Consider the following 60,948-nt stretch of genomic DNA (forward strand, 5'->3'; position numbering starts at 1 on the left):
TACCCAACTTTCGGGAACCAGTGCACTCTATTATGCAATTAAAGATATGTTGAGTTTTTCATCAGCACATTCAAGTCAGGATAAGGTATAGTTTTGCTATGAAATGACTGCCACTTTATTTGAACTTAAGACAAAATAGCTATACATGCTTAAAATTGCAGAGTGGTTTTATTCCAGAAAACACATTTGAAGCAAGTGTGTGTCTGCGTTTTTGTAGAATTCTTTCTTTCTTCACTCAGAAAATACAAAAAATGCAAATGCTTAAGTAGACTAGACACATATGCAATATCTTTACGATTTGATTTGCTGACACAAAGGCTTTAATATGCATGGAATATTTGCCACTGGACGTTAAGCAGAAAACAATCAAATCAAATCAATCAATTATTTTTGATACAAAGAAAAACTGGCAGTGCTTATATCCTATCAGATTTATAAAAACAATTTCAGCCACCAGTAATCACGGAAAAGTAAGCGCTGCATGAATAAAAGGAGGTGTGAGGTATACGTCAATGCGACAGCAACCAAACTACAGAAATTACAAAAAGACATCTTGAGGGAGACATGTAATCTTCAGCCAGCAATATACACGGAAAATTAAGTGTGAAATAGAATGAAAATCGCGGGTTATACGTCAATGGAACAGTAGGCCACGGACAAATATCTCTAGTATCCCCCTTTTATCTTCCAACATTACGAGGAGAGATATAGGACAAGTTGTAGCTAAGATTTAATCCCGTCGCCTCAACGTGCGTACGGGTTGCACTCAGTCCCGTCGAGGGCTAAGTTCCCAACAGATCTAGACTGTATTAAGTAGACTGCGGTTAGATAACAAATTCTTCAATGCAAACTTATATGTAAAAAATATTTCATGAAAACGGTATAATTATAATACGGGAATATTTCAAAGTTTTGCAAAATTTGTGTTTGTTATCCGGAAAAAGCCATGCTAGAGATTCATTCTATGATTGATTCGTTGTTTAAAATTTTTTGGGACTATTTAATTTTAATCTGTGCAGATCACGACTTCAAAATAATCGAAAAATGGCAAAAACCCTACAAACGTATATAATACGTATATAACGATCCAGATTTTTATCAATACCTTCTCTGAGGAAATTTGTCAAATTGTGTACTATATAAGGGTTTCAAACCCTATATATCGTATGCTAACCTCTGAAAGAAGTAGCTTGTTTTGTTACGTATTATGTATCGAAAACAATTTTTTGTGTTTTTGTTTTACGTTTTCCTTTTGTATTGTTTTGGGGTTTTTTTTTCAGAAAAGGGGGGTGCCGTGAAACAGATTTCTTATATGATAAACATCAGCTATAAAATGCGAAATATTTTCAATGTAAAGTGAATGGGTAACAAATTTTTGACACATAAAACACAAAATATAAATAAAAGGAGATGGAAGGTATACATCAACCAAAACACAAGACTGGACGGCACGAAATGCGCTGTTTTTTTCTTTATATTAGATCAGCAACCCAACTACAGAAATATCCAAAAGACATCTAAAGTGAGACGTGTTATGTTCAAAAATAAACATGTGTCCTTAGAATATGTCATATAAGTGCTATGTGTAGTACTAGTTAATGTTAACGTCATTCATATGTCTGTATGTCATTTTAGCAATTTTGGACAACAAATATGTTTGGCAACTCTGCAAAATAGCAACATTTCGTCGTTAACCAGATAACTTATTACGTGCGTTCATATGAACCATATGTAATTATGTTCACACACAATGAATGTAACCATGTGTCACAGTGACATTAACAACTATAAGAAATTATAAAAAATAACAGTATTCTTACCGAAAAAAGAGAGGCGAAAGATACCAAAGTGACATTCAAACTCACGAGTCGACAATAAACAGACATCGACATTGCGAAATTTAAAAACGATCAAAAGAAAAACAACAGAAAACAAAACACAACATTGAAAACCAAAGATTGAGCAAAACGAACCTCACCAAAAAACGGAGGTGATCACAGGCGCTCCATAAGGGTAAGCAGTCAAAAAATCATTTCATTTTGCTTATTACTCATTTTTCTTATTTCAGAGATATTTGTTGTTTTTCTTACATAATTGTTTCTCAGTAGGTTTGACGTTATATAATCCATTGCATATTGTATTTTGATATATGCAATGTGTTAAAACTTTGAGATGCCTTAATTTTGCCCTAAATTAAGTGACTTTACTAATATTCATAGGCGTGATCCTTTTTTTTTTTATTAAGAAAACAGTTCCCTAAAATTGTATTAATGGCAAATAAATCAAAACTGTATCCCAAAAGTAAATGATGGTTTGGATAGGGGGTCCTTCATTTCTTTAATTTTTAATGCCATTTTTCTATTAAAAAAAAAAAATTTTAGACCGTTATTCTCTGTTCTTTATAGTTTTTATAGCATCACATCATCTCTATTCTACATTTTCTTGTCGTATTTCTCTTTATTAATTTTTGTGTACATTTTCCTATAAATGTTTTATGAACATTTCAATGGCTTGACAACGTATAAATGAACTAAATATTTAAAATAATTCGGAGAAGAAATACATTTACACAACTTAATATTCAGGTAATAAAAAGCTTTGCGTTGTCTTGTTCTAGGATACCCTAACGGTCGTCTAAAGCTTTGTCGTAGAGAGTTAAAGGTGGCGAGACGAATAGGCGATTTATTTCATATTTTATTCCAACTTTGATTCCACGCTAGCTATGAAATAACGACGCATTTACATATAAAAAGCTGATAAGTTGGACGATACATAGCTCTGGTTTGCCTAGTCGATATCAAACGCTCAAAAAAAGGCTTTGACGTAGCGAATTTTATGAGATTATAAATTCTAAAAGGGCGAGACTGATTTTAATAATAAATTAGATTTTGGTAACCGTGCTGTGAACAAACTATTTATTTGAATATCTAGAGAATCGGGTTGAAATTATTATGATAGCTCTCTGCCTATTCATCAACATCGGCAAATATAGAAAACCCATGTAGTTGGACGAGATAAAAGACATTCATCACTCCTTCCCTGAGAGAAAACGGTGCATATACAGAGCTTAGCAATCTGGTGGTTCTTAGTACCGGATTTTTTAGAAATTCTTTCGACAACTGGACAATATTGGTCCGTTCTTAATTCATAAAAATATGAAGAGATGTGGTATGCTTGCCAATGAGACAACTATCCACCATAGTTAAAATTAAGTGGTAGTAAGTAATTATAGACTACCGTACGACCTTCAACAATGAGAAAAAAAACCATACCGTATACTAGTCTACTATGAAAGGCCCCGAAATGAAAAATGTGAGATAACGAAACGAGAAAACTAACGGCCTAATCTATAACAAAACAATTCACAAGCATACAACCCATAACTGTAAAATAGAAGGGCATACATCACAAGCACAGGACACATGCAACACCAGCAATAAACCATGCAATTAATATAAAAATAATGAGATGTAATAGGATTGGCAATGAGACAACTATCCACCAGAACTATCCACACATCTGTTTGAAACTTAACACAGAAGAAAGAGCAATTGATATTAAAAATCGTTTCCACATTTACATTGGTTCTCCTTTTTTTATTTTATCACTTTGAATAAATTGCTCTTTTTACTCAATTCACGGCAATACCTACATGGTAGTCGTCATTAACCCACATTAGAATCAATTCAGCATGATATGTCTCCGTCAGAATGGTACAATAAGACCTGTAAAAGCAAACTAATTGTAATCGTCCTGAAAAAAAGTTCTATATCAAATTATTTGCGACTGGACGTTAATCAAGAAACAATCAATCAATCAATCTAACACGTATATCTACGTGCAAGAGTTATACATTAATACTTTGATTGATTGATTGGTGTTTGATTAAAGCCCAGTGACAAATATTTCATGCATGTTCAGGACGCGAACAAATAAACACAGTAGGTAGCTCCTGTAATAGAGGCCGTTCGAGATGAAGGTCGGGGACATTTGGACTTTTACTGGAAAATAAAGGTGTGAGCCAAGGCTCCGTGTTGAAGGACGTACTTTGACCCATAATCGTTTACTTTAAATACATTGTGACTTAGCAATCATACCAAAAAAAAACCGAAGAGTTAATTAAAATGAAGGAAAAAAAAACCAATTCCTGGTCATTTTTTCTTTGATTTTATATTGGTATTTTTGAACAAATTTAGAACGTTCCAAAATTTATAAGTCTTTTTTAAGTGAGGATGTATCATCTTCTTTATTATTATAAATGCAAAACCTTTATGATCAAAGTATTTCAAAAAAGGAAGGGGAAACAGAAAGGCTTTTTGAAACTCGGTTAAGAATGGCAGGAATGTCAAAATGCTTTATCATAAATGAAATTATCAATTTATTTATATTTACTTTGTGTAATCAATGATGTTTGTGAAATAGTTAGCTCTTCATTTTTTAGTGGAAATGACTGTCACCAGTTTTCAAAGACCATTTTTAAGTTATTGCAAGTCAGAGGTTTTCATGCTTGATAAGTTTGGAGAGCTTTTTTTTAGATTTAGCAAACTTAGCCGGATAAATAGTAGAACTTTACATGTATGAGAAGAAGCGTTAATTAAGTGGTCATAATTAGTATCGAAGAATAATCATTTGTAAACTATTTTGTTAGTGCCGATCGACTATGAAAAAAGAAACCGCCTACTTTATATGCCATACCCTGATGTTTGTCATAAAGTTGAGGATAAATTTTACAAAGATCTGGCATTAATACAACAGTGAAGTCGTCTATGGACAACAACTCGTATACTGCAGATACAATTAGACTACCGCTAATTAGATAAGTTCCTGGAACAGGTAACGTGTTAGCTAAAAATTGTACTTAGACGAGAACATTTATAAAACTTCGTTGTGTAATATACGGCATATGGCATTAAACCTGAACCCGGAAGTAACACTCATTCAACACAAAAATGCACCAAGATAATTAATCGCAATTTAACCATTACAGTATGTGGGATTTTTTTTAACGTTTTCCCCATGACTACGTGAAATGCCCGCGATAGAATTTATATTATTCATAACGATTCCGGATACTGGTTTTCCCGTATTATTTTTAATGGACACTGATTTACATTTTACATGTTTTAACATACTTGATGTTTTACATTGACATTTATAAAACATATGATAAGATCTAAATTCAAGATATAGTAAGTTACATATAATAAACATGGTCTGTCTTTCAAAATTTATTTTTATTTTGTGATAAATTGCGGTTTGTACCACAATGACTATATTTTACCTAGATTGTTACTTTTAAAACGTTCGTGTCAGTTGTGTGTAGAGAAGTAGTTTAAGATAGAATTGATAGTTTTTTTCCGTCTGACGTGATGGCAGAGGCGGATTTAGGGGGGGGGGAGGGGGGGGGGGCTTTTGTGGGAAAAATTTGGTTGATTATTTAGGGAATCACTGACACATGACTGGAGCGAGCGCCCTTACGAAAATTCAGTCTGGATCCGCCACTGGATGGTGAATCTGTTGTATTACTAATCGACATTGCTGGAAATTTCTTACCCAGCCACGAATTTAAACTGATTAAGCAGCAATATGTATAACATTTTGTCATTACAAAACCAATCGTAATTGAAGGTAAACTAGACATTTCATTTTCTTAATTATGAGATGCATTTATCTATTTAGTCAAATCAAAATGTTTCCGTTCTATTTCTTCTCTGGCTACTGTAAAACGTTACTCGACGTTTCTATGAAAAAGACAGCATATGATTCTTAAGTTGTTACTTGTGTCCGACAAACTTGATATTCGAAAAGGATTGAAGCATTGAATATAAAAATAGGCTAATGTATAATTATATAATGCATAAAATCATATATGCACTCCCTGCGTCGACCAAGCTATATATATAGCTACATATTTAAGAAAAATAAATAATGCTTCAGTATTATCCAAAAAACAACTGAGTTGTTTACGCGTCAACAGGCTAATGTTATGCATGTTCCTTACACCCATCAATTGCTCAAAAAGAACAGTTACTAAGAAGTTGAAAAATCTATTTTCCTGTATATAATGTACATACAATTCAATTGAAAGTACAATATCTAGACTTCCTGTAAGACAACACATATATATAATACATCCTTCGACCTTGTACATCCACACTTACAAATTTGAATTTCATTACTTAACATAGTAGTTACAATTGTGAGAAGAAAACAGGTAAGACATTTTTAATGCATGTGTCCATTTGTAAAGCTAACATAGATTTTGTACATTTATTTATAAGTTTAATTGGTACATGTTGATAAGAATGACGATGTGGCAATTAAAATCAAATAAAGAGAAATTACGACGTATGTTGTATTTACATGTCTCTAGAAAATTAATTCTTAATTACAATATAATAAGGGGTATGAATGAGAAATGTAATCAGCATACGGTAAATTCAGAAATTATTGTATCGGCACACTTCAGAATTGAAGGAAGAAGTGACATTTTTTAGGTTTCTTTTTGCCAAATAAAAGAAAGAAACAATAAATCTAGTAAACGGAAATTGTTGACAACATTATATTTGACATGTTGCAGTTACATTTACATTAAGCCTAAATCCTTGTTATTTTGTTCACCATAATAAGACTATCTTAATCGTCAATATCTTGATTGTATAAAGACGGCAACTTTTACATTTTCCAAAAGAATGAATTAAACAGGTCTCCCTTTCACGAAAGTTTAATCGGAACTTAAATACAACTGTACTCTTTAGCTTTATTTATCATTATAAAAAGCTCAACATGATAGCCTTAGTATATTCTTTTGTTTTTGTTTAGAAATAAGTATCTAATTTGAATTGCCACGAAAGCACGAAACAAATCCAGTCGGTAAAAATATAAAGAAAGGACAAGTAAGGGAGCTACCATTTGATTTTTATGAGGGGGGGGGGGACTAGGATGAACTCTAATCGGTCATGCCTTTTTTTATTAGTTTACCCTGACTTTCCTGACTTTTTTTTTACATAAATTGTCATCCTGCCTTTTTTTGCCAAGTTGCTCATCCTGCCTTTTTTTTTTTCTCAAAACTCCTGTCCTGCCTTTTTTTTTCTAAAATTTCATCCTATCCCCCCCCCCCCCCCCCCCCCCCCCACCCATTAAAAATAAAATGGTAGCTCTCTAAATATGTCAGCTTCAGAAATAGGCTTAAGGAACCTGATGTTCAGTGGTTGTCGTTTCACGGCTGTCATTCGGTATATCGAGAAAAATTATCTTGAAAGAATACCTAACGGATCGTGAAAGATCTGGTATCGGATCGTGAATGTACTTAATTGTAATTCTACTTCAAAATCTGTGAAAAATCTGCTGTATTTTCAAAACGCGGAACAAATCCGGGAAAAAAAATATGTCTGTCAAAATGATTCAACTTTCTCAAAAATACTGTGCAATAAGATTAAGAAAATATGCAATACTTTAGGAGGAAACACAAAATGCGCAACACAAATCCATGGGATTCATTGAAAAAAAAAACACGCTTTGTACCTATAATTGTCACATTCCAATATGTAATGATATATTTGAAACTGAATCTTTGGTGTGTCAGATAGTACAGTAAAATAAAAGGTTGTTTTTCCTTAAAACCGTTTATTTTGTTTTTGAAAACATTGAATTTTGTTGATTTTTCATCAAAATTGATCGTGAAAGATCGGGGCAACGCATTATCTTGATCGTGAAAGACAAGGCGTGACCAGACGAGCGCAGGACCTTTTTTACCTGTAACACTAAAGATCATTTCAGCTCCAAACACTATGGGGCGTATGACATTTGCGCCGATTTTAAAAAGTTCCGATCTTTCATTTGCGCCGATTTGATTCTTTCATTTGCGCCGATTGTGCACAGGTAAATTAAAGGTAAATGTTATTTCTTATTTATCAACATGATCATTATAAACCTCTTCCGTTAGCCAGTTGTACATATGTTCTGAATTGTCAATTATAACGTGTATAAAACTGTTGTCCCCTTCGAATAGATTGTTGTCGTTTTCATCTGGCTCAGAACTGGTGGAGGAAAATCCAGTCTGTTGAACTAAGTACAGAGTATAAAGACAAATCAAGTGACACTGGTAAATGGCTATAAAAATTTTACGGGCTACCATTCCTTCCCCTAGATGAAATCGAGAACTGCTTCACGTTTGACATTATGTCTAACGCTCGTTCTGATGACAAATGTCATGCATTCTTAGACTACGTAAAGTACTTATATATGCTCAACTTCACGTTATCCACCGTATTTCTCGGCAGCTGCACCCGTTGAAAATTGTTAGAGGACGAATAACGAATAACAGTCCAAAATCGTTTCATTCGCATTACAATTAACAGTTCTTTTTGCACGACGCTAACATATATTTTTATGGGAGTCATCAAGAAAATCAAGGCCGCTTCTTATGTCAAGATAAGAACTATAGAATTACAAGGAAGGGATACATCAGATGTGTAGTATATAAATACTCGTCATGGACAGATTTATAATTCATTGTATTCTGTTTTTATGGATTTTAATACTTTATAACTGGCCAACGGAAGAGGTTTATATTAATAAATAAGAAATAATGTTCACCTGTAATATTTACCTTTACACAATCGGCGCAAATGAAAGAAAAAATCGGCGCAAGTGAAAGAAAAAATCGGCGCAAATAAAAAAAATACAGATCGGCGCAAATGCAAAACGCCGACACTATGGACATTTGCGCTTTAAACTTTGAAGCACCTGTACAAAATTGACAAGACATTTCGGCTTTTTACCTAACAGTTTACCTGTAATCTTAGAAAAATTACCAAAGTCATGGAAAGATGTACTTACTGTCTTTGAAAGTTCTTCCGAACAAACGATAAAATCAGAGAAAAATATTCGGGTAAACCAGACATATCATAAAAAAATATAGTATAATACTTTTCTAGTTTAACGTTAGAGAAAAGGAAACTTTTATGACTGGAACATTTAAATTTTGACAGAATTCTTCAATTAACTTTTTAATAAGAGGATTTAAAATTATAAACTATATTCCTCTTGTGTCAATTCTGTTGCATGAATAGTCCGAAAAACTGTACCATCATAGTTTATCTAAGCTTGTTTCAATTTGTGAAGACCGAAATTTTATTTCTAAACCACGCAAATTTGGTTCACCTTTTTTTTTTCAACACTTTTTCTTAAAAGTTATATAAATAACAAAAAACATGTCTAGATAAGAAGATGTACAAGATAAAAGGATCTTCAGGAGCATAAATTGTCGTAAAGTAAAAGTATATATTATGTATCTCTAATGCTGAAATTCATCCGCTCTGGAAATATATGCATAATTATGTACGCCTTTTTTTTGTGAGGGTTGTTACTTTCAGTTATATGGAGTGTCGTTCGTGCGTACTTAGTATGGCAATATTGGCTAATTTATTCTTTATTTCGTGGCTGCGCTGACATACACTTAAGGGCATACGATAGAGTAGAGATCCCTCGTTGATTTTTTCTTAAAATTTTGGTAGAAAGTCAATTTTGATGTGTACTTTTGAAATATGCAAAGAAAAATATACCTTCATAACTTACTTTTTGAGATAATTTGGTTCGAAATTTGCATACTTGAAGGAAAAACCCTGAAATTTCATAAATAAGGACTTTTAAGGAAAGTACCAATACTTTTGAACGAACAGTCATAATTTAACCGGGTTTTTTGTGAAATGAATAATTATATCCTAAATTCTTTTAATAAAAGTGAAATAAAGAAGTTGAAATATTTTTGCGTCTACACAGAAGTGCAGAAAAAATTCTATCGTTGATTTTTTCTTAAAATTTTGGCGGAGCGTTCTTGAACAAGAATTTGATTGATTGCAAAAGAAAAAACTGGGGGTCCATGTGCTTGTTTTTTCAATAAAAGTAATAAACCTTAATTTTTATTGGCAAACGGGACGTTTGCCAATAAGGCGCCAAACTACGTTGGAATAAGTTTTATTCGCAACAACGTCGTGAAATCTTTCCCGCCGTTCACTACTACGTTGTCAATTTCAGTGGTAGAGCCAAGGTGTTTTTTTTTTAAACCAATGATATTAATCATGAAAATTAATAAAGCTGGCTCTTTGTAAAATAGCATCATATTTGCCAAACCTTTATGAATTGTTACGAAACTTGGATAGAAAAAGTATTCTAGTAAATTACTTTTAGAAAAGAAATGTTCGGAAACAAAACAGATATATATAATAAAAAAATTAATTTGCATCTCTGTCCGACATTAGTCATACAATTCATGTAGACAACACAGCTTGAACATAGTTTAAATTATTCAAAAGCCCCGACATGACAAAATGTGCAACAATTATAAAGTAAGGGCATGATATAAAAATAAGGACATTTGGTATGATTGCAAAAGAGACAACTATCAACCATAGTTCAAATGACGAAGATAAACGCTATTAAAGGTCACCCTACGGCCTTCAACACACAAAAAAAAAAAAAAAAGAAAAAAAAAGCCACACCGTATAGTCAGCTTTAAAAAGCCCCGACATGAAAATGTGAAATAATTCAAACAAGAAAACTAACAACCTACTCTATAGGCATTACATGAACACGAAATCATACCCAAAAGGTCAAACGTATACTTACTGCGCACATCTTTATGCATATTATAATAAAAAAACGATAACAATTTAATATAATAAATATATGAACTCAAATAAAATTTTGCTTCACTCAGGTACTACACGTGGTACATTTTTAACAGGTTATGGCAATTATTCTGTTCTTTTGCTTTAACAACTTTTGGTTCTGCCAGCAATCAACATGAAAGACACCTATGTCAAACACGAAAAGAAGTTGACAAATTAGTTGTTAGTTTTTGGAATCATGTTTACTTGCTTAAACGTGTGAAATAAATGAGTGATTCAAAAACATTTAAGTGTGCCAGCAATAAACACGAAAGCCACCTATGTGGAGCACGAAAAGAAATTGACAAATTAGTTGTTAGCTTTAGGAATCATGCATAATTACTTAAAACGTGTGAAATAAAAGAGTAATTCAAAAATATTTGTGAGTGTCAGCAATAACCACGAAATTACATAAACTAAAATCATATCAATTGAATAAATGACAAAGAATAGCAAAGGTTGGGAGAACATTCTGCCCCACTAATAATCATATGATTGTACATATCTACTTCTAAAGATAAAATTAAGGGAGGTCTGCGGGTGGGAATTTTTCACAAATTGTTTGATAAGAACTACAAGTTATGATAAAAAGAAGTGCCCACAAAGCACATACACGTGAACTCGGGCTGATCCCACAAGATCGTTTACCAATAAGAAAGATGTAATCCAATCATGCACCGATCATGAGTGAAATTTCTCTACACGTGAAAACACCATAACTTTGGTTTTTGATAGATTGACCTCTAAAAACAAAAGCATTTAGTACTTTTGGTATTCGGTATTTCGAGAAAAATTATCTTGAAAGAATACCTAACGGTGGTCAAGCATTGCGATCGGATCGTGAAAGATCTGGTATCGGATCGTGAATGTAATTAATTGTAATTCTACTTCAAAATCTGTGAAAAATCTGCTGTATTTTCAAAACGCGGAACAAATCCGGGAAAAAAAATATGTCTGTCAAAATGATTCAACTTTCTCAATAATACTGTGCAATAAGATTAAGAAAATATGCAATACTTTAGGAGGAAACACAAAATGCGCCATGGGATTCATTGAAAAAAAACACGCTTTGTACCTATAATTGTCACATTCCAATATGTAATGATATATTTGAAACTGAATCTTTGGTGTGTCAGATAGTACAGTAAAATAAAAGGTTGTTTTTCCTTGAAACCGTTTATTTTGTTTTTGAAAACATTGAATTTTGTTGATTTTTCATCAAAATTGATCGTGAAAGATCGGGGCAACGCATTATCTTGATCGTGAAAGACAAGGCGTGACCAGACGGGCGCAGGACGTTTGCGCTTTTTTACCTGTAACACTAAAGATCATTTCAGCTCCAAACACTATGGGGCGTATGACATTTGCGCCGATTTTAAAAAGTTCCGATCTTTCATTTGCGCCGATTTGATTCTTTCATTTGCGCCGATTGTGCACAGGTAAATTAAAGGTAAATGTTATTTCTTATTTATCAACATGATCATTATAAACCTCTTCCGTTAGCCAGTTGTACATATGTTCTGAATTGTCAATTATAACATGTATAAAACTGTTGTCCCCTTCGAATAGATTGTTGTCGTTTTCATCTGGCTCAGAACTGGTGGAGGAAAATCCAGTCTGTTGAACTAAATACAGAGTATAAAGACAAATCAAGTGACACTGGTAAATGGCTATCACAATTTTTCGGGCTACCATTCCTTCCCCAGATGAAATCGAGAACTGCTTCACGTTTGACATTATGTCTAACGCTCGTTCTGATGACAAATGTCATGCATTCTTAGACTACGTAAAGTACTTATATATGCTCAACTTTACGTTATCCACCGTATTTCTGGGCAGCTGCACCCGTTGAAAATTGTTAGAGGACGAATAACGAATAACAGTCCAAAATCGTTTCATTCGCATTACAATTAACAGTTCTTTTCGCACGACGCTAACATATATTTTTATGGGAGTCATCAAGAAAACCAAGGCCGCTTCTTATGTCAAGATAAGAACTATAGAATTACAAGGAAGGGATACATCAGATGTGTAGTATATAAATACTCGTCATGGACAGATTTATAATTCATTGTATTCTGTTTTTATGGATTTTAATACTTTATAACTGGCTAACGGAAGAGGTTTATATTAATAGATAAGAAATAATATTCACCTGTAATATCTACCTTTACACAATCGGCGCAAATGAAAGAAAAAATCGGCGCAAGTGAAAGAAAAAATCAATGTGCACCACATTTTTGATGTTATTTCTTCATAGACAGAAAAAATATTGCAGTCATTCCTTAAATAGATTTCTAAATTTCGAGTAAGTGAAAATTAGTGAGAAATAGAAGATAAAATACATTTTTTACATAAATGTCCTAAATACATCGAAGAACGCAAGCAATGTCTAGATAATGTAGAACTTTATAAGGGTGTAAAATTCAAAGACATTTACTGATAAATCTAAATTGTTCTAATTTGTCTTGATAAATTGTTCAAACGGAAGAGGTGAATCACAGAAGCTTATTTTTGGTTCGCTAGTTTTATCAGTAGTGGAGCAAGAAACTTTCAATAAGGGAAACAGGAAGGAGCTAAACCTTATATTATACTATTTTTATTAAGAATAAGGAGATAATCATTAAAAGTCAATGGGTCAGCAATTAAATAACACAAAAGATTAACATGCATAGGCATCTATTGACTTTTATACGATACTGTATACTGAAAATTTAAAGACAAGTCTATCGTATCGGAACATTGTTTGGTGTGCTTAAATTAAGAAATTGGAATACAGTGCTAACATTGAGGGGCGTAGGAGCCAGGGCAAATTAAACTAATTTCTACACTATGTGACTATAGGAAAGGTTTTGCTTTGCTTTTCACTTTCAAAAATTTGCCCCCCTATCCAACAAACACACACACACTTTTCAGTCTAATATTATTATGCCATTGAACAAGTTCACAAACACTTGACCGATTTACAAAGAAAAGAACGTCAGCAATTTCCAGATAATGTAAGGTTGCCAAATTTACTGATAAATCTAAATTTGTCTGGCTCGTGAGTATGGAAACAAAATTGAATCTCGTCTTAGTTGCTTAACACTAAAATGCCTCATAGTGCAGTAAGACGGCTTATTTATATCCATATATCAAATTTTAAATCATTAAAATGAAAACAAATTTAAGTAGCGTTCTGTCTTATAAATGTAAGACATTCTATTTATATCATCTAATTTTTTCTTGTAAATAAGGCTAAACAAATACCTAGTACTATAAAACGCAATAAGACAGCTTAATTATGGCGATATATTAACTTATAAAGCATTAAAATGATATTCTTTTAAGTAGCTTTCTGTCACCAGACTCAAGCAAGCTAACAATAAGCCAGCGATTAATAAGGTGTATCAAGCTATTGAACAAGAATAAAAACAAATTTCTGAAAGTGAAAAGCAAAGCGAAACCTTTTCTATACTCAAATAGTCTAGAAGTTAGTTAAATTTGCCCTGGCTCCTTCGCCCTCAATTTTAGCACTATATTTCAATTTCTGAATTTAAGCATGCCAAACAATGTTCAGATAGACTTGTCTTTAAATTTTCAGTATACAGTATCGTAAAAGTCAATAGATGCCTATGCATGCTAATCTTTCGTGTTATTTTGCCGACCCGTTGACTTTTACTGATTATCTCCTTATTCTTAAAAAAATAGTATAATATAAAGTTTGTCTCCTTCCTCTTCCCCTTATTAAAAGTTTCTTGCTCCACTACTGATAAAACTAAGCGAACCAAAAATAGGCTTTTGTGATTCACCTCTTCCGTTTGAACAATTCATAAAGACAAGTTAAACAATTTAGATTTATCAGTAAATGTCTTTAAATTTGACACTCTTATGCAGTTCTACATTATCTAGATATTGCTTGCGCTCTTCGATGTTTACGGACATTTATGTAACAAATGTAATTCTTTTTTTGCAGTTGTACATCTTCCAACTTCTATTTCTAATTAATGTGCACTTACTCGAAATGTAGAAATCTATAAATAAGAAGACAATCGAAAATAAATCAGGACAAAGATATTAAGGGGGGGGGGGGTATAGTTAAGTCCTGGAATTGATAAAGTAGCTAAGTCGTTATAACAAGTTAGCTAGGTTGTTATAACGAGTAAGTTTAGTCGTTATAACGAGTTAGCTTAGTTGTTATAACGAGTTACCTTAGTCGTTTCAAAGCATTATCTTAGTCGTTATATCGAGTTAGATAAGTTAAGTCGTTTTCTCTAATTCTTCGTCAATTTATCTCTTTCTGAACCCATTGTATAAAAAAAATTTAATCAACGTGTGGTTCGTTTGATCTCAGTTCTTCATTGGTTAAAATCCGATTATGACGTCGAATTTTCTTGCTTTCCTCTGAATTTCCTATAGTGACGGCATGAAAAAAGGCGACCATGCCTGATGACGTCACATAGAAAGAACACATCTTTTTGCAGATCATTCGAAAAGAAGGAATAAATTTGCCTGCGTATTGTTTGAAAATCATTAGAGAAACAGATTCCACCACCAAATCTCGTGTAATACGATATGTATCCACTCTCGACAGTTAAATTTTAAAAATTTAACTGTCTCGAGTGGATAAATATCGTATCACACTCGATGCAGTGGTAGAATCTATATATAACAAGTTAGCTCAGTCGTTATAACAAGTTATCTAAGTCGTTATAACGAGTAGGCTAAGTTGTCATAACGAGTTAGCCAAATCGTTATAACAAGTTAGCTAAGTTGATATAACGTGTTATATCAGTTAAGTCGTTATAACAAGTTAGCTAAGTCGTTATAACGACTTAAAAATAAAACTACACCCTGACACTTACCGGCTTCCGTACAAAACTGAATTATATGCTCATCAACTTGTTAAATACCAATAGTTTATTTTTGATTTTGCTTGTCGATCGAATTGTCGTATTATTATTTGTATTTTCATTCGATAGTGACTTTAAAATAAATGTGACCGGCTCTTGGTACAGGTCAAACCAAAGAGTTCAAAATGGTATTTTCTGCTTCTCTGCTAAGTAAATATTCTTATTTGATGTTAAATTCTGTATTTAAAAAATACTCCAGGACTTAGATTAATAAACAAAATAAAGACAATGTCATATAAATTTGACAAGTCTATCAATTCCCTTTGTGATGATTATTGCATAGTATTTTATTACGCACTACATCTCCATATCTTGTTTAGCTTCACGGCATTGAGATATTCAAATCGAAATGATATTGTGTTATATAGTAAGAGCAGGCGAGACATTGTTGCCATAAATATATCTGTATTATGTTATGTTGTAGATGATTGTGTACCTGAAACTCCTTGTATTGATCTTCGAGGTTTGTACTTTGAAGGTTACAGCACAAAGTAAGCATACGTTTGTGTGTAGAGATCATTGTCATTGTTAATAAAGAGTCAACTATGGGATATGCAATGAAATAGAAACAATAACGATATGTTTATTCTTAAAAGGTGGCGTGATAACTGTATTCCTCGATCTATGTTCTTTAAGGTGATACAGCACTAAAGGAAGATAACTCTTTAAAAATCAGCTGAACGTTTTAATCACGTTCTATTGTTAAGAATATTTTAAGCTTCTCAATGATCAAAATTAGTGTTTGTCAAACTGCTATATATCCAATGAATATTTTCTGATAAAGTGTGTGGTTTAAGTTTTTTGAAATTGTTATGTTTTTGTCAAAGGGTCAAAATAAGTATTTTGTCAAAATTTTATGAAAAGTAAACGAGCCAAATTAAGTTTAGTCAAGGTGTTTGGTACCACCTTAATACCAATAAATCTTTAAATTCAAAATATTCAAAAACTACACTATTTTGTTTCAAAAGCCTACTAATTGGAATTTACAAATTAAAATACTACAGCTGGCCGCCAGAGTACCCCCAACCTCTCTATAACAATGATCATAAACATGATTTTAAAAGTTTATATTTGCCAATGAAAAGAAAATGCTAATGAAAAACACATATTTTATAAATCAACCGAGAATACTTTTTTGATAAACAGGTCAGCATAATACCCAAGCTAGACTAACCAAAATAGACATCCGGAGGTAACATGCATGCATCTCTAAGCCTGTAATAAAGATATAATCATCAACATAAATTATAAAGAAAAAAAATATGGAAGAAGAAAAAAAAAAACTACATATATATGATAAATGCATCAAGCTGTATCTCTTTCCCAAGTAACCATATCTTCATATTTTCAGACAAAATTTCGATTCAGTAGGTCTCAAAATTCACTCTATGAGATAAAAAAAATATATTAAGGTCAAGCGAAATGAGTTAGTAATAATACGTGTGATAGGTGCATTCGAATACAGGTAGCTGGATTATTGTTTTCCCTTAAAAGGTTGTTGCCACAAAAATTGTTGTGTAAAAATAATCTTTACTAGCAAACGATGTATTATATCAACAAAACAAATTCATTCAATCTATGCTCTTGGTAACCATGCTTCAATGCATTACGTGCGTTTTAAATATGCATGGAATACTTGCTACTGGACGTTATACAAGCAACACCTAATCAATATATGCATTGGGTCAAGCTACGATCAGATTGATTGATACATTGAGTAATATTAATTCATTGGGAATCTCTAATGGTACGTTTAAATGAAGGGGAAATATATTTTGCATCGTTATAATTTTCAGAAAACCTTGCTGTAGAAGGAATAGCGAATCAAAGTTCAACATACCAAGATTTCGGTGCTTATTTGGCTATTAATGGACCAGCAAATAATGAATGGAATGATGGGTGCTCATCTACAGATGCGTGGAAAACGACAGCATTGTGGGGATTACTTCTACCAAAACTAGCCTATGTGACAAATATTGAAATATATTATCGAGGGGACAGTAAGTGTCGATATTTTCTTCCAGGATATCATAGAGTTAATTGTCTCATTTGCATTATTTTTTAATGGCGTCGGCTTCTTCAGCCAAAAAAATATATAATCATGTATATGGCCAACAAATTAAAAACAGACTTACTGTTACCCTTAGCTGAAAATGTAAGTATATTCAATGAATACTTCTTAGACCCGGTTGTTCATCTCTTGGTTAAATTTTAGCCAAGGGTTAAACATCATACATAAACCTTGGTTGAAATTTAGCCTTAGATTTTTTTTCTGTCGTTCATCCTATTACCCAAGGAATACATTCTTAAAATTCGAATCCCTGTTCACAACAAGCTTTGAAAGGTCACAAAGTTTGATACATATAGAATAACTATACATTGCCTCGAAATATAAATTTTATTTGTACAAGGCTTCTATGTCGGGTTGTTGTCTCTTTGACACATTCCCCATTTCCATTCTCAATTTTATTAGAAACAGGTAGAATGCGAGACTTTGTCGAGCATTTCTATCCTGTTTTGAGCCGAGTACAAATAAAATTTATATTTTGAGACAATGTATGGTTATTCTTTGTATATACTGCAGCTGTGCTATTTGCGCAGTCAAATTGACCGTGTATCGCTTTGTTTATGACGTTGACAATGCGTTTCCGTAGAGTTTTATTTATGAAGTCAATTAACAATACAGGTTCGCGGAAATTTTACGTCGTCCGCTTCAAATAAAAAAATGATTATTTATACCCTAAATATTTTATTTGGAACAGTTATAGGAGTTGCCTCGCTTTCTACCTGTTTCTAAGCCTTGTACAAATAAAATTTATATTTCGAGACAATATAAATGTATGGTTATTCTATATTTACAGTCCTTCCTCTTTTTTGCATCGAGGTTAACGTTAACACAGTGTATATAACAGACATTTTCAAATTGATACTTTTTTTTTAACCCTGTCTTCTTCTATGCAGTCAATTAACAAATTGATGCAGCAAAATTAAACCAGTTTTAGTAAGATAATGTAATTAAGTATAGTCAAGTACAATTCTACTACCACGCAACGCTTCTTTTCAAACAAAAGATGACCACGTCTGCGTTGTTGTTGTACTATTTAATTTGATGAACTTAGACGCTGAAAAACGTACTGTTTTAACAAGAAATCATATTCATTGACCAAACAGTTTTTGTAAGACCGGAGAAAAATCTTGATATTTTTTTATTTTGAAAAGAAATGAACATTCACTAAACTTTAACCAGGAGTTACGTAACCAAGGGTTAAAAAGAACAACACAATGTTAACCCTGAGTTGATTAATTTCTAATTTAGATTTCCAAGGGTTATATTTAACTGAAAGATGAACAGCCAGGTTCTGACTGAATTGCCCATTTCCCCTTTTTTATCTTAATTTTGTTTTGTTATTTATCTTCAGCCTGTTTAAAAACATGTTCTGCTGAAGACAAACTTAATTGTCCAATAAATATTGATGTTCTAATTGAAGTAAAATGCTTATTGAAAACAAGTTAAGGATCTTTTCTTCCAATGTCAATGTCTTTTGTGAATTCGCTGATATCGCACAAAACGATAAATTTCTAAAAATGAAAAAAAAGGTCAGTGTAACTGAACGTACATGATGTCCGTCAATCTAAGTAACTGACAAATTGAAGGAGGCATGCTCTTCTTCGAATAAATTTCTTGAAAGCGAGTTATTTGTCTAAGCTTAGAAAGGAAGTGAAACAAATAATTCGTTTTCATGGAAATTTAGAAAATAAATTAAATTCGCCATTGAGTTTTACACACAAAATAAAAGCTTCTTCTTGTATGTTACATGTATTAAAATAATAGTTAGCTTTCGATAAGAGAAAAAAAAACATTCTCTCTACTTCTTCAACAAAAGAATAATTGGTGCCTAATTAATACTAAAAAAAAAAAAGATTACGTTAAGAAATACATCCGCGACAAAAGTCATATTTTATACATTTAAACAGTTGCGACGGGAAATAAAGTATAACTTTTTATTGCATGCAATCAATAATGTATTTACAATTTAATAGTACTACATTTATCAACTGAACCTATCTTTCTAGTTCGTGCATTCAGTCTTGGATTTGTTCTATGAATTTATTTGATTTCTTTTACAGAAGCCAACCGTATGAATAAATTTCGTTTGTATCTATCCAATGCTACCGTTGGCGCCAAGGATGCCTTCCTTTGTTACACAGATCTAGGAATACCTGGCGATCCTGACGTTACCCAGGATATCAATTGCAATAAACTCACGAAAAATGTTTATTTCTTCAATAGAAGAAAGTCTGCTCCAAATGGCGAAGGTGCTTTCGTAGAATTATGCTATATAGCAATATATGGTTAGTAGTATTTTGTATTTTTTTTTTATCTAGTATACAATGTATTTTACAAGAATTTTCCAAATTGAGGCATTATATAAAGTGACTAAACAATTGATGTGTTTTCTAAAACGCCTGTCAGATTATGGCATTTTATATAATGACTGTTTTCACGGACATTTGTAACGCATACAATTTGAAATTATCACAAAACCTGAGCCATTTGAAGTATCAAACAGGACAGTTTTTTCTTTCATAATAATGTAATACAATGCACCACTTTGTTCGTGCAAAAGTAATACCTGTCAAAATTCAAATTAGCGCAAATACAGGTCCCACGAATTATTTACAACTAAAAAAGCATTAAACTTGATAAATATCTGTTACAACATTTAAAGTTTTAATGCCAGGGATTGTTACACATTCTCCTATTTTTTGCACAGATATTTTGAGTTACATCTTGTCTTACCACGACCATTACTGGCAAATTTCGTTACACCTGGAACATCACCAGATATAATCATCACACTATTTCATTGATGTTTGCCTAACGCCCAGTGGCAAATATATCATGCATATTCAGGATGAGAACAAATAAACAATAAACATCAAAGTTGACCCAACTAAATGTAGAGTGAAGTTCGTCTGCAACTGTATATTTCACTACAAACAAAAAATATTCAAAATTAGTAAAACTTTCAGATTATTAGCACGTCGTTTGTTTTCTGATTAGTTTTCCACTTGAACACAAAACACAAACAAAAAATATCAGGCAGATATATTTGCTCATGTATGTACTTTTCACAAGTCGAACACATATTGTACGAATTTTTCTAACATCCTATTCTTTTGTTCCAATCAAGATTTTTCAAAATATTTTTTTTTCTTCATATTTCTATCAGCTCCATATACATGTAACACACGTTTTCTTGGAATCTAGTTTTTTTCTATTTATTAGTTTATAAATCTTTGATCTGTTTTATGAGAATTTCGTCCTTGTGCCAGAAATCTTGAAGGGATGATCAAATTATTAAAAGATACCTTGAAATACAGAGTTGTAGATACTCAAAGTTGTCCCACACTGAATATAAGAAAGGAAAAGTACAAAAAGCACTGATAGATACTTAAACTATAACCACTCCAAAACTCTACCTCTTGTGGGAGAATATAATCTGAACTTTTTTTAATTGTTTTTTTTTAAGATATTATTGTCAGTGTTTTTTTTTATCGTGTTTGTAATTGGTTACTTTTTTCTATACAGTACTAAATTTGTCAGGCAATTTCTAGAATTTTGTTTAGAAATTTCAGGCATTTTACAAAATGACTAAGTGTTTAAGTCATATTATATAAAAACAGTTAAAGAATGACTGAATTATAAAAAAAGATGCCTGTAATATATAAAACATAGGGGGTGGAGTCCGTTTGAATGAATAACTGTGCGGCTGTTTTGACATGTTTATGAACATGATGAAGTCACAGTGGTATTTGAACTAATGTTACTAGGTTGATTTATTGGTTGTTTGTTGCTTTAAGTTTATGTACAAATATCCCAGGCATATAATAACGAATTCAAATAAGTATCAATTAAATAGGAAGTTTAATAAAGCAGGTTAACTGGCGTAAATGTTGAAAACAGGACACGCTGGATAAAGCCAGAATTCTACAGTGCAGCTGCAAGTTTTATTTTAATTGCAATGTGGCACTCTCTATTTGAACCAACGTTCCTTTTCTAATCGGACGTGGCCGTGTATTTATACATCTTGTAAAACCAAACGGACACCCTCTTTTGCCTCGGTTTTACTGCCGGATTGTAGAAGTCTATGTTATGTACTTTTTCCTTGTAGGATGCTGGAAAGGAACATGGGGTGTAGATTGTACAAATGCATGTCCAGCTTACTGTATAGACCACCACTGTTACCCTAGAAATGGTTCTTGTATTTGGGGATGTGAATCTCCTAACTGTCTTTATTCCAAGTGTGATAAGAACACCGGCATTTGCACAGATGGGTGTAAAACTGGACTTGTTGGACAGAACTGTAATAACAGTTATTGTGAGTAATTTATCTCAGTCAATAAACTAGAAACTGTCAAATCGGTAAATTGAAAAAAAAATATCCAATACATTATGATTATGTAAAGTTACAAGATACATGAGACTTTTTGTAACACTAGATGGGGAAACTTGTGTCGATTTGTCAAATACAAATTGATTACATTTGATCAGTATCACTTGGTTTCTGGAAGATATCATGCACACTTTACTTTGCTTTTCTCAATTTTTATCATTTAGTCTTAATAAGGAAATGAAAAAAAAAAAAAAAAATTCCGGATACCACTCCAGTTATCCGATTCGGATGTATATGAATAGATATATATAGAAAAGATGTTGAAATTGCAAACGGGACAACTATCCATTACAGACTAATGTATACAACTAGAGGTAACCGCAAACACAAAATAAATACGGTTTAGGAGGATATGAAAGGCCCTGGAGAAAGTGAAACAATTCATAAGAGAAAACCAATGGCCTGATGAATGCTTATTACAATAAACGAAAAACAAATATCGTTAACAACAAGCAACGACATTCACTTTATTACAGGCACATCAAATGGGACAAGCATAACAAATGGGACAGAGTTAAACATGTTTGTTAGCGCTCAATACACTCTGTAACCTATGACAATGATTTAACAGAACAACATAAAAGCAAACACTTAATTTCAGTGGGAAAGGACTTGAGTCATCAGATAAGCACGAAACACAACTTAAACAACAACGTTACAAAAACACTTAGTATCGATATAAGAGTAACTGCAATTACTGAAACATAGGTTAAAGCCAATTTCATCTAATGAATAAACTTCAATATCAATTAGTACACATCTAACGGATTAGTAGTAAAGACGTCATTAATAGTACAGTTTCTCATTCAGTCGTGTTGTTTCTGGACAAATATAATGACTCAGCCAAACAACATATCAAACATAAATACATATTAACATCATATACCTTATTATAAACAAGAATGGACACACACAAACTCTAAGAAATACCTACTACTCTTTTTTAATATGAAAACAAGATCGAATTCAGACTAACAACATTAATTCCTTGAAAAACGGAAAAATACAAACGAACATATCAAAAATATTTATACTTCAAACATTCATGACCTAATTCATTACTCCATAAACTTCAACAGTTTACAACATCGACAATGCGAAGTTCGAAAATAAACATACAAATTAAATTATCATTCCTGGTGTATTTCAGTACTATTAAGATTAAGGCGAAAGTAGTTTACTGCTGGTCAATTGGTTCAAAAGAGACTAATCAAGGTTGACAAATAGAAACTATGGGAATCACATTAACTCCAAAAGAAGAAAGACCGGTTCAGTCAACAGGGCGAGCTTCTCTTGCTATGTATGCATTACCCAACATGCGAATTCAAACTCATTTAAAATTTGACAACCGGCCGGAATAGGACATAATTGGAGCAATTACAGATTAGAAGACTATAATGGTATCAAAAGATCTAAGACCGCGAAAACATGTCGATAGTGATTTGAGATTCATCGTGTCGGTCAATCAATTTGTGATGTGACCATAAATCGTATATAGTGTCGACTCCAGTCATTCTACCACGTAATTCTGTTATAGCAGTTTAAATGAGATGTGATTTAGGGTCAGGGAAGTTTTTTTTTCTTATTCGCAAAGGATTTTCAAAAGCTTTATTTTCAATGTAGAATTATCAGTTTTAGTATTTAAAATAATTTATGTTTCCCGAAATGAACAAAATGAAGAAAAAAAACCCACTTAAGTTCATGGGTTCGATCCCCGTCTTGATTAAACCAAACAAATTAAAATTGCTATTCTAATGTTTTGCCACTAAGCCCGGTGGCATTGACGAGCAAGAGCAAAAACTGGTCAGCTCAGATTTCGAATAATGTGACCAGGTAGAGTGTCATTTCTTCTTAATGAAATGTTTCCATCATTTCGGTCTAATACATTGTTAGGTTTAATGTATTAGCATGTTGTTGTCAAAAGTAAAAGCGACTATAAGAAACAAGGAAAATCAAGTAATTCAGATATGGCGTGAACGCTTAAATTTTTTTAAATAAAGCTCAATCATTATTAATCATTTTTTACATACGCTTAACAGATAATATTGCTTCTAATGGAACGGCGACTAAAAATCCTCCGAGCAAAAGTCATCCAGCATATCTGTCCATCGATGGAAACCGGACGGGTAGTTGTTCAAGGACATCTGGACCTCACTCATATCTCCAGGTTGACACTGGGTTTACGAGTATCATAACCATGATTTATCTGACTTTAAATGGTGAGTAACAGTTTCTTTCTCATATTTATGATTTTCTTTAGAAAACATGTAAACAGTAAAATAGCAAAAGACCGAACTCCAAGGAAAATTCAAATCGGAAAGTCCCTTATCAAATGGCAAAATCAAAAGCGCAAACACATCAAACGAATTGAAAGCAACTGCCATATTCCTGACTAGGTACATGCATTTCCTTATGTAGAAAATGATGGATTAAACCTGGTTCATAGCTAGCTAAACCTCTCACTGGTATGACAGTCGCATAAAATTCCATTATATTGACAACAAACAAAACAAACAGACATAATAGGTACAAATGTCAAAAATAGAGGTACAGCAGTCAACATTGTGTTATAATCTTAATCACTATAAAAAGAAACAAATATGTCAATAAAGAAAACCAAAATGGCAAATAGACAAAGCACTTGAGCAAAACTGAATGACAAGAATACAAAAAAAAAAAATGACCACATCACACGAACACATTGGTGGGATGCATAAGTCCCCAGTCACGCCAACAAGATATTACCAAACTTGAACTAGGCAGGAAAGGTTAATAATTTACAAAGACAAATAAAAGAAAACTATAACACGTTATTAAGATGATAAACAACGTCAGTTCCTAGTATCTATACTTCAAGACCATCATGTATTTTTTGTGAAGTTGATACGAAATATTTATCAACTAGGTCTTGGTATCTTCCGATGATTTTTATTAGAAAAATTAAAGACGTTCTTTGACATAACCCTGATTCATCAACTTTCTGGCCAGACACTGGTGACGTAATGCATCTTTGGATGTATTTAAAAAGGCACAATTAAAAACGTACAAACTAGACCGCAAAACAAAAGACACAAAAACAGAAAGATTCAGCAAATCTACCCCACGAAGATCCGGGTTAAAATAAAGTTTTCTGGAAGGATCAACAGTTCTCGCTCCACTAATGACACACGTTGCGTTAGACCTATTACAACTCGTTGGTGACACATATATACGATGGTAAGGAAACAAACTGAATTATTGGTAATCTCTTAATTTAGAAATATTACCAAATTCAACAACCAGTACATGTGAAAAAATATCCTTTTATTGATATTTTTTAAAATAACGATTTGTCGGTTTATAAATTATTATTTATTTAAAAGGTTTAAACGCCCTCATTCAAAGTTGACCGAAAATAGATATTTCTATAATTTCTAGGTCCTTTTTCGTCAGATAGCTCTTCAACTGTTTCGGTCCTTATACATCTTTGGCTGTAAAATAGTTTTGCTTAAATGTTCCTGATGAACATGATGAAGATAAAATATAATACTTCATATATATATATATATATAAAAGACCAAACAAGTGAAAAAGTATATTTTAACAAAACGCATTTGACTAGCAGGTCGAACAACTGATGTTCTTAAACCCTGCTGACTGCCATTGGCGATTGCCAAATAAACGGATCACCAGATGTAACAAAATGGATCTTATAATAATTTATTACCAAACAGATAACAATAAACCTGCGGAAAAGATGGTATACCGCAAACATGAGGTGCAAAAATTTGTACACCATATCCGGATTTCGACAATTAATGTCTCTTCAGTGATGTTAGGAATCGAAACGGTATTTGGAAGGCCATATAATTTACCTCAATTTAGGATAGACTCTTGAATTTTGAAAGAGTCGAAATAGGATGAACGGATCATATAAACCCGAAGGCAAATATAATACAAGCCCAAACGAAAAAAATATAAACAAGTCTAAATTGAAAACAACGTTCAAACCTATGATTGCGTTGGATAAAAACCGCAATTTTTATACGTGTGCATGCAAAACAAATTTCTTGGTAGAGGGGTCTAAATACAGCACAAACAACATTTTCAAAAGACCAAAAAAGTGAAAAAGTATATTTTAACAAAACGCATTTGACTAGCAGGTCGAACAACTGATGTTCTTAAACCCTGCTGACTGCCATTGGCGATTGCCAAATAAACGGATCACCAGATGTAACAAAATGGATCTTATAATAATTTATTACCAAACAGAAAACAATAAACCTGCGGAAAAGATGGTATACCGCAAACATGAGGTGCAAAAATTTGTACACCATATCCGGATTTCGACAATTAATGTCTCTTCAGTGATGTTAGGAATCGAAACGGTATTTGGAAGGCCATATAATTTACCTCAATTTAGGATAGACTCTTGAATTTTGAAAGAGTCGAAATAGGATGAACGGATCATATAAACCCGAAGGCAAATATAAACAAGCCCAAACGAAAAAATATAAACAAGTCTAAATTGAAAACAACGTTCAAACCTATGATTGCGTTGGATAAAAACCGCAATTTTTATACGTGTGCATGCAAAACAAATTTCTTGGTAGAGGGGTCTAAATACAGCACAAACAACATTTTCCAAAAGACCAAAAAAGTGAAAAAGTATATTTTAACAAAACGCATTTGACTAGCAGTTCGAACAACTGATGTTCTTAAACCCTGCTGACTGCCATTGGCGATTGCCAAATAAACGGTTCACGAGATGTAACAAAATAGATCTTATTATTAATATATTACCAAACAGAAAACAATAAACTTGCGGAAAAGATGGTATATCGCAAACATGAGGTGAAAAAATTTGTACACCATATCCGGATTTCGACAGTTAATGTCTCTTCAGTGATGTTAGGAATCGAAACGGTATTTGGAAGGCCATATAATTTACCACAATTTAGGATAGACTCTTGAAATTTGAAAGAGTCAAAATAGGATGAACGGATCATATAAACCCGAACGCAAATATAATACAAGCCCAAAGGAAAAAATATAAACAAGTCTAAATTGAAAACAACGTTCAAACCTATGATTGCGTTGGATAAAAACCGCAATTTTTATACGTGTGCATGCAAAACAAATTTCTTTGTAGAGGGCTCTGAATACAGCACAAACAACATTTTTCAAAAGACCAAAAAGTGAAAAAGTATATTTTCACAAAACGCATTTGACTAGCAGGTCGAACAACTGATGTTCTTAAACCCTGCTGACTGCCATTGGCGATTGCCAAATAAACGGATCACAAGATGTAACAAAATAGATCTGATTATTAACATATTACCAAACAGAAAACAATAAACTTGCGGAAAAGATGGTATACCGCAAACATGAAGTGAAAACATGTGTACACCATATCCGGATTTCGACAGTTAATGTCTCTTCAGTGATGTTAGGAATCGAAACGGTATTTGGAAGGCCATATAATTTACCTCAATTAAGGATAGACTCTTGAAATTTGAAAGAGCCAAAATAGGATGAACGGATCATATAAACCCGAAGGCAAATATAATACAAGCCCAAACGAAAAAATATAAACAAGTCTAAATTGAAAACAACGTTCAAACCTATGATTGCGTTGGATTAAAACCGCAATTTTTATACGTGTGCATGCAAAACAAATTTCTTGGAAGAGGGGTCTAAATACAGCACAAACAACATTTTCCAAAAGACCAAATGAGTGAAAAAGTATACTTTAACAAAACGCATTTGACTAGCAGGTCGAACAACTGATATTCTTAAACCCTGCTGACTGCCATTGGCCATTGCCAAATAAACGGATCACAAGATGTAACAAAATAGATCTTATTATTAATATATTACCAAACAGAAAACAATAAACTTGCGGAAAAGATGGTATACCGCAAACATGAGGTGAAAAAATTTGCACACCATATCCGGATTTCGACAGTTAATGTCTCTTCAGTGATGTTACGAATCGAAACGGTATTTGGAAGGCCATATAATTTACCTCAATTTGAAATAGACTCTTGAAATTTGAAAGAGTCAAAATAGGATGAACGGATCATATAAACCCGAAGGCAAATATAATACAAGCCCAAAGGAAAAAATATAAACAAGTCTAAATTGAAAACAACGTTCAAACCTATGATTGCGTTGGATAAAAACCGCAATTTTTATACGTGTGCATGCAAAACAAAATTCTTTGTAGAGGGGTCTGAATAAAGCACAAACAACATTTTCCAAAAGACCAAATGAGTGAAAAAGTATATTTTAACAAAACGCATTTGACTAGCAGGTCGAACAACTGATGTTTTTAAACCCTGCTGACTGCCATTGGCGATTGCCAAATAAACAGATCACAAGATGTAACAAAATAGATCTTATTATTAATATATTACCAAACAGAAAACAATAAACTTGCGGAAAAGATGGTATATCGCAAACATGAGGTGAAAAAATTTGTACACCATATCCGGATTTCGACAGTTAATGTCTCTTCAGTGATGTTAGGAATCGAAACGGTATTTGGAAGGCCATATAATTTACCACAATTTAGGATAGACTCTTGAAATTTGAAAGAGTCAAAATAGGATGAACGGATCATATAAACCCGAACGCAAATATAATACAAGCCCAAAGGAAAAAATATAAACAAGTCTAAATTGAAAACAACGTTCAAACCTATGATTGCGTTGGATAAAAACCGCAATTTTTATACGTGTGCATGCAAAACAAATTTCTTTGTAGAGGGCTCTGAATACAGCACAAACAACATTTTTCAAAAGACCAAAAAGTGAAAAAGTATATTTTCACAAAACGCATTTGACTAGCAGGTCGAACAACTGATGTTCTTAAACCCTGCTGACTGCCATTGGCGATTGCCAAATAAACGGATCACAAGATGTAACAAAATAGATCTGATTATTAACATATTACCAAACAGAAAACAATAAACTTGCGGAAAAGATGGTATACCGCAAACATGAAGTGAAAACATGTGTACACCATATCCGGATTTCGACAGTTAATGTCTCTTCAGTGATGTTAGGAATCGAAACGGTATTTGGAAGGCCATATAATTTACCTCAATTAAGGATAGACTCTTGAAATTTGAAAGAGCCAAAATAGGATGAACGGATCATATAAACCCGAAGGCAAATATAATACAAGCCCAAACGAAAAAATATAAACAAGTCTAAATTGAAAACAACGTTCAAACCTATGATTGCGTTGGATTAAAACCGCAATTTTTATACGTGTGCATGCAAAACAAATTTCTTGGAAGAGGGGTCTAAATACAGCACAAACAACATTTTCCAAAAGACCAAATGAGTGAAAAAGTATACTTTAACAAAACGCATTTGACTAGCAGGTCGAACAACTGATATTCTTAAACCCTGCTGACTGCCATTGGCCATTGCCAAATAAACGGATCACAAGATGTAACAAAATAGATCTTATTATTAATATATTACCAAACAGAAAACAATAAACTTGCGGAAAAGATGGTATACCGCAAACATGAGGTGAAAAAATTTGCACACCATATCCGGATTTCGACAGTTAATGTCTCTTCAGTGATGTTACGAATCGAAACGGTATTTGGAAGGCCATATAATTTACCTCAATTTGAAATAGACTCTTGAAATTTGAAAGAGTCAAAATAGGATGAACGGATCATATAAACCCGAAGGCAAATATAATACAAGCCCAAAGGAAAAAATATAAACAAGTCTAAATTGAAAACAACGTTCAAACCTATGATTGCGTTGGATAAAAACCGCAATTTTTATACGTGTGCATGCAAAACAAAATTCTTTGTAGAGGGGTCTGAATAAAGCACAAACAACATTTTCCAAAAGACCAAATGAGTGAAAAAGTATATTTTAACAAAACGCATTTGACTAGCAGGTCGAACAACTGATGTTTTTAAACCCTGCTGACTGCCATTGGCGATTGCCAAATAAACAGATCACAAGATGTAACAAAATAGATCTTATTATTAATATATTACCAAACAGAAAACAATAAACTTGCGGAAACTATGGTATACCGCAAACATGAGGTGAACAAATTTGTGCACCAAATCCGGATTTCGACAATTAATGTGTCTTCAGTGATGTTAGGGATCGAAACGGTATTTGGAAGGCCATATAATTTACCTCAATTTAGGATAGACTCTTGAATTTTAAAGAGTCGAAATAGGATGAACGGATCATAAAAACCTGAAGGAAAATATAATATACGCCCAAACGTAAAAATATTATAAACAAGTCTAAATTGAAAACAACGTTCAAACCTATGATTGCGTTGGATAAAAACTGCAATTTTTATACGTGTGCATGTAAATCAAATTTCTTGGTAGAGGGGTCTAAATATAGCACAAACAACATTTTCTAAAAGACCAAAAAAGTAAAGAGTATATTTTAACAAATCGCATTCGACTAACAGGTCGAACAACTGATGTTCTTAATCTTGCTGACTGCCATTGACGATTGCCAACTAAATGATCACGAGATGTAACATGGATCTCAATTATTAATTTAATACCAAACAGAAAACAATAAACTTGCGGAGAAGATGGTATACCACAAACATGAGGTGCATTAACTGTCGAAATTCGGATATGGTGTACAAATTTTTTCACCTTATGTTTGCGGTATACCATCTTTTCCGCAAGTTTATTGTTTTCTGTTTGGTACTATATTAATAATAAGATCTATTTTGTTACATCTTGTGATCCGTTTATTTGGCAATCGCCCATGACAGTCGGCAGGGTTTAAGAACATCAGTTGTTCGACCTGCTAGTCAAATGCGATTTGTTAAAAATATACTTTTCACTTTTTTGGTATATATATATATGTATATATATCAAAAACGTTTATTTCTTTTCCTAAATGGCTGTATGTATTTTTCAAAAATGACCTTAGTGGTTTTGTGAATTACATGTTAAACATGTTAAAGTTTATTTGATATTTTAGAATAAACTACATTTAATTGATATGTATTAACTTTATGAACACAGGGTCTGCACAATTGAATGCTGGCAGTTATTCAGTATATTGTACAAACACAAGTGACGACTGGACAGACGCGAAAGTATTATACCACGGCCTTCGTCCGACGGAAGATATTCATGTATCTGCTGTATGCAGATATGTTATCTATGTACCACCTACTATAAGTGGAAATTCCGAAGTCGATTTGTGTGAAATAGAAATTGGTGGTAAGTACTTGTCACATATCTTTATTAATCCTAGGTAATTTGACTGTTCAAACGCTTAGTTGGGTAGCCATAATTGCGGTAAACATTGAGACTACACTACCAACACTAAGCTTAAAAAAGTAACTATAAGTAAAATTTTGCCTGATAAAAATGCATTCCTAGCGTTAATATTTTAGGAGACCTATAAAAGGAATGAAATATCAAAGGCTTTTTAAAATGTCAAAGATATTAATCATAATTTTCAATAGCTATGAATAGAATGCAAGAGAAGAAACTAACAACAGTCCAAAAACCTCAAGGGTGAGTGTGGGTTATGGTTATTTGCCGGTTAAAAATTTGAAGAACAAATATTTTATTCAGGGAGAAAGAAAAACACATGTCTAATCCAGATTTGTTCATTGAATCTAAAGTTCTTAAAATATATTCACATATCGCGCAAAAATAACAAATACATTATTTGATTATGTTGATGGTACAACCAATATATTCAGGATTAAAACCAAATACAAGAACCCCCTTCTCTTCTTTCAAGTTAAATGGTAGTTCCCTATCTTAGTTTAGTATTAACTGCATTCTTGATCAGTTCATACTTAATTGTATTCAGCAGTTCAGAGCATTTATTGTTGTTATCATTTAATGTATTATTAGATCAGAGAAGTGTGTCTACTTCTAAATTACTAAAATTCTCATTATAACAAGTGCTTTTTTTCAAATTCCTTATGTAGGTTGTCCTTTTGGAAAATATGGAGTGAACTGTGAAATGAACTGTTCAGAAAACTGCATAATAGGATCTTGTAATTTAGTTAATGGAAACTGCACACATGGTTGTGTTGATGGCTGGTTTGGTGAAAGGTGCAACGAACGTAAGCGTATTATATGGATCAGACAATAAATACTTGAGCTATACACCTATTTTTAGAAATGTTTTAATCATTTACTTTATACAAATAACTGATATAAAGACAACATATAAAAAATAGAAAATGTTAAATGGGTTTGATGATAAAAACAATCTGATGTAACTCGCCAAAAAACTCGTCGCCAAAAAACTCGTGTAGTCTTTTAAGAACACACTTCATTGTTAGTTTTTCGAAAAAGAGATAGCGGAAGGAAATTTTGTAGTCAGTTTACGAGTAATTTGGGTGCCAATCATTGATTAATTTTGTTTTAGCCTGTTATGAAGGTTGGTTTGGAAAACAATGTATCCACGCATGTTCATCGCACTGTTTCTTGCCTCCTTGTGACCATGTGACGGGAGAATGTAATGGAGGATGTCAAAAAGGATGGAAAGATAATAACTGCTTTGATGGTAAGATACGTATTGTTGTATTGTAGGTATAACAAAGTGCAAGCATCATCCTAATATTTAATCGAGACCAAATGTTTAAAAAAAAAATATAAAACGTTAGACATCACAGTAAAATCATAATTGTATATACATTATTTAATTCCTATCACTAGAAGTCATAACTTTATGTTCATATATGTATGTATTATTCAACCAACATAATGTTTTGGATTAACTAAAAATGCATCATCATCATCACCATCATCGTCATCATCATCATTGTCATCATCGTCATTATCGTCAGCGTCGTCGTCATCATCGTCATCGTCAACATCATCGTCTTCATCGTCATCGTCATCATCGTCTTCATCGTCACCGTCGTCTCCGTCATCCTCGTCATTGTCACCATCAATTATCATCATCATCATCATCATCATCATCATCATCATCATCATCATCATCACCATCATCATCATCATCATCATCATCATCATCATCATCATCATCATCATCATCATCATCATCATCATCATCATCATCATCATCATCATCACCATCACCATCATCATCGTCATCATCATCATCATCATCATCATCATCATCATCATCATCATCATCATCATCATCATCATCATCATCATCATCATCATCATCATCATCATCATCAATAATTATAATATTGAATTGAAATGTTCAAACAATTATGCATTAACATTTTAGAATGCAGTCATGGATATTTTGGAAGAAATTGCTCACAGTCATGTGATGGATGCATATCGAACAATTGTGACCGTTTTGACGGCTTCTGCAATGTCGGAAACAAATGTAAACCAGGGTATATAAATCACCCAAAATGTAATCAATGTATGTATTTTGAAATAAGTCTTCTGTTCCAAAAACAATTTCAAGTTTCATAAATATTTGATGGAATGTTTAAGATAATTGTAATTTTTTTTTCATAATTGTTTATCTTCTATTTAAACGCAAGAGACCAATTGTGGTATTTCTAGACTGAAGGTTTGAGAATATTTGAACGGATATCAATATTTATAAACAACGTAATGGTGATCATTATTCTTCCACGAGAGTATTATCTGCTCAGCAATTTTTAGTTTGAATGTTTGAATAAAGGTTTCATTTCCGTATAGCAAAGTTGATGTAAGATGATAGCTGAACGTATAAATCCATGTTTAATATTTGGATTTCAAAAATTGTATATATATTTTAAGAAAAAGGGTGCTGTGTGAACAAAATGTGAAAAAATAGCTACTGCTATCTTAGATATGCGTTTTAACTAGGAAAAAACCCAGATTCTAAACTTTATTTTGGGACAATACAATGAAATGTTAATTTGTTCGGTTATTACTCATTTAATTTATTAATTGCTATAGCTAGTAGCTAGTATTTATAGTGTGTTCTCTAGATTGATGTATTTTATAAATAAAAAAAAAATACATGTGTTTGCCGTAAGTACTATCAAAAGTAAATTTTATGTTTTTTGTTTTTGTTTTGAAATCAATAATGAATTAACAATAGAAACAATACTGTGTATGGCCATTTCTTAGTTTGTCCACCTGTTGTTAAGTTATATAGATACAATGGATAAGCGTGGATTCTTGAAAAAGAAACCATGAGCCCGGAGGGCGAATGGTTTGTTTTTCATGAATCTACGCCTATCCATTGTATCTATAACTTAAACTATTGTGTTAATTTCTTTTCAAAATTAAAGCCTTTCTTAATTAGAAGGTATTGTAAGAGAGTTTAAACAACCATGTTATCGTGTCCAACGATGCATTGATAAATCTCAGATCACAACTAATTGGTTAACAAAATACAAATATAACACTTCTACCTTTAAAGATCTTTATATCATCAGGCATCTGAATATTATCTGTTTTTACAAAATAAGACATGTTCGAACTTATTTCTTATAAAATTGAGAATGGAAATGGGGAATGTGTCAAAGAGACAAAAACCCGACCAAAGAGCATAGATAAAGTATATATAATAAGTATGTTACCGAAATTTCTAGCACTCTAGGCATATCACGATTTTCTCGCATAGGAATTTGCGAACAAACATTTGTAAAATTATGTAGTAAAACAGATGAAATCATACTATATTTATACAACAAAAATTGACAAATAGAATGTAATCATTTTTGTTTCAAACATGTGAAATAGCCAATAATCATCCAAAAAATAAACGGTAAAACTCTCTATTATCACAAAAATATCCACTATAATATGCAAAATTAGAAAAAAAAAACAGAATTGGGACAACAGAGATAAAACAGGGATTCGAACCTTAACCGACAAATCCCTATCTTTTAACTCGTTGATTTTAAGCATGCTAACCTCGCGGCTACCAACTTATACTATACGACTGCCCATTGTGTATATATAAAGGCACAACCCCTGTGTGTCCGATGTACGTTTATATATATAAAATAGACATCTAAGTTGTAACCCATTGGTAGCCGAGAGGTTTCGTCAATGTGTTGATGTCAGTCATTCTTAACAGATTTCAAGGAAGGGTTCGATTCCCAGTGAAGGCATATACACATTACAAAAATTAAAGGTAAGTTTTTAAATTAATTCCATTAGTGAACAGAAATCAGTAAATTAGCCAATTCAAACTTAATGAAATTAGACACACAAAGGAAACAATTGAATATAATTTGGTGAGTCCATTTCAGCGGCAGATTTAGGAAGCGTTGATTCTAGAAAAAGAATCCACGGTAAATGAATAGGCTGACGTCACCACAATGGTTTAAGATTAAAGAACAAGCTGCATGTGCAATGTACACAAGTGTAATCCCTGTGCCATGTCAGCATTTCTGTACTTTGTGACATTTAAATATATATTCTTATTCATATTGTAGCTCTTATATTACCTAGTATTAATAAAACATTCAATATGTTAACAAAAAGATCAATTTAACAATAGCTCCAAAATGTGTTTAAACTCCAATACCTTCTATATAACTTCCAGCATGTGATTACTGGTTCTATGGTGAAAACTGTGCCAAAAAATGCAACTGTCTCTCTGAGCCTTGTAATAAATCTACTGGATTGTGTCCTGACGGGAAATGTAACAAAGGATGGTTTGGTGAATCTTGTAATAAAGGTTTGTCAAAGACAGTATAATACTTCTTTTTTAGTGCTTTCAAAACTTCGTAGATATTCTGAAACTAGATAGGTCAACCTGTAATTTGTTGATACACAATTTACAAAAATAAAGACAACACGCATTGCAAACAGTACGTAGGAATCATATTGTATTAAAGGAAATGAGGCTGTAACTATAATCGAAAGAGCGCGGTTATTCTGTGACCGTAGCGTTAACATTAACATCCTTGACATTCCTATATTGCCGCTATGTATGTGTTGGAATGAACAAAATCATTTATATATTATCATGAATCGAATTATGTATGGAAGTGAAAAGTCGTTGAAGGAGACTTTAAATGATTTGATTCATTCCAGAAAATAATTTGGGTTAAATATATGAATTTCTGTTCACATGTACTACTCAGTTAATTTAAAACATATTCTTCTGTTTATGATTTTTTCAGAATGCAGCGAAGGATATTACGGGTACAATTGTATCGGTTACTGTAGCAACTGCTTTAACACGTCATGTGAAATATATGAAGGCAATTGTACTTATGGTTGTATTGAGAAGTTAAGTGGTCCACATTGCAAGGAAGCTGGTAATTACAGAGATGATGTTAAAATAGTTGATATATGCGTATTTATTGTATACTTGTTTTGTAAATAATTTATAAGTACAAATCAGTATTTTTTTTAGTATAAATCAGCATTATTATTAACATTGAAATTAGTTTTGAAAGAAATATTAAATTAGTTGGCAAACGAAATCATGAGGCAATATAATTTGTTATTTACGTACTGTTATATTTATAGACTTTCAGCCGTTAGAAGAACAAGGACCTGTTACAATCGTTATAGGAGGAATTTGTGCTGCAATATTTGTGGTGATTCTTGCAATTATATGTTTTATCGTTTACAGGTACTTATTAGTTTCAGTAGTTTTCCTCTAAGAATAATATTCTCATAATTGATAGACAATACATATATTTCAAAGGGGGATTCACGAAAACATGGGAGCATACACTTATTATGTCAGCGCATCTCTAAATTAAAATCCCCATATTTTTGCCCATACTACTCTGCCATCTTATCCATTTATTTTTATTGTTCGCACATAATCAAGGTATCACTGTATTTTTATGTAAACATTATACATGATTATACAAAAAGTCATTAAAGTGATCAGTCTTATAATTTAGTACGACTGACACGCGTTTCGTTTCCATTCATTGTGACGTGTTTTAGCTTTGAAACACAAAATTCCAAAAGTAAAAAAAAAAAGCCAATGGGCAACTTTTCATAAGGATAGAAAAAGGCAACAGTAGTATACCGCTGTAGAACAGTCTTAATGTTTCGAATGATTTTCACATTTTGTGAACATTGAATAACAGAAAATTAGTCAACCAATGCTATTTAATGCCTATACAAGAAATTAAAATCAATTTTCTTTTGTATATTACAGACGGTTCTTTAGATTGCAAAAACACAGAAATCATCCAACTATGAGAGAAAGTGAGTACCTATTTTTTTTTTATCTTTTTGATGTCTTTCATCGATATAATATAGATAAGATAGAATATATTCTTATACTTAATACCCAATGGTTGAGATGAAAATGTATGATAAGACCACTGTTTGGTCTTTTAAGTTCTGTAATCAAATTTATTATTATTCAACCGATTACATTATGACAATCGGCAGCTCTTCATACATGTAATACATCAGCATGTCAAACAGCAATTTCTATTTATGCAGTAGAGCTTCATCATTATTGCATTGTGTGCAAAATGACAAAAAGCCACATCATAAGATCGTGTCATTAATATATGATTGATGAAATAGACTAAGGGGTCATTTAAAAACCAAGATTAAGTGGAATAGTGGCAAAAACGAAGCTGGCGAAGAGACAAACAAGTCCACAAAAAAAACTAAATAAAAACATAAGACGGAAGATGTGGATGTGATCATGTGACTAAATGATTTTTTCGGGTGAGGCTTTTGCTCATTATGAAAACAAGGAGATGTGGTATAATGACATGTGAGACAGCTATCCATCAGAGATAAAATGAAGTGGATGTTATCAATTACAGGTCACCGTACGGTCTTCAACAATGAGAAAAGAACCCATACAATATAGTTGGCTATGAAAGGCCCGACATGAAAACTGTGAAACAAATTAACGAGAAAACTACCAGCTTAATTTATAACAAAACAATTTACGAAAAACAAATATGACAGATATGAATCAACGACAACCACTGAACTACAGGCTCTTGACTTGAGACAGGCACATACAGAATGTTCCCCTCCCAAACCTTGAACAATGGTGTAACAGCACACCATAAAACCAAACTAAGGTACAGCAAAATTTCCAAACCAAATCTTAGTATCTATGAACTGATGAAAGAACTTGGTTAAGGTCTTCTTAAATTTTTGTTCACGAAATCCCTTACTGAATAATTGACCAGTTATTCAAAAATTCATATCTATTTGGTTTTCCAGATTATGGGCAAAATTTCGATTTTTAGGCCAAATATGTCAATTTCTACATGTTCATGGAATCCTAAATGACCTTTCTTCACTAAATTGTCATATTCATTTATAAAAAAATACAATGTTTAGTAAGGCTTGAATAATTTTAGTATTTTTACAATTTCAGGGGCCAACAAATGTATCTTTTAAGACCATCACCTTTTTAGGAAATCTCATATTCTGTCAAATAGCCTTTGATATAAATTTATATCATTTAAATCCAAAAGTTGTTAGTAGAAATCTGGTTATATAAAAATTCTTCCTAAAAACACGTGTATGGTAATTTATTTGACCTTCACATGGGACATTCGACGAGTTCATGTTATTTTAGATTTATCAATCAAACAAAAAGTTCATATTTGAAAGGTTGGAGGTTAAGTTATTTGATTATCATTCAAACAATTTTCTTTGTGCAAGGTACAATTTTTATATACTATTATGGGATAAAATTCCTCAGACTTTACAGGTCATGCGTTTGCTTCCTTGAAACATGCATATCTTAAAGATAAATATCGAAATATATTTTACGCACGTTTACTTAATGAAAAATAATTATGTGTGTCTTAAAAAAACCCGCATTTGTCAGTATTATAACGCTGTTACACTACTAAGTCTACCCAAACGAAACAAGTCAGTAAATGAAGTAAGCATATGGCCGATCTGCCTTTTATGTAACATGAAAAATTAGTTTGATCGTTTTAGATCCGAACTCGTTTTAGATCCGAATTCGTATACCCCTATAAAACTTGCCAGACAATAGTTGCATATAGCTGCAGTGAAAATATAAATTTTTACATTAACAATGTAATGAAAAAAGTCAGAAACCTCGTCCTTCTTAATCTGTTATTTCTTAGATCTATTTGATTTTTTTTAAAGGAATGAATTATTCACGAATGCACAAAAAATGAAGTACACACAAGTTTTCAAGCTGAATTTATGCTTTCCTACCATTATTCTCTTCCAAAAAAAAGGAAATAAGCAGTATGGTATATATGAATTTGCACAGAAACTAGAGAACGTACGCAACTCGCATACCTATGAACATATATGATTAAGCAGTAAACATATAGTCTAAAATTTGTATCATAGAAAAGTAAATACAAATTTGTGAGCTACAAAGCTTAAAAAAATTAGATTAGTGAATGCGGCGACGTTAAACGAAAATACAATACCTGCGAACAAATAACATAATATTGTTTGGATGTAATTATAAAGAATCTTTTTCATTCATTGATTGAAGAAATGTGTCTCTAAACAAACTTCTTCCTATATTGTTTCTCATTTTTCAGATACAAAGACTCGTTCAGCTACAACAGATCAGGGTGTAATGTATGAAAACGTGAAAGGCGACTTTACAAGTTCAGAAAATATACGACTATCGTTTGAAGAAAAGCACGATGGAAAAATCCAAACATTTGATATAAGTTCTAATGATTTGCCAGATGAAGAGGAAGAGGGGAATGTCAATGTATATGGCAATGTTATTTCGGAAGATGATATATGTCAGTACAAAATTCAAATTGAGGACCTGTCAAACGTGATAAATGAAAAGCGTAAAGACAATGGCTTTGAAAATGAATATGGGGTTGGTAGAACACATGTTCTCTTGTTGAATTCACGACTCCATTAGTCAATATAAAACTTTGTATAAATTGTAATTTGTACCAGCACTTTTTGGATAAATTATAATTTGTACAAAATCCAAACACAAGTTATAATTTGTACAAGTTTTTTGGACGAATTATAATTTGTACAAAATGATAACGTGTACACAACGTGTTTCTTAATACACATATACGTACATTTCGGCCAAAATGATTTTTTTGCAAATTTAATACCCAGCTCAAAATTTGCATTGATATATCGTGTTGCTCAGTCTTTTGTTCTGATTTTGTGTATTGTAAGCTAATAATTATCGTTTGTTTTTTGCAATTATCTTGTCGGTCTCCTTTGTCTTGTGAATTTTATTCTCCCATTGATTACTCCCACTTCCCTATTAAAGGGACAGCGTGTAAGTAGTTAAGACGACATGGGTGGGTATTCATTATAACAGGATATACCTGGTTTATATATAATTGTCACAACCAGCGATATGACACAAAAAGCATGCAAATGAAACGAACAAACTCCTTTATTGGAGATACAAACATAGGCCCGGAAAGGTAAGTATGTGCCACCAATCGCTTTGTTTCAGGACAATTCAAGTTCTGTTGATTTGTATCATTTTGTTGGTAAGTCATAAAGTATGAAACGTTTTGATATATCTGATTTTAAATTAATTAAATGAAGTTAGACGACCTTAATTTAACCATCAACAATCATATGTTTAGAATGGAAGGAGTTCCTGGTCAACTTTCAACCGGCCTTATTATATTAAAAATTAAAATTAGGTGCTTTTTTTAGCTATGATATATCTTAAGTCTTAAACGAGTAACTTAAGTTGAAGGACTACGGTGACAAATACTGAAACTGATATATTATTCGTTGTTATTTATGACACTTGTATTCCATAAAGTTAGCCAAATCTTATTGGCGTCAATAAAATGTTTTACAAGGTGACATAACTTATTATGTTTAGAAATATGTTTCCTTGTAAACACAACTCTCTAGGATGGGAGGACTATATATTCAGGGAGACATATATAGTAGGTGGTGATTAAATTATCCTACATATCAGTACTAGTAATGTTCCCAGTTTTTTTTAAGAATTTGGTATTGATGGCAGATCGTTCGTAGTTTCTGTAATTTGCCTTTACAACAGTTTATGAACTTTGAGACGATTTAGAGCTTGACATATTGTCTAAAAACATGCTTGTGTTGAACTTGTGTTAACCTCAAAATGTATTTTGATGATTGTGGTCATCGGATTGATGTCTTTCGAGATATATCCCACATAATTTTATTCATATTCACGTATGGAAGTTTCAATGCAATCCTTTGTTCTTGGGGAGCCTCCCTGTCGTATTTCTGGTAAAAGTCGAGGTATTAAGGGGAACTGGTTTTGTTTTATCCTTTTAATTCGAGTTCAATTGCATATATGCCAAAATTAAAGAACTACACTTTTGGAATGTGTGAGTGAAAATATCTAATCTTTATAGCGAAATGTAATGTTTTGGATATTATACTAGTTTCTTTTTATTTTGTTTGAGATACATTATCTTTGATTTACACTAAGCCGCATCATCCTCAAAAAATCATACTAGTTTGATACTTATTAGTTGTCGCCTCCAATATGGTTGCTGCAATATTGTGAATTTACTGACATTTCTAGTATATCTTAGTATACTTCGAATTTAAGGAGATTTTTAGGATGACTTAGTATACTTCGAATGACGTCCTCCAAATAAATATATGACGCATTTAAATAGTCATAATATACAATACGTGATCGAGTATCGACAAGTATCCCAAGCACAAGACCTTATGGTTTATTTTTAAATAGGATCGACTGTGATAACTGCTTAAAATATATGAATATTCGTAGGGGAAAGATTACCTACTGATACTTTTAAGATATCTCAGAGAGCTTCTTAGAATATAACGTATCTCAATCTCCCCAAAAGAGACAGTCGGATTTAGAGTTATGAGTACTCGTTTAAACCTATCAAGACAACGCAGTTATACATTATACACATCATTAAATAAAGGCAACAGTAGTATACCGCTGTTCGAAATTCATAAATCGATTGAGAAAAAACAAATCCGGGTTACAAACTAAATCTGAGGGAAACACATCAATATATTAGAACAAAGACACAACAGAAACACTAAAATGCAACACACACAGAAACGAACTATAAGATAACAATAGCCATTTTCCTGACTTGGTACAGAACATATTAAGAAAAAACAGTAAATTTATAAAATATAAAAATGACCATATAATTGATATACATGTTAACACCGAAGTGGTGACTAACTACAGAATAAAAACGAATACGTAAAACAACCTAGATCAGCACATAAAAAACAGCACAACAGAACAACCCAATGTATGTCAGCCGAATAGATCAACGCACAAAAGTGACGTCACAGGTAAATTTCTAAAAAATTCCAAAAAATAGGATAGAGTTCAAGATTAGGTTTGTGATACTGATATTACATTATTTAATAACAATGAAAATTACAATACTTATTAATATAAAATTGTGTTAGTAATTAGATAATTAATTGTATTATTTATCATAAAACCTTTTTCAGCATAGTATTATTAAATTTAATGAATAACTAATTCCTACCTAACCATTTGACGATTATTGAATTGAATTGAATTGATGTTATGCTCCAGAATATAATTAAAACGTACAGAATGGGACATTTAAACTGGCATATACTTGATTAATAAGTAAAACGGGGTATAATATATTTTACAGATGTTCCCAAAAGGTCTAATTCATGCTCATGTTGAGGGATCAAAAGAAGAAAATAAAGCTAAAAATAGATTTTTGTCGACATGGCCATGTGAGTGAAAAATATTAATTACGAAGATTAATGTAGGAAAATACCATGTTCAAATTTATAGTAGTTTATTCATTTGTGTACTTGGAAATCATATCCATGGTTTTAAATAACAGTAACCTTGGAAAAATAAAAAAAGACTTGAGAAAGCTTAAACGGTCGAACTTTGACATCTACACTCTATTGATACATATCATTATGAATTAATAATTTGTGTTTTAAATTGAATTAGTATTGTTGGTCCCATACACAAAATATATATAATTTATGCTAGAAAATAAATGTGTATCAACATAGCGACAAACCATGATTTCATTACAGATGACCACTCCAGAGTAGTTTTGAAAGGAGATACAAAATCGGATTACATAAATGCAAATTACATCGACGTAAGTTCCTAATTGTATCTATATATACAGGTTGGAATAACAATGTAGATGTTATAACATAAAGTGCATGTAACATACCTTTGAATTTATAAAACATATATATTAAATAGTTTAAAATCAATAACAAATAAAAAATAATTAAAAATAACAGTATTAAAGACTAAAAATGAAATAAAAAAAAAAAAAAAAAAAACATATCATGCATGTCTGTAACCGAGTAAAGTTCATATTAATTTTTGTATCTAGAGGAAGTTCATATAAACCATCATCAATTGCTTTGGGTAAGTTTACCCCCGGGCCACCCCCAATCCCCCCAAACAAATAGGCCAAAAGCCTAATATATGGAAATTAGCAATCATGGTACTTTAGGTTCAGTAATATTTATCTGTCAATGTTATGACTTGTCAATGTTGATTATTTATGTTATGATAATATTTACCTTTTCTAAATAATCATTTATTAAGCGTTACCTTTTTAAAACTAATTAGTCACGAAGCGTTACCTTCTTAAAATGATTAGATATGAAGCGTTACCTTTTTAAAAATAATCTGTATGAACCAATAACAGATTTAAATATATCTAAATTGCAGAGCTATAATAAAGAAAAGGCGTACATTGCCACACAAGGTTTGTATATCAAATTAACAAAAAAATGGTTTTATCTCATATAACATGTATAAAGGAAGATACCAGTTTTTGTTGTACTTTGTTTCAGACTAGTATTATCACAATTGTTATGCCCCACCTAGGGGCATTATGTTTTTCGGTCTGTGCGTCCGTTCGGACGTCAGTCCGTTCGTCCGTTCGTTCGTTCGTTCGTCCGTCCGTCTGTCCCGCTTCAGTTTAAAGTTTTAAGTTAAAGTTTTTGGTCAAGGTAATTTTTGATGAAGTTGAAGTCCAATCAACTTGAAACTTAGTACACATGTTCCCTATGATATGATTTTATTTTAGAAAATGATAGTGCGAGTGGGGCATCCGTGTACTATGGACACATTCTTGTTTTTTTATAGTCATTATAATAATCATAAATTGATTCAAATCACGTTCTCAAAATTGTAGTTGTATTTTCAATTTGATAAATTGCTATCATTATCATAAATGGAACGTTAATTGAGCCAGTATATGGCTGAAATGTATTTGTTATAGTTTTTGCAATGACGCAAAGCCGTGGTATGAATTGTACTGCCTAATTTCATATGAATTACAGTCGTTACTTTTCGTATCAATCCCTTTTGTCATTACGAACAGTGTCAAAATAGTATACAGAAAACAAAACAAAAACAAAAAGTTTGTAAAACCTACTAAACGCACACACCAATGGCGTTCGAATCAAAGCAACCAGAAAATCAAATTAAATTCCAAAACAATATAAAAAGTATAACCGAGAATAATGGCAATAGATGAAATCAAGCTTAAAAAATTAATCTGCTACAAGAGTCATTACACACTCTCTTTCTATGTCTGTTATAATATTATATATCATAATCACATGACCATACATGCAGATGACATTTACCATTACCCGAATTCATGTTCTGAAAATGGTTCTTTCCCTTTACTCACCAAAATCTGAGTGAAAAGAATGTATCCTAGTGTGTTAAACAAGATGTTGCAATACTAGTTTTCAAAATCAGTAAAATTGCTTTTCAGTAAACTACATTGTAAATCTAAATTGTTTTCTTTTATCAGTTAATGACTTTTAATTCGAGAAGCTGAAAGTTCGGATACATACTTCATATTTCACATTTGGATTATTCTTATTTAGAGGTTAGTTTGTGATGTGACTGTATGCATATATAGAATTAGAAAAAACCATCAGCAGGGATGTTTTTTATTGCATGTAGAGCAATTTGCCATTCCATGCTAAACAGTTTTAGATGCAGACCAAATTGATGCATGCTTATACCGAATTAAGAATGTACAGTCATTCTGCCAGCGAGTCTTAAACAGTTTCAGATGATGGCTGTTTATGTATGTTGTTCAGTTAACAATACACGAATAGAGAATAACTTACAAACCTTGTCCAGTCATATCATGCATATTGATAATGTTTAAAAAGAAAACAGAATACACATTGAACGACTGGTGCAAATGTCATTCATGGTCTATTTTGCTTGTTTATTTTATGATTTCAGGTCCCAAAAAAAATACAGTGAGAGATTTCTGGCATATGATATGGCAGGAAAATGTTGACAAAATAGTGATGGTCACCCAACTGGAGGAAGAAGGAAAAGTATATGACATCATTAAGATATTGAATATTTGAGTTTTGAAGTCAATTTAGAGGATTAAAAACGAATTTTTACTTTCTTGTTAATTTTAAATAATTTTGAAGTAGTAAAAATGGAGTAGCACCCAATATAGATCAAAGTTTGCCGCGTTAAGGTTTTGACTTTACTTCCATGATCAGTGAGAAAAACAAAACGATATGAAAGTATTGTCAAACAGGGAATTGCTGCCTGGCAAACCTGAAAATTGATTACATTGAACAACTAATTACTGTTATGAATAACAAATTAGTTCTAACCAAAATCTGGAAACTTTCGTTGTTTTGGTATCGACTCTTTAAATGGAATCATTTATTGACCTTACGCAGACATTTCTTGAGAACGAAGTTTGAGAAAAATGACTGTTTTCCTGAATATAAATACAAGTCATTGGTTTGAGGGACTAGACATTACGTTTCGGCCGTAAGTGATTGATTTTAACAAAATCTGTACTGTTCTATCCTCAATTGGGATGCCACAACTTTGAATATTATTTTAATCAACATGTATATGTCAGAAACACACATGCTACCTTAACGTTTTTGTTAGGTTTGGCATCGACACTTGTCATTGTCAATAACTTAAGACCATGAATATATATCTAAATGCGGATTATATTGTTGAGCTAACGGCTGTCTTAACGACATGCATATGCCTTTTTAGTCGTATGATAACGATTTATCTTTATTTAAAACGAACAGTATCACTAAATGAACATATCTTACTGTACCTTTGCAGAAAAAATGTGACCAGTATTGGCCACAGACAACTAACAAGCCATTGATAGTAGACAAAATTATATTAACCATGGATGTAGAAAAGGAACACTCTGTATACATGTACAGGCTGATAAAAGTTAGACACAAATTGGTAATTTACACTTTGTTTTGATTAGTGTCAATTTTGTAATGCTGATTCGCAGGCAATTGTTAAACATCGTGTTTATCTATGAGAAACCAGCTTAAATATACGCCTTTACTACAACCACTATATCATAGTTAACTAAACAAGAACTCTCTATCAAAATTACTTTCACTTTTTTGTACCATAAAGTGTATACAAATTCTTCGATCGGTTTTTGACAACATGCCAGTAAACGGAGCCCTAGTGGTAGTTTTTGTCATCATTTGTTAACGTTTAAAGGAGTTAAGCTGTCTACAAAAAGTCAGTGCAGTACATATGTTGACAATAGAATGACGTAGTGCTTTCACAGTCAAGCATTTCAATAATTTGCTTTTTTCTTCTACAGGAAAAACACGAACGAAAGGTTCATCATTTTCACTTTACACAATGGCCTGATCATGGTGTTCCAGACAGTATAAAGCTGGTGAATTTCTATAGAGCAGTCACGAATATGAGCTGTGATCAGCCTGGACCACTTCTCGTACACTGCAGGTAATTTAATATCTATATGAGGCAACTGCTGTGTACATAAAATCAAAAAAACAAATGCAAAGGACATCGATGATCTGATACCATATTTAAAACAGCACATGCCATGTTTAACAGTTAAATTCAAAAACAGCTACAAAATTTCGAACTGAGAAAATATAGCGAATCCTTGATAATTATTATTATTTCATTTTTTCAGCCGTTGCTTTTCCGAAGAATCCAACAAGAAAGCGTAGCTGAATAGTGTGTTAAAAAAGAAATACTAATGCCAATTAATCAGCTTGAAAGGTACCAAAGAAGTCGCACAATATATGTTATACTGTTGGTTTACTTGCAATATAATCGTAGAAAAACCAATTCTTATCATTGAAAATGTTTCTGAAATGATTTTTTAGTGCAGGCATAGGCAGAACGGGTACATTTATTGCAATAGATTCCTTATACGAACATGGAAAATCAGTTGGTTATATTGATGTCAAGGAATATGTGAAGATTATGCGGAAGGACAGAATGAATATGATTCAAACATTTGTAAGTTGAATACGATATTTAATAGTTAAATCTTTAGTAAAGATACGATACAATATAGAAATAAAAAAATAAACTTTCCAGTTTAAAATACAACGTAATCCTTTATTTATTACATAGTTGTTGCAGTACATTCATAACTTAAATTTTTATTAGTTCATTAACCGTTTTAGCAACTTAACATATCAATAATGAAACAATGCCTGATTTGTTTTTATTTGAAACCACTCGGTCAATTATGACGACTGGATAAAATTTTATGCCATAGAAAAAAATAATGCAATAATTATCTATTTGGAGGTATAAAAGTCAATAAATGTATGGTCGGCTGTCCAAAAAACTATCCATCAAATAAAGCTAATATAGTAAGCATAAACGGGAAATGTATGACCAATAACTTACTACCTCGGCCTAAGATAAATGAATGGATGATAAATACGAATGACAAGGTATTTAATTCACAAGTTGTTATACTAAAACAACACAACACACTACAAAAACTACATTAAAAGTCCAAGATACTATAAACAGATAGAAATATTGAAGCGAAAGTTGATGCCTACACATGCAAGTATTGCTTATCAATGAAAACCATGAAATTTGTTATAAAGTTTTGATCGTAAACAGCGATTTTGGGTACAAAAACATCCCCAAAATCATGGATAAATCAGTTTGTTTTAATCGTGTGAATCATTGGGAACAGTGGGTTTTGATTGATTGTTGTAATTAATTTATGAAATGCACAATTGGAAGGTAATAACTCACGTTAATAATTTCAAACCGCTGGGAATACCCGTTGTCTGACTGTAATATGTTAGATTGAAGATATTTTTCTGATACCTGTAGTGCTATACGTATTGTTTCTGATCGTATCAGTAGCACAGTAGTCAGCACTTTTGTGTTGAGATGAAGTATCATTGATGTGTTTATTTTCTGTAATCTACTTTTTACATAATCTGTCGAAACATTAGGATTTTTCTACCCAGTAATAGATTACCTAAGCCGTATTTGGCACAAAATTTTTGAAATTTTTCCATTTGTTATGCTTTTCGGCTTGGTTTTTGATTTGCCCTTCCAACTATGAAAGCAACAGATCAGTCTAATGTAGACGAAAGGCAAGTCATGTGTACTTGAAATTCGTGTCTGGTATCTTTGTATATTTTTATCAAAATTCTAGTTTATACTAACAGTTTAAATATTGGTTATCAAATCATAGTGTCTTACAATTACATGATTGTTCGTCACAATACTAGTTGAGGACTCATATCTATTGCTTTCAAATTTTAGTTTTATATTTGTAGGAACAATACGAGGCTGTCTTTGAAACATTGCAAGAATTGTTTACCGTGCCAGATACATCTATTCCAGTATATGATTTCTGTAGTTACGTTCAAGAACAAGAAAATAACAAAGTTCCACAAAATCAAAAGACATACCGATTAGAGTTTCAGGTATATACAGTTGAAATAACCATAATCGATAGCCACTAACAAAAATATAGAAAGACAAGAAAGAACAGAAAAAAAATTGAGAATAAAACAGTGATAGACTGGTATTAGCAAAATTAATTACTGACTGCCGTTCAATGGCAACCGAAACTACGTGTCTAAGAATCTTGTGTGCTTTAATTTTGTGTAAAAGATAACTGTCAGAATAGTTTCTGTGTAAAAGTAATGTGAGTGGAATGTTTTGTTTAATCTTTTTGCTTTATGTTTTGTTTTGCGTTGTTTTTTTATGCTTTTTAAAATAATGATATATTTGCAAAAATGTCAAGCATAGTACTAGTAAACGAAAACACTGAAAATTTTTCTCAACACAAATATGTGGGTGCAAAAGTCATACTCAAGATGATGCAAAATTAGTAATAATCGTTAAAATCTACGTACAAAAGTATCAATATCTTTGTTCTTGATAAGAAGAATACAAACATTGATAATTCTGTAGTTTTTAAAAGAGGAAACAATTCTCAAATAAGCCACAAGAAGTAAGGGAGATTAGGGCAATACGACATTAAGGTATCAACCCAATGACACAGAAAACCTGAAAATAATCGGATTTTCTATATTCGAGACGACATAGATACATGTAGGTGTAGAGATTGTTGATATTAATATTATAAAATTGAGAATGAAAACGGTGAATTTGGCAAAGAGACGACAACCCGACCAAAGAGCAGAAAACAGCACAAGGCCACAAATGGGTCTTCAGCGAGAAAATCTCGCACCCGGAGACGGGCCTCAGCTGGCCCCTAAACAATAATGTACATTTTATGTATGCATATATAAAGTATACATATTTATACATACAATTTTGTGTCATATGTTTTTTTAATCATTGTATGTTAATGGAAAACACTACACCATACTTGTTTTAATAGAGGTTGCAAAGTCTTCGTCCCTCATACTCTGCTGACAATTTCACATCTGCAAGACTCGAAGAGAACATTTCAAAGAATGCAGTAAATTCTATTTTACCACGTAAGTGTATGGAATATATATCATGTTTTATTATTTATCTTATAGACGTGTATATTTTCATTTAATTTATATTTTTTTTTAACACGGTAGTGCAATGTAGTCAGAGAAAATTTTGTTAAGAAAACAATATATGCAGTTTACACAGGAGGCATATCAGCACCACAAGATATCTAGTATGTAAATACATGGTTTTAAATTTTTTTAATGAAAGCATATAGTAATCTGACGCTTTATATCTTGCTGTCATTTTCTAATAAATAATAATAATCATTCTACTTACATGATTTTGAAAGTAAACAAGAGCGCAAGTACTACCTGTTTAAAATCGTTTAAACAAATGTGCTGCTAAAAACGTGGTTTTAGTGGTAATAATTGGTTGCAATCTCCTTTGGATAATTTAAGATTGCTCAATATTATCTTTTTTTCAAAACGTCAGCAACATCATCAATAATACAGTTAAAAATACGTATTAAATTATAAAGCTCCAGCCTCCTTGATTGCCTGTTTAATATCATTTAAAAACGAAGGACCACAACAAAGACGCGACCAAAAGTTGATTCACTGACTTAACCGATACTTTTCAAATTAACGACTGTCGTAAATCATTGTGGAACATTTGGCAAATCCGCTCCCGATTGGTAAATAAATTATTGTTAACGTGTTAGATTATGAATTGAATTAAGAGATAACTGTATTGTATTTGAAGCATTGCGGACTTCCATCTTTAGTTTTAGTATCGCAAATTGAGTTTACCTGGCGACGCGCAGCGGAGACACATAAACGGATATTTGCGACAGTTAATCTACCGATGGACATCTTCAAAGCTTAAAAATTAATAAAATGCAGTTATCTCTATTCTAATGCAAAATAAATACATAATTCAATTTAAGTCATTATTTCAGTGTAAAATGTTCATTAAACGAAAATTCCGCGAATTGATGTTATCTTCTTTGGCCCCTAAACTAGGTGACGTCATAGGTATGCTTCCGGCGGTAAACGTAAAGACCGGGCGTTTTCTGGCTTCCTGACCGCCTCAGAATGTAATACAATTTGATAAAAAGAAGATTTCAAGGTGCACAATGTGAGTTTTTTTGGAGAAATCACATGTCAATACATTCCGGAATTTAAAATGTCGGCTTCCTTAGTTACAGATGAGGAGATAGAGAATTTTACGCTTACCGTCATCCAACATATCCAGAAATCAACGCCACTTTGCTTATTTGAATATTATACTAAAGAAATCGGATACGGTTCACGGAAATTATATTGAAATGATAGGGAATTTTGAAAAAAAATGTCTGTTTTAACTTTAATTTAAGTGATAGACAGGTTGCGGGGACAGAAAATAAATATACACAACAAAATACACCATTTAAACGAAACATAATGACTGTCGTTGCAAAAATCAAGGTTCCTGAGCTATTTTAAAAATCGAAGCAAGAGGCTTTTAACATTGCAGTATAAAATACAGGCTAAAATGGCTGAAACGTCAAATTTGCAAACTTATGTTGAAAATTGGCTAACAAGGTCATTACAAAAACAGGTTGCGGGGATGAAACTTGAAACTTGAATGTCCAAAAAATAAGCAAGTCCAAACCTTGTATGTGTAGTCGTTGAACTCTAGGTTCCCACGTAAAGTTAAAATGCCCCTATTTCAAAAAGAATAAACTCACGAAAACACGAAAAATTCTCTAAATTCGCGTTCATTGTTTTGATTCTGACCGTCTGTCAACTTTACGGAAATATCAGAGGGATTATAAACAAGGACTCTGTGACGGGTAACTTATAATATCCGTGTTTTTAAGATTTTAATGATATCAAGCCAGTCCAGTTCAAACTATTATCACGTGGTCCAATACTCATTTACATATTATGAATATCAATTAGCAAAAGTACTACTAAGTTCTGGCTGTGATCAGAACCATAATTGCATTAGAATTAGGATCGCTCGCTCAAAATGATTATAAGCAATCTGTTTGTCAAGAGCATGATCGTTTATCATATGTTATTTTTCGTCTCTCTTTTAGACTTTTTAAGACTGTTTGCCTTGCAGATTTTTAGTAACGACATTTTGAATAAATGAACATATTAATGAATATTTTTGTTGAATTGGATAGGAATAGAAATTTAGCCTAGCAACAGGCCACCTTCCGACCCCTCATAGATTCGTTGCAAAAAGTGAAATAACAAAACAACCGAACTCCAAGGAAGATTCAAAACGGAAAGTCTCTTCTCAAATGACAAAATCAAAAGCTCAAAGACATCAAAAGGATGGAAAACAACTGTCATATTCCAGATAGTTCTTAACGACCAAAAAGCGTTGCATTCTCTCTACCCAGTCATCGGATTTACCGTCCTCATTCTGACCGGACGCTTTTACAGTTTGATAAGAGGCCATAAATCCAATGCTTAGTGCTGACAGAATGCTATTTTGTCTGCAAGCAAAATGAATAAACTCATTGAGGGGTGCCACAAAAATGCGAAACGCCGATCTCAGCAATTATGCAATTTGATGACGAGAGATATATTTCGGAAACTTACAAATTTGATTCCTTTTAAGTCTTAATCCGTATATCGAGACATGCTTCCACAGACATGTTTTGTAATACATCTGTTGCGAGAAATTTATTGGAAAAAGTATGACAAAAATTCTCCAACGTAAACGCAAAAAGTGGTAAGTCCATAAAAACTGACAAACTTTAGACAATATCAACCAACTAAACGAATGGAATACAAATGTCATTTTGCTGACTTGATTTAATAATTGATGCAGATATATTGAAGAATATGCTATAATATCCCATAGATGTAGGTTTACGCACATTTTATTGTTTATTTAAAATCGAAAAAAAAATAGATATCATGTGATAAAAAAGTTTTAAATCCTGCATAAAGACATAGCATGTATACAAAATGCCTCAAGTAGACAAAACATCACGAATGTGGATACAGCGTTTTTATTTTTTGGTGCTATGTATCAACATAAGGGACGAGTGAAGGCTTTTATGTAACGTCTTAAACTATTGATTTGGGATTATGTTTTAAACATATTCCTGTTTTGGTTTTTTTCCGTTTTTACAAGACTGCTCAGATCATTTTCATTTGCATTGTAGATGATGACTATAGGCCATATCTCATGTCCTTTGGTAAGAACAAAACCAATTACATAAATGCAGTTATAATACCAGTAAGTGCAAAGTTATCAGTATTTATTTACCATGCAATATGTGTTCCGGTCATATAAGTTGGTCTCATTAAACAAGTTTACAGAACGAATTAAGTAAAGCTTGTGAAATAGTTATTTCTAAGTGTAACCAGTTTGTAGACTACCAATCACTTTCTAATCGACCTGTGATGAATATGTGTATCACATGTATCATTGTGAATCATACAACATTCCCGTGTTGGTGTATTTAAAAAGTATATAAAGTTTTACGTGAACATGTAAAACATTTGGTTTCCGAATACGTGCATGCAAGTAGTCCTTTGAAAAGTATCTATGCAAAAAATAATGGTTCTGAAGTATATGAATGCGTAATCATCTTTCATGCATAATGTGATACTGCACTAATTTCGACAACATTATTTTCTTCAAAAGCATATTATTGTAGTAATTTTAGGTAAATATATAAATCTTATTATTTTTAGGGATACTCAGTACAAGGAGCCTTTTTGGTTACCCAATGTCCATTAAAAGAAACTGTGGTTGATTTCTGGACAATGGTGTATGATCACGACTCCAGTATTGTTGTTTTATTGGATACACTTAATGAAGTGAGGCAATTACGAACAATTTAATTATTTCTTTTCACAACACGATCATGACTATATGCACAAATCTAACTGTTGGTGGCATAATAGCTGACAGTCATCTGGTAATATTGACCTGTAAAATGAAAAGAGCAACAGTACTTCAAACATATCAGACGGCTTTAATTTTATTGACGATAAGTTTTACATTTTCAAAAACATTAAGATGATCAAACTTTAAGGATAAATGAATCAAACATGAAATGAGTCACCAATACATGCGGGAAAGTACATACCTTGAATTTCAGAATTCAGAATGATACATGAAAAACTTGGACGCGCCTATTTCTAGCCACGTAAAATACATGTTCCGTATATTGTCATCGGAGTTCTTGAATAAGAATGACGGAACAGAAAGAAGATCAACATTGTTAATTTATGTCACCACTAAGTCTATAAGACAAAATAATAAATAACGTGTCTAGCATTTAAAACTGTTTAAGTTTAAAAACAAAACGGTTTACAATACCTATTTTGTAGCATGCATCAACAACTAATCGAATCTCGATAGTTACAACGACATGTAAATCTTATCAATATAATATATATTCACTAAACATTTGTACCATTGTCATACATTTTTAGAATGGGATGTATTCAGGCAGTTTTATTCGTAACTATCAGTATATATAAAAGTAAATAGCTTGAAATAACACCCGGTTTTTGGTTCGGTTCGCGTTGCTCAGTCCATCGTTTTCTATGTTGTGTTTTGGTGACTGTTGTTTGTCGTTTTGTCGTTTTTCGTTTTTGCAATGGCGTTGTCTGTGTGTATACAGCTTTCAGTTGGAGTACTAATTTCCTTATGTGTCTTCCGCCTCTCTTTTATTGATGCCAATTTAATTCTATATTTATCATATGATCTATTTAGCTAACCGAATGTTATTATGATTTTGCATTAAAAATGCATTACGTCTGATTGTTTCAAAACATATACGTTACGGTATACATATTCATGACTTCCAACATATGCAACATATGTATTATATGTGGTACGTATACTATTTCCAGAATATGCAAAGCCCGGTCTGCATGCGCCGCTATTACAGACAGGTTGAACAAAATGAATTTAGACTGGAAATTTATTGCGTTTTGTCTGTTACTTAAAACACAAAAGTAAAAGTTTACTGATAAACATGTACACCGAACACAATATAAAATATTGAAATCGGCGAAAATGTATATCCTATAGGCTATAATCTTCAATATCATTTCTATATGAAAATTTAAAAGTACATAACTGCTAACTGTGATAATAAGTTTAGGCTGAAAACAAATTAACGTTTTATTTATATTTGGTGGTATTCGTGTTTGTTGCAGATCTTTCATAGTTTCAGTTTAAATGCAGCTACAACGTTATTGATACACTAGGGACAATTCAGACATATTTTGTCTATAACGACGTATGTTGACCTCTTGACGTCTACTTGTTATTTGTGTTGTTGGTTAGCCTTTATCAATTACGTATAGCCAATTCTCATTATACCCCCGCTTTAAAAAGTGGGAATATAAGTATTTACCTCTGTCTGTCTGTCCATCCGTCAGTCCATCCGTCAGTCCGTCCATCCGTCCCATGAATAGTTTTCGTCGCATTAATCTCAGGAACTACATCATATGGATTTCTGAAATTTGGTTTCAGGATTTATATAAGTCAGCAGTTTCACTTGTTTTAATTTTAAGTCCTTAAGAATAGATAAAAATAAAAACCTGATAGGTTATGATATTTTTCAAAATTGTTCAAATGATGTTTTTGGCGATGAATATTTCAGGTCATAATTCAACATATTATTTTCTACGTTATTAAGGACAAAACGGACCGTTCGTTTTGTCTTCAGTGTATAGTGTTTAATTGTAAACTTACTGCTTCCGTAACATTGTAATGTAGTTGGTACACGTTAGTACATGTACATGGTATATCCTCATGCTTATTATTAGTTTGTCGGTTGTCTTTGGAATCTAAAGCCACATTACAGACGGTTCACGATAAATATTATTATATAATGATAACAAGATTAATTAAACGCTTATCTTAAACATAATCACGAAAAAATAATTATATATTAGCCTGTCACATGTAGTGTGTCATCTGGTGTTCACTGAGTCTAAATATTCATTTTTAAAAGTCCACAGTTAATTACTTTAAATATATTGAAAAGATGTGACCACATAAATATATGAATCAAGTAAATAAAATAGTATTCAATACTTACATCCCAGCTCCTTTGTTCTACCAGGGGTGATCTGAGTCGGATCACCCCTACCAGATTACCCTAGCTTGAGTTGCTTTGTTCTGCATGCTTTTCCTTGTTCTGTAACATTTTGGCGGGAATGACAAATCCACAATAAAACTTAGAATTACTTATACGGAAAAGACTTACTATCAAAATTTATGTAGTAAAAATCCAGTGTCTATGCTGGGATTCGAACTCAAGACCTGTAGCATATAGAACCACGATCCATACCCCTACACCAGGACGACTTGATAAAAACTCTGTGTTAATTTAACATGCTTAACATATTTAAACAATTTGTCCGGGGTTCATTAAGCGTATATGCTATATAGAAATAAATAAAGTATATTATATTTATTGTGTGGCGTTCTAAACTAGATTTTATGAAGCGTAAATGGTTTTACATCTTATCTAGAACAGCTGGGATGTAAAATAGTTATCCCATTCGGACTTGTTGTGTCAGTGTAAGATCACCCTCTGGCCTCCGGCCATATGGGGATGATCTTACACTGACACACCGCGTCCTCATGGGATAACTATTACTTATCAATCTGAAATAACAATTTCATAATTCGGTTTATTTTAAGGATGCTCCATTATGGCCAAGAACAGAGAAAAGACTGGAGTTTGAAAATTTTAACATTGACCTTGATATTGATAAGACACCGATAGAAGTTCAACTTTCTATTGTTCAACGAGTGGTAAGATAATAAGATTAGTTTTAAACTACAGAAGAATTGTTTATTTGTCTATGTTTAGGACACACATGATATTATTTGTTGCATGCTGGTTTGAATGTTCCAAAGCGTACACCAAGACGTCATAAACAACGAAAATTCAACAGACGACGTGACGTACGAGCAATGGAATAACTGATGGTCCTTTAATCTAATCGACGAATTGAAACATTACACTTTGCAATTTTATAAAAGATCACTAGTTTGATAATGTAATATAGCACAGCTTGGGACTTATATTTATTTAATAAGAAACATGTAGAAAAAAAAATTGAGCGCATCTGTTGTAATTCACTTAGCAAATAAGCATTTACTTATGACAGACATTCTTGTACCAATCCATACCCAATGTTGTAAAGAAGCTCATCATAGATATCAGGTTTAAGAGAATTGATTCACAGCATATTATATCAAAATTGGTACAGAGAAACAACATTTTATACATTTTAAAGGACAAAGCCAGCGGTATAACACCTGAGAAAACGTGGATATTTTTATAGTTAATATGTAGTAAACATGTCATTTTTGTACAAAAAACAATGACACTGCTCGGCTGAGAGGACGTAAAGTGATATCGAGTGATTATTTTTTGTTTGCTTAACGTCCAGTTGCAAATATTTTATGCATGTTAAGGACGATTATACATATAAACAGCTGAAGTATATTTATCTTCTTGTAATGAAAACATTACTACCCACTATACACTATGCTGAAACAGAAGGAAAGTATCTACAATTTGATTTCATTTTTGTATGTTTAAGAATAAACAAGATAAAAGATCTATACGTGTGTTCTGCGCAGAGCAATGCGAAAGTGGCAACTCTTCGCTACCTTCTACAGCTGACATGCTGGCACTGTTGCAAAGAGTGATTGATCAACGAAAACATCACACAGGTCCAGTGACTGTCGTTTGCAGGTATTTTAACAAGCCCACCTCTTGAGGTTGTTCGTAAATACAAAACAGACTTCGAAAAAAACAATTCTAAACTGCAATACTGTTACATAATCATGTATTGTTTATGAAATATGCTATCATATTCCTTAATAAACGTTCGTTCATTAATGAAAGTCTTGAATAGCAACAATGTTAGCTCTGTTATGCTAAATAGAAAAATAGTGGAATTGCATATCAATAGACATTCTAACATGAAATTTCGGTTTTAGTTTATTGAAACAATAATTCACCATTTCAGATTAATAAATAACTTTAATTTTTCTATATCGTTGTTTTCCTCATTTTAAATATTATGGACGAAAAACATATAAAAAATGTATGTTGAAAATTATCGCCTTAAACATGTTAAAACATTACAATTAGACGACATAATAGTGTCTGTTATCTTTGCACTTTAAAAACAAATTTCCCCTATTTTCAATATTTTGATAGAGATAAGCTATAGTGTTGATATTTAATTACTTTCATGTTAAATGCATACATTCTCTCACTTTCCTTATTTACTAACATTATCGCGGATTTGTTAAATGAGCAATGTATGTATAATCAACATGTCCATGTATTTTCCAGCAATGGCGCAACACAGAGTGGACTGTTTGTTGCATTAAGTTTGATTTTAGAGAAAATGAAGATAGATGATCAAGTCGATGTGTTCCAAGTTATAAGAACAATACAAATTCGGCGACCAGAATTTGTGACAAATTTTGTAAGTTTGCAAGGACATAAATCAATATAAAACACATAAATACAACAGCAGCTATCGAGCCATATTACGGAATTGTCATACTATTGTCAGGGTTACACAAACATCACGTTTTAAGTAAAAGTTCACACAAATATGTTTCAACCTTACATTATACAACCTAACGTTTCAGTGTAGTACACAAAAATATGTTACATTTCCCAAATTACCATTACCCATATACTAATTCATTTAAAAAAAAAAGATGTGGTATGTTTGACAATAAGACAACAACGACCAAAGACCAAAATGAAGTAGATGTACGCGTTAGTCACCGTTTAGTCTTAAAAAAAAAAACAGAACGACTACCGTAGAGTAAACTATAAAAGGCTTCGAAACGATTTTTTAAAAAAAAAATCCAAACAAAAAAAAAAACTACAACTGCTTGATTTATGTTCTATACAATAAATGAATAACAAATATGATAGACATAAACTAACTATAACTACTGAATTGGTGAGACTTGAGAAATGCACATATAGGATATTTTGGGGGCGGGGGGGTAAACATGTTTGTAAGCCTTCATCCTTCATCTAACCTGGAGCATTAGTGTAACAGCACAATATAAGAACAAACTACAGTAAAACTTCTCTAAACCGGCCCCTCTGAATACCGGTTCTCCCCTCATACCGGCCAAATCAAGAAGTCCCGGGCGATTTGTATTCCATTAAATGGCCATGTAACCTTCTAAAACCGGCCACCCCTTTAAATCGGATACCGGCCGGTATTTTTGTATTTGGTTAATCAAATTTAATCTCATAAAACCGGCTTTGTCATCTGAAATCACCGAGCTGTTTACATAATTGTTATGTAATCAAAGAAGATAATCCGGTCAATCAGGTCACCTGCAAGCTGACTGAATACTGTTTACTTCTCAAATTTCTTTCAATACCCAAGCTAATTATGTGTACATTAGTGTAACAGCACAATATAAAAACAAACTACACGCGTATCAACATCAGATCGACACAAAGCACAAACAACATAAAGACTAAAGATTAAAACTACCGATTTAAGAGTACTCAAGTTACATGTACTGAAAGCTAGTTCTAAGCCCATCTCAGCTAATAAATGAACAATACTGTCTCTTAGACAAAATCGATCAGTACACATCCAATGGATTTAGTGTAAAGACGTCATAAACAGTCTGTGAAAAACTTGAATATATGGAAACGAAATAAATTAGAAAAAGTCAACAGAATGTAGGACAGTTATTGGGCATATCTGTTTATGAATATTTAGTTGTGTTTTAATTACTGAAAAACAAAATATTTGTTAGTATGCATTAAAAGCCTTTTCCAACATGAGCATGTATCTATCAAAAATTAAAAACACAACTTCTAAACAACAGAGCATAGAATAATACCGTCCCATAGTTATTCATGAAAATGAGCCACGTATAATGAGGATATTTTATGTTTTAAGGATCAGTACGAGTACTGCTACAAGTGTATCAAAGATTACCTAGAAGAACAGTCAGTATATGCGAATCTTTAGTGTATAATGACAGTGCAATTGACTGTTTGAGTAAGCAAAGGAATTCTTAACACTTTCATTTTGTAATCAAATATGAAAAGAATGAATTAACAGTGTATGGATTGTTGTACAGAAGTCAAAAGTCAATTTATTATTGAAATAATAGATATTTCAATGTATGAATATTATCATTATCTTCATTATCATGTGAATGACAGATCCAGTCGCATACTGGAAAAAGTTTGTCATATTCTTGCATATCCGTTCAATGAGACTATTATTGTTATCCGGGTTTTTTTTTCCCGTAATAAAAATGTACCTACTGCATTTCAGTATTTTTTTGTTTTGAAACAATTTTAACAATTAAGATTATAACACAATGTTGACTGCTGTGTTCCAATTTTTTTTAGATTTTTACCTATTATGTCTGTTTGTTTTGCTCACACATTGTTGTCAATATAATGGAATTCTATGCGACTTTCATAAAAGTGAGAGGTTTAGCTAGCTATAAAACCAGGATAAATCCATCAATTTCTACCTAAGAAAATTCCTGTACCAAGTCAGGAATATGACAGTTGCATTCGTTTGATGTGTTTAAGCTTTTGATTTTGCCATTGGATAAGGAATTTCTGTCTTTAACTTTCCATTGAGTTTCGTATTTTTGTTATTTTACTTTTTTTGCTATTTTTCTTCCATAATGTTCTTGGAAAAACACTATAAAAGGAGAAAAAACGAATACCATACTGTGTAGGAGAACGATTGGAATGATTAATAACTATATTGAATACATGCCGCATCGGTAGGGTTCGTGCTGTCAATATATCGTGTTATAGTATACACTTATTGACTATTGTTTGTCTCTTCCTCTATTACCTTAGGTTTAAGGGTTATATTTCAACTTTTACAATTTGAGTGTGACCTTGGTATCTTGGAACTTTTCCTTTACAAGTAATGCACTTTTTAGTTGAGCCTGAACATAATAAATGAATAACTCGGAAGTATTTATCTTATACAAAATGACGTATCAAGAATGTAATGCCGAAACAATCAATTCATCCCTGTCATTAAAGTGACAACCTAGACAAACACTAAAAGTTATAATGTAGAAGCACCAGAAATCAACCTGGTTTTGATGCGGTTCATGTTGCTCAGTCTTTAGTTTTTCTATGTTGTGTTTAGTAGACTGCTGTTTGTCTTTTCATTGGTTCTCGTGTTTTATCTTCGACTAATGAGTTCAAACATCGCTTACGTTAAAGCACGCGACATTTAAGTGTAAGAACAAAGACTGGTTGGCACGGAGTCCGGGT

General features: G+C 32.3%; 1 protein-coding gene across 1 annotated transcript; it reads left to right on the plus strand.

Moving 5' to 3' along the window:
- The first annotated feature begins 17,368 nt into the window (after positions 1–17,368).
- On the plus strand, positions 17,369–59,662 carry LOC127707266 (receptor-type tyrosine-protein phosphatase T-like). The gene is made up of 28 exons (XM_052211805.1): positions 17,369–17,562; positions 19,691–19,915; positions 21,739–21,945; positions 24,060–24,239; positions 31,046–31,246; positions 31,972–32,109; positions 32,418–32,555; positions 33,255–33,398; positions 35,529–35,663; positions 36,112–36,249; positions 36,464–36,569; positions 37,113–37,162; positions 39,472–39,767; positions 42,556–42,643; positions 42,962–43,029; positions 43,620–43,656; positions 45,165–45,262; positions 46,035–46,166; positions 46,546–46,691; positions 47,084–47,219; positions 48,518–48,667; positions 49,594–49,693; positions 52,807–52,880; positions 53,342–53,467; positions 56,319–56,432; positions 57,230–57,384; positions 57,994–58,129; positions 59,591–59,662. Exons 2-28 carry the CDS (start codon positions 19,702–19,704, stop codon positions 59,660–59,662), a joined length of 3,579 nt encoding a protein of 1,192 aa, XP_052067765.1. The 5' UTR covers positions 17,369–17,562; positions 19,691–19,701.
- The last annotated feature ends 1,286 nt before the right edge of the window (positions 59,663–60,948 follow it).

This window comes from Mytilus californianus, unplaced genomic scaffold (assembly GCF_021869535.1).
Source record: "Mytilus californianus isolate M0D057914Y unplaced genomic scaffold, xbMytCali1.0.p SCAF_61, whole genome shotgun sequence".
Classification (NCBI taxonomy): Eukaryota; Metazoa; Mollusca; class Bivalvia; order Mytilida; family Mytilidae; genus Mytilus; species Mytilus californianus.

Coding starts and splice junctions, on each gene's coding strand:
- LOC127707266 (XM_052211805.1), top strand. CDS start 19,702: ATGAATAAATTTCGTTTGTATCTATCCAATGCTACCGTTGGCGCCAAG. Junction 36,570..37,112: donor ATATGTTTTATCGTTTACAG/GTACTTATTAGT, acceptor TGTATATTACAG/ACGGTTCTTTAGATTGCAAA. Junction 37,163..39,471: donor TCATCCAACTATGAGAGAAA/GTGAGTACCTAT, acceptor CTCATTTTTCAG/ATACAAAGACTCGTTCAGCT.